This window comes from Chlorocebus sabaeus, chromosome 9 (assembly GCF_047675955.1).
Source record: "Chlorocebus sabaeus isolate Y175 chromosome 9, mChlSab1.0.hap1, whole genome shotgun sequence".
NCBI lineage: Eukaryota > Metazoa > Chordata > Mammalia > Primates > Cercopithecidae > Chlorocebus > Chlorocebus sabaeus.
The window spans coordinates 118985561-119057649 of NC_132912.1; the positions used below are offsets into that span (position 1 = coordinate 118985561).

General features: G+C 35.7%; 1 protein-coding gene across 1 annotated transcript; it reads left to right on the forward strand.

The window, feature by feature from the left end:
- Nucleotides 1-387: 387 nt before the first annotated feature.
- On the forward strand, nt 388-54698 carry CCDC172 (coiled-coil domain containing 172). Its single transcript, XM_038009586.2, has 9 exons — nt 388-553; nt 897-1040; nt 1252-1337; nt 16942-17058; nt 18251-18416; nt 33662-33763; nt 34119-34221; nt 53073-53160; nt 53981-54698. The coding sequence occupies exons 2-9, from the start codon at nt 962-964 to the stop codon at nt 54014-54016; spliced, it is 777 nt and encodes a 258-aa protein (XP_037865514.1). The 5' UTR covers nt 388-553; nt 897-961; the 3' UTR covers nt 54017-54698.
- Nucleotides 54699-72089: the final 17391 nt, after the last annotated feature.

Genomic DNA, 72089 nt, shown 5'->3' on the forward strand with positions numbered 1-72089 from the left:
TTTGGTCTCTGACACATATTGCGCAGATATTGAAGCGTTAATATTACTGCAGCTTGATTACAAAAGGCAATGATTAATTTTAAAGCAGACAAAAAAGATATGCCCTGATTACAAAGGAATGATTAAGGCGGAATGTCAGACATTGCACATTTATAGCAGTCTTTGCCATCGTCAAAGGATAAGACTTTGTAAAAGTTTATATTTAGAATCACAGTTACTTTGTACTTTATAATATTCAGTGTTTGCGCCTTGGATACAGGGCATCCCAACTCCAATTGGGCCTAAAGTCTTTGGGGCTCACATGCCCAGGGCAAACCTGCCCACCACAGGATGGTCCCAATGAGCCACCGTAGTTTAAGTTCTCACAGGTAAGACCCGCCTTGAAGCACTGCCTCTAGCCGTAGGGAAGGTTTTGGCCCTGGGTTTTCTTGGCACGTACCATTTTGTTGAAAGACAGAGCACCCTGAGGACATTATCCCTAAAATGAGAGCGGACTCGGATTGAAAGCCTAACTACAGAAATGGCTGCTGCCCAGACGCCCTCAAAAGCCAAGGCCTTGGCCGCCATTTTTATTTGCCGCCTAAGCGAAAAACAAACCCACGGAGGGACAGAGGCCTGGGTCAGGGGTTCCACCTGGGAAAAAGGCAGACCTTGAAACTGCCCTCTTAGGGCGTGAAGGAGAAAAGCCGGGTTTGTAAACTGTAACGGGAACCAAAGGCTGAGGGCAAGAAGGGGCAGCCGCGGCCAGCGTTCCTAGACCCTCAGACCTCTCAGACCCCTCAGACCCCGTCCGGCGTCGGCCTCCATCTTCTCGCTGGGCTGGCGACAGAGAGTTAGAGACAGGTCTAGCTAGGAATAGTTCTAGAAGAAGCCATCTTCTTTATTCTGCTTTCCAGGATCCTCAGGGTTGGTTATAAAATATTTAAGGGCGAGAAAAGGATCGCAGGAGCCGGGCCCTGAGATGAGTTTGGAGTCCCTGTTTCAGCACATCATCTTCACCGAGCATCAGGCGGAGGAGAGTCGCCGTTTGATGCGAGAAGGTCGGGGTATTTCTGTTCGTTGCATGGGGCTTTTGTCTTCAGGTGCTGGGTGCTTGGAGGAGAAGGAAATCCCGAAAGCAGTGGTTAGAGCCGTTAGGGGAGCTTGCTTGCCATGCTGAGGGAGAGACAGCTGAAAGGTGGCTTGTCAGACGCCACCAAAATGGGGACTTTAGAAAGATTGATGTGTTTAAAGATTTAATTTTTATTACAGTGAGGTCGGAAATAACCAGATGTCGTGAAAAAATAAAGAAAGCAACGGAGGAGCTGAATGAAGAGAAAATCAAGCTGGAGTCTAAGGTATTGAAATGTAGAGCATGCAAATTATCACTTGAAAAAGCCTGCCTTAACTTGACTTTTGGGGGATATTTCACTGTTTAACCAGTTGTCCTTCAAGTAGGAAGCACATTACTCTGTGCTGGCCGTTTTGATTCCATGGTGCCTGGTGATGTTTAGAATTCTGAATCCAGTGACACCTTCAGTTCTAATATGAATTTGCCCTAAATAAACAAAGGTAATGAAGAATTCATTGTCCATTTTTTGGGATGGTTAAGGTTTTAAAAGAGCACAATGTCATTAGAAGAATCATTATTGTACTTATTTAATAAGTAGTTGGTGCAGTATATACATTTTGAATGATAAATAATTTGTGTGCTATGTTGATAGGACAATTGTATGTAAATTTCAAACAAGCCCCTGCCTTTCGTTTTAAAATTGTCTACCACATTTTAGACATGCCTTGCGTCCGAAGTATACCTTTTCCATTAGCGTTTGTTTTTCCTGCAGCGTTTGTAATGTTCTGTTATTGTAAAAAGAAGCAGGAGAGCCTAATGGCTTCTTGAAGGATAGGTAGAATTTTGAAGAGGCAAACAAAAGGAAGTAGCAGGAGAAAAGCATTCCAGACAGAGGGAGTAGGCAAATATGTGCAACGCATATTGGGAAAGGAATCTAGTCAAAGCCGAGGGCTGATATCTGGGAATAGCAGGAAACCATTGCAAGTTTCTGATCAGGGAGCAGTAAAAGTGGGTTTAGGTAGCCTAGCATGGTGGCACATGCTTGTAGTTCCAGTTACTCAGGAGGCTAAGGTGAGAAGACAGTTGTTCAGTTTAATGCCAGCCTGGGCAACATAGCGAGACCCTGTCTTAAAAAAAAAAAAAAAAAAAGGTAGTTTTAGGAGGATCTTTCTGAGCTCTGATTGGGAAGATGGGAATAGACAATTAGAAAGCTAAGAACGTTATTTAAGTGTGCCACAATGAAGGCCTCACTATGGGTGGGGACAGAGTTACTCAAAAATATTTATTAAGTACCCAATGATGGACTAAACAAACACTATGTAATATGAAGTCTGTTTGCTTCAAATATGTCTATTTTAACTTATCACTGTGAGGAATTTTCAGTTTTTGGGACTGAAACAGAACATTTCTCCATCCAGCAAATTTCAGCTCTTCTTTCAAGGTGTTGCTAAAACATCACCAATAAAGCCTTCCCATAGACATCTTGGTAAAATTTTAAAATTAAACAATGATACATACTTGTATTTGTGTTTGTATACCCCACTATTTTGTGAGCAACGTATCTGGAATTTTTTCCTTATCCATCTTTTATTCCCACTGCCTGTTATCTAATAGTATATAGTATACAGTAGTGTGTTGAATGAATTAATGAGTACTAATAGTTTGATAGATAATAAGGAGAGTCTTTTGAAATAGGATTTGTAACTTGTTCAGTGAGATCCTACCTGTTTTGCCTGTGAATAGCAGGTAAACTAGCTGCTACCAGCAATGCTGAAAGCTGGTGGTATGGGCAAAACACTAAGAATGTTATGGTGCAATTTTCTTTTTCTTGAAAAAGAATTAAGACACTTTCAGGATTGGTACCTAGAAGCTAATAAAGTAATGGGCAAAATGGGCAAAACACTTACTGTATGCAGGGGCACTGTTCTAAATGCTTCTCCTGTTAACTCCTTTAATCCTAATGGCAATCTTGTGATGAGACCCCATCATTATCCCCTTTTTATGAGTGAGGAAACTGAGAGGTAAATGACTTGTCCACGATATATAATTCAGAAACAAACTACCATAATGAAAGTAACAATAACAGCATATTTTGTTGAAGTAGATTTCTTAAGCTCATTTTAAACATTTTTCTTCGTGATATTCATGTATAATAATATATCTGAAGTTTTGTATCTTGTTTAGGTTAATATTTTTAAAATGTTGCTTGTACAAGTTTTTGTATAAAATGCACTTTTCCTGTATTGGTGAGGATATAACATATTTTTTAATGTTACTCTGTAGTATTTTCTTTGTTAGCAAAGTTTTGTCTGCAAATGGAAATATAATTCGTTGATATATACACATACATTAAAAAATGTTGATTCAGTTGTTTTTGCTAGAAAGAAGACAGAGAAAAGGCCTACCATTGTTTAGAAACATTTGTTGAACTTACTAATTAATATAGTTTCATAAGCATGCATTGCTTTTTAACCAGCTCATATATGTGGGTAATAATACATTTGTATCTTACTAATAAAATTAACATATGAGGGTTACTGTTCATACAATACTGATTTATAATTGAAATAGTTTGATTTATATTATAGTCAAGATGGTATGTATATGTGCATAAAGATTTCAAAAGTGGAATCACAATTATAATGCAAATGACTAATGGGAAGAACTGAAGAACTAATCCTAAATTGATTTTTTGTTTCTTTTATTCTGAGTTAATTATATGTCTGCCAATAACAATGAAAATATATTTACTTGAATATTTGACTTGGCATTTATTGACCCATTTATCAAACAGTAGCAGCACAAGGAGAAGCTATTAGTAGAACATAATTTGAATAGAGTAGTGCTTGTGCTATTGTACAGTGATACATTCAGAAAATTTGGGGGACATTTATTTTGGATGTTGCTTCTGGTCAATAAATGCATTTTGGAAGTACAGTATTCATTTTTTTTCTTTTATGTAAAACCTGGATAGCATGTAATTAGAACTTGAATGATAGCATTTGCCTTGCAGGGCTCAGTGAGTCTTTTAAAATACATGGTTGCAAAAATCTCAGATTATATAGTATGAGTACTTTATGAATTGGACAGCTACACTATGCCTGGTTAGGTTTGGTAATATGAAAACAAAAAAATGGGAACATGCCCTGGATTTGCATTCGTGCTTACCAATACACATAAAACTTCTGATAGTTAAGGAAAAGTTGTATAGTATTGATGACAGGGCAAACCAAAATTAAGGACTCACAGAACATTGGTAGTTTCTTTTAAACGTCTAAAAGAGGTTCTTCTATTTTTAAAAATGGCATATAGTTAACATTTTGACATTTAGTTTTTATAAACATGTTACATAAAACTCAATATAATGCCATATTCCCTTAACAGGGAGTAAATGGAGAAAAATCTGAGGTTATTTTGTGAATATTTTGTTTACTTTTTCTGTTTCCAATTTTAACTTGTTTAAACACCATAACAATAATAAAAGAATATTTTATGAAATTTTAAAGGAAAATTGTATTGAAATAAAAAAGTAACTTAAGCTGGCCCCATTTACTTCTACTTCTTAACCTCAATATGTACGTGTTCTTTTTTTTTTAATTGGTAAAAGTTAGGAAACCTCCAGAACAGCAGGCAAAGTCATATCCTTTAGTACCGTATTACCTAGAGAAAGAACAAAATCACAGATTATTATCATTTATAATATTGAAATGGAGTTTTGTAATTGAAGTACTTTTTTCTTTCTTTAAACTTAATAAAGAAATTTAGATCCTACCTAAATTTAATTTTATTGTCAGCAGTTACTCATTCAACAGACATTCATTGAGCAACTGCTAAATCACAGTATGAATACTTGGCAAATAAATTATATAACATCTGTCTTCCTGAATTACAGGATTAACATCAAGCAACTTCAACTATGTAAACCTAACTGTAAACTCAAAATTTTTGATGTTCTCATTTAAAGAAAAAACTTGTTTCCATTTTCTCTATGAAATTCTATAGAGAAAGCCTTATCACGTTTGTCATGAGTAATTATCCAAAACTTGGAAATAGGCAAAAGAGGTCACTGAGTGTCCTTTGACTATTGTATTAGGCATTGTCCAGTAGCTCACCTGCCTGAGGACAGTCAGGTTTATAGGGGTGTGAACCTTAGTACTGGGCTGTTTATTTCTTGAATATGCCAATCATTCTTTGACCCCAAGGCCTTTGCACTAGCTGTTTCGTCTGCTTGAAATGCTGATTCCCTTAGCTGTTATTCTGTCATGCACACTCACTTCATTTAGATCTCTCCCAGTAGAATCATGTGGAACTTTTAGTGCTAACATTAGGACAGCCCCATGCAAATCTTGATGGTTGGTTAGCCTAAGTCTCTGCTCAGTTGTCACCTTAAACTATTATTATTAAAGTGTGATCTCTGAGTTTAAAGGGGTCCCCAAGACACTTTCAGGGAGTTTGTAAGGTCAAGCTATTTTTGTGCTAATACTATACAAAGGTACTATTTGCCATTTTCACTGTGCTAATGCACACATTGACAGTGCAAAAACAGCGGTGAGTAAAACTGTTAGCACCTTAACACAAATCGAGGCAGTTGCACCAAACAGTACTAGTAGTCATTGTATTCTTCACTGCCATGCACCCTCAGTAAGAAAACAAAAACTGCTACTTTTACTTAATTCTTTGATTGAATTGTAAGATATTTTATTGAAACTGATCATTGAGTATATTCATTTTCAATATTGTGTACGATTACATGGGAAGTATACCCAAAGTACTTTTATATTCCAAAGTGCTACGATTGTCTCAAGGGAGAGCACGTGTGTAGTTGTTTGAGGTGCAGTATGAGCTAGCTGTTCTTTTTCTGAAACATCATTTTTACTTAGATAATTGACAGTCAAGTTGTAGTTATTTAGATTTGGGTGTTTGGCAAAAATTTTCTCAAAAATAAATGAAGTAAGCCTAAAATGTCAAGGCAAACGTGACATTCTTCTTCTTATTTTGCCAATGATAATATGCAAGCTTTCAAGCAAAAATTAGAATTTTGGAGGATTCCTATCTATCTGTCACCATAAGCTTGGCAGCTTCCTGGTACTTAAAGATTTTTCTGGTGAGTTGGTTAGTGATATTAATGAATATGAATGTTACTTTTGAAACAGTATGTTTCAAAATGTTTCAGAATGTTACTTTTGAAAGCATATTATGAAATATATCAACATTTGGAGGATCTGCATAATTCAGGGAAGCAGTAAGTAATGCATAAAGTTACAAAACTGCATAGAGAAAAGGTAGACTCAAAGTGCAATCTAGACCAATGGATTTTATTATAACATAGAATGAAAAGTTCATTGAAATGGTTTCAGATTCCACATTGCAACTAACCTTTAAGGAGCTGCCACATGGTCAATTTTGATATAGTATCAAAGAAGAATATGCACAATCATTTCCAACTATGTATCTGTGCACTCCCTATTCTCCAATTGAAAAACATACTACAAAAGATTGAGTAGAAGTAGATATGAGAGTCCAGCTAACTTCTTTTTTAATTTTTAATTTGTTTTTATGTATTTATTTTAAGAGACAGAGTGTCACTCTGTCACCCAGATTGGAGCTCCGTGGCACAATAACAGTTCACTGCAACCTCAAACTCCTGGTCTCAAGTGATCCTTCTACTTCAGCCTCCTGAGTAGCTGGGACTACAGGCCTCTGCCACCCTACCTTGCTAATTAAAAAAATGTATTTGTTTTCTAGAGACAGGGTCTTGCTATTTTGCCCAGTCTTGTCTTGAACTCTTGGCCTCAAGTGATCCTCCCACTTCGGTCTCTCAAAGTTCTGAAATTACAGGCGTGAACCACCAAACCTGGTCCTAGCTGTCTTCTATTAAGCCAGATGTTAATGAGATTTGTAAAAAATCTGCATGCAACTCCTTTTTCTAATTTGCTTTTGTTTTGGAAAGTCATTTTTAAATACAAATGTGGTATTTAAAATGCAGTAGGATTATTGTTATTCTTAAATTAATGTTTAAAAATTTTTCAATTTTAATTTTGATACAGAAAATATTTCTAGATATAATTCATGAAAACAATCAAACAAAAAGAAATTCTCAATAATTTTTTAGACTATGAAGAGGTCAAAAGATCCAAAAATTTGAGTCCCCCTCTCTGTAGAGGTCCTTCCCTGACCTTCCTATATAAAATAGCATTACCATCTCTCCCTATCTCTATGCTGTGTAATACGTACCACCTCTTGGCATGTTTTATATTGATCTGCTTATTATTTGTCTCCCTCCAGTGGAATGTAAGCTCCACAAGGGATAGAAATTAATCTATTTTGTTCACTGCTGTTATTCCCAGTATCTAGAACAGTGCCTGAATAATAGTAGGTATTAAACAGACATTTAGTGAATGACTAAATTAATTTAAAATTTTTCTCATAGAATTCTATTTTCTGTTTTCCTCTGCTTTGAATTCTACTTGTTTGATTTGATGCCTTTCTTACATGGTGGTAGATTTTCTTATTAACTTTAAGAATTTATTGATTTTATTTTATTGAACCTGTCTTTAGAAGAACTTATCTTTCCTGGCTGTTCGACATATTCCTTTGATAGACAAGATGTCCCTAAGAAGCAGTTTCACCCCTGCTGCCAGGGCCTCACAGGTTTTCCCTGTTAAGGACCAGTTTTTATGTTAAATTTTGAGCTCAGGATTTCTGCACTGTATGGATGAGAGATTTTGAATCTTACACCCATCCACAGATTAGGCTCAGGGTTCAGATTCACAGGATATGAGTCATTTTCCACTCACGGCTCAGTGGGATATAGCTCACTTATACACTGCATCTCTAGGGCAACAGGTGGAGTTTTGTTATCCATCTTTCATAACTGGCATAGATATTTCTCAATTCCTGACAGTACAGTGAGTCCAGCCCTGGCTCTCTTTGCCTGTGATTTTTGTTCTTATGTGGGCATTTAAAGCCTAATCCCTAATGCCTATATCCTTTCTGAAAGATGCTCCTGTGGGCTTGAATTTTAACACACCATCCTTACCCTGAGCTGTCTGATTCTTGCATGAAGATTTCCCTTTCTTCCTTTTTGCTTAGCTATGTAAATAATATTTTAAACGTGTTTAGATTTTATCTAGCATTTCTCTGTGTTTGGGGTAAAAAGTAAGTCCTTTCTACTTTTGCTTTTACTGCCATATTAACCACAAATCTGCACTATAAAATTCTTCAGTGCCTCACATTGTCATTCTTGAGTTCTTATTTTTTATGTGTTTTTTGATGAGTCTGTGTAATTGTTTAAGTAATTTTGTAGCAGGAGTTTGTGAATAATAGATCTTCTAAGGTATTAATATCTGAAATTTATGTTATCCTCACACTTGCATGAAAACTTGTCTATACAGAATTACTGAGTCAAACCTTTTTTTACAACATTTTGTGGATCTAGCACTATCATATTCTGAAATTTATTAATGCAGAAGTATTGAAGTCAACCTCGTTTTTAAAAATCCTTTTTTAAGGTAACCTGTTAGGTTTCATTTTCTTCCCTGATTGCTTTTATGATTTTAAACAATCTGTAATTCCAAATTTGGTACAGATATATCTATTTTTTTTTGTCTGGAACGAGGGTGAGCCTTCCATCTTAACCTCAGCTATTATTTCATTGAGTTTGTTTTCTTTCTTTTTTTTTTTTTTTCCCTAAGACGGAGTCTTGCTCTGTCACCCAGGCTGGAGTGCAGTGGCGCGATCTTGGCTCACTGCAAGTTCTGCCTCCCAGGTTCACACCATTCTCCTGCCTCAGCCTCCCAAGTAGCTGGGACTACAGGCACCCACCACCATGCCCAGCTAATACTGTTGTATTTTTAGTAGAGATGGGGTTTCACTATGTTAGCCAGGATGGTCTCGATCTCCTGACTTCGTGATCTGCCCGCCTCGGCCTCCCAAAGTGCTGGGATTACAGGCATGAGCCACCGCGCCCAGCCACGTAGAGTTTGTTTTCAATACACCCATTTCTTATCATTTGGAAGGTCTTTTTTCTCTTTTCTCTGACTTGAGTCCTCAGAAGTCTGGGAAAACTTTGTATACTTTATATCCCTGATTCTATCTTTTGGAGTATTAGTTTAGTTATTTAATGCTCTCTGCAAATTTAAATCACGTGTTGTCTTCTCTTTTTTTAACACTTTAATTTTCTGCCTTTTTAAAAGTTTCAGCTTGTTTTATCTTTTTCTGCTATGTCCTTCCTTGCTCTTGTTTACTAGTGGACATGTCTTTGTTTGCATCCTCTTAAGAACAGTAAGTAATTGATTACAATTTTTTTTTCATCCTGTGCTCTTCAGTGTAATCTTTTGGATAATTCTCTTTAACTCTTCTATTAACAGCATTTTTCTTAGGGTTCATGTTGTTATTCTGTGAGATTTGTTCAGACCTGCATTTTGCCCATAAATGCAATGTATAAATTGTTTTTCGTCCTGTTTTCATTTTCTTGAATACTGGAAGAATCAACTACTTTCTTAGAGCTAAAGCTGATTGACAAGCTGATGTGAGTACCCCCAGCCCAATTTCTAGTGTTGTTGTAGTGTAGCTTTACTTGACTGAGATGTGATTATTTCTTGCACATGTGCCAGGTTTTCTTATTTGTTGAGGAAGATGTATGTTTTAAAGAATGTGCGACATTTTATAGTTCTTCCATTAAAAGAAGTGCATGAATAAACATGTTCTACCTCAGCATCCCTTTGTTTTATATCCTAAAATGTGTGGTGATAGGTAAGGTAAGGTACTGCCACCTGAGTTGCCAAATACACAGAAGTTATGTTACTTTAAAGTTGCTCCCCAGGAAGAGTCTTTCAGATTAAAAAGTATTACAAAATGTTCTTGACCGGTCAGTATTTGTGCTTTGCTCATCTTTCCCTAATCAGATTACTATTTCACTGAGATGGGCAGCTTTGGAGGAATAGGAGTTTTATTTGAGGAAAAGAGGAATAATAATTTTTGCAATTTAGGGGTTATTTTGAAAAGAGTTGACTTTGGACTTTGGAACAAGAGGTGAGTTCTGAAAAGGTGAGTGGAAAGGATCAAAGGCAACTGGCGACTTAACAGTTGTGCCTGTGAGCTCATGCTGATAGGAAGACTTTCTCATGTAGGCTTTGCTGCATATATGGTCTCATGGATTGTTATTGCCTGAATTAATATTTCAAGATAAGTTGAAAGGCTGTATACCTCAGTTCCCTTTGTTCAGTGAGTTCCATGATTTCAAATATAGTCTAGTTTCTTCTGGTTTAAAATTCCTCCCAAAAGAGACAGAGGAAGGAAAGGGAGAGATGTGACTACCACAGTGAGCAAATGGATCAGATTATTACTCTAAAATATTCCTTTCATTCTGAGGTCCTGCTTCTCCCCATCTTTACTGAGATTTCTTGCTTATGTTCCTACTGGAAGAGTGGGTTTTATTCCTGTGAAATTCTGAGACCTTCTACCATTGTATTTGGTAAACATGCAGTAGATTACTTTTCAAAAGTAAAATAGTTTTATTGTTTTAACTGTTTATAAAAGTTGTGTTTATTTATTGCAAATTATTCCAAAAATAGAAATTGGCAAAAAGCAGAGTGAAAATCACCTATAATTCCACCACACAGTTAACATTTTCATAGGCTTTCTTTCAAAATTGTTTAAATGCATTTATATTTTTCTTAAATAATTTGCTTTTTTCTATTTACTGTAACCTAGACATTTGAGCAAATATATATATAAGCAATTTTAATTGCTGCATAGTATTCCATTATATGGTATACTATATTTTATTTAACTAATTTCCTAGTGATAAGTATTTACTATTGTATTAATAAATTACTATTTCTTTCTATCATCATTGCAGTGATAATTGTATATGTACATCTTTGTGCGCTTATCCTAGCTTTTTAGGGTGAAGCCTTAGAAATCAAATTGCTCTGTCAATGGGTCTATCATTTTTAAGGCTTTGATTATTTTTAAATTGTCCTCCAGAAAAGTTGTTCCAGTGTTATTCTCACAGTTTTACTACTCATACACTAGAAATTAATATGTTTTACAAATATAAAAATGACATCTTTTTAGTTTTAATTTGAATTTTTTAACTTAGTATTTTTAATTTGTATGTATATTTACCTATTTCTATCCTGTTCTAGTCTTTTCTGGTTGGCATCTAGCTTTTTATTACAGATATTCTTTTTTTATCATTTGTTGCAAACTTTATTATTTGTATCTTGGCTTTTTATGACATGATTTCTTGTAAAAGTTTAGAGTTTTGTGTTGCTAGAATTTTTAATGTTTTAGTTTGTTTCTGAATCCATTCTAGGCTTGGGAAAGCCTGTCCCATTCCAAGATTTTAAACAGTATCTTTTTCTAATACTTTTATAGTGGTTTTCTTTTTTAAAATATTTTAAAGAAAAATGTTGTCACCTGAGTAAATGTCACATGTTCCCCATTGATCAGACATACACTGTCTTATGATACAGTGGTATGCATGTGCATGTGTATGTCTATACTTGTATCTGTGTTATATATTCTATACTACTTTAGTAATCTATTTGTTTTGGCACCAGTGTATTATTGGCTTAAATATATTAGCTTTAAAATATCTTTGACTCTCTGGAAGGGTAATTTCTTTTTCAGAATTTTCCTGATTCTTTTCGTGGTTTATATTTCTGGATAAATTTGAAAATCATTTTGTCAAATTAAAAAAGAACCAAAATCATTGGAATTTTCATTAAGATTGCACTAATTTCATGTTGTAATTTATGAAGAATTGACGTCTTTATAAGTCTGAGTCACATTTAAGAATATAACATATTTTTCTGTTTATTCCAATTTTCTTTTATGTTCCTCAGTAGAAGTTTTTCATACAGGTCTCAGATATTTCTTATTTGTGTATTTTGTTTGTCTTGGTTTTGCTGTCACAAATGGGATATTTTCCATGCTTTTTTCTGTTTGTTGTTGGTAGCTAGAATAGATTTTGGTATTTATTTTGTTAATAGCTTCTTTACTAAACCCTTTTTTTATTTCTTCACAGTTTATCTATATATTTTCTTGGATTAATATATAATAATGGGGCCAGGTGCGGTGGCTAACACCTGTAATCCCAGCACCTTGAGAAGCCTAGGTGGGTGGATCACCTGAGGTCCGGAGTTCGAGACCAGCCTGGCCAACATGGTGAAACCCTGTCTCTACTAAAAATAGAAAAATCAGCCAGGCATGGTGGTGTGCCCCTGTAATCCCAGCTACCCTGGAGGCTGAGGCAGGAGAATTGCTTGAATCCGTGAAAGAGGTTGCAGTGAGCCAAGATCGTGCCACTGCACTCCAGCCTGGGTGACAGAGTAAGACTCCATTTCAACAACAACAAAAATATTTATTTGTATATAATATTTAATATGTATAAATATATTATAGTTTATATTATATATAATAGTATGTGTTATATATTGTATGTGATATTATATATATTATATATGATACATATGTAACAATAATAAGGCCACTGTGGCTGGAATGGGGCAAGTGAGGAGGTGACTGATAGGAGAGGTGGCTGGAGGGGCAGTGAGGAGGTGAAAATCAGGTAAAGCCTTATAAGCCATTGTCAGGCGGTTATTTCCTTCCTTGCTAACTATATTAGGATTACTATGTCATAGTAAGTTATTCTTTAAGCATTGCCTCTGTGATTTGGAAAAGTATAAAGAGAGATCTTTTTTATAAAAACCTTAATGTCTGCTATCAATACAATATTCATTAATGTACCTTAGTGTTTAGAATGTCTTTTATCATATAGTCATAATAATGATATATTTTCCCAATTGTTGTGATTTTAGGAATGTGAAATTTTCTACATAACTCTTAGTTTTTTTACAATGTAAAGTTGCCTATTATGCTATGGGGCAGAGTATTTAATCAGCAAAATGTCAGTTCCTCAAGGCTGAGGTTATTTTTAACAACACCAACCACAACTAAGAGGACCTATGTACTTTGCTAGCTTGGACCCTAACATTAATTTTAAATCCTCAGTCATTTTCAATTTTTAAGTTCTCCTGGCAGAAAAATACCTAAAGGCACCCAGGCAGCAAGAGTAGTGAAAAGTCACAAATCATGGCTTTACTGGAAACTGACCTAGTTGACCAGATAAGTCAGCTCACTGGGAAAACTATAAGTTCCATTAAAAAATCAAATATCCCAAGAGGAATAAAACAAGGAAAGGAAAAACAGTCTTTATTGCTGAGAGAAGCAGAATTAACCAGGGAGTTGGCACTACTATAAATTAGAATTTCCCAAAACAGTAATATTTTCTGACAAAGCTTGGCTATTTGATTCCAGATTCTAGAATATAACTTTTTTTTTTTTTTTTCTCTTTTTAGACAGTTTCACTCACATTGCCCAGGCTGGAGTGCAATGGCACAATCTTGGCTCATTGCAGCCGCTGCCTCCTGAGTTCAAGAGATTCTCCTGCCTCAGCCTCCTGAGTAGCTGGGATTACGGGTGCCCCCACCGACCTGGATGATTTGTAGAGGGGGGTTTCACCATGTTGGCCAGGCTGGTCTCAAAACTCCTGACCAGGTGATCCGCCCGTCTCAGCCTCCCAAAGTGCTGGGATTAGAGGTGTGAGCCACCGCACCCGGCCTGTCACTTTAAGGCTATATGCAAATATATTTTTTCATTTCTAGTAGGAGATCAGATAGAAATGAAAAAGAGAAAATTTTATCACTGTCATTAGGAACTTCCCACCCTTTTCTTTATATTGTCTGTATTCTTTTGGGATCTTAGTGGATAACTTAGGACACAGAAGCAATGGATTTTTAAGTTTTTATTTACTATAAAATAAATGGTTCAAGCTACATAGACATAAAATATGCCTTAGTTCAAACCTGACTCAGATATGTTTAGAAATATTTTTATATCACACTCTAACATTTTATGTATTATCTCCCCAACTCTGATCACCACCCATTACCTTCGTAACAAAAAAGAGGTAAGAGGATTTTCTGATGATTATTTATTCATCTTTTGATCCTATCAATACATTCAGGGTTATATTTGGAATATTTACTTAAATTTTACATATCAGTAGATTTAGTTTTCAAACACAGGAACATAAAAAATAAATCAGTTGGGACAACAATAAGAACAAAAAGAACCATCTGAAACATTCTATGAATAGGAGACTATGAAAAGCTCTTTTATTTCTGAAGAGTTAGTAACTTATACACAAGGAGGAACTGGGCAGATTCAAGGTTTTTTTTTTTGTTTTCTTAGTTCCACTAAAATATAAAGGCAATGTATTAACAATATAGGCCTTATCTAGCTTCTGCAACCTTGATCTATTGATGTCCTTAACAATGTGAAGCAGTATATTATAGGCTTCTATTCTTGTCCTTCCTGACTTTAACTTTCCCAAACTCCTGCCGCTTTCTCCATCATTCCACTTCTCATACTTACCAATACTTTTTGTATTAACATTTTTTAACCATAGATCCTATGTAAATTTGAAGATTAATGTACTATAATCTTTCTGTAGTTATTGACTCTCTGGGCCTCTTTAGATCTGGATTAAAAGAGGCAAATATGGAAGTAAATGATAAAGACGGAGGGTAAGACAAAAAGGGAATGAAGAGGAGATAAACTAATACTAAAAATAAAAACAAAGAAGCAGAGAACTTAAAATGGATGATTTATATAAAATTTTAGGGAAGAGGAAAATTACGGATATGCCCTTTTTATAAATCTTTAGAACAGCTGTCTACTTTTTAGTTTTTGGTATATAGATTTCATTTTTTAGGTAATGGTAAAATATTCTGGTTAAGTGCCAATATGTCATCTAGCTCTTCTTAATATTGGTTATTCTCCCTTTTAAGAAAGAAGATATGGGCTCAGTGGTAATTTAAGCTCTTAATCATTGATAGCTGAAACATAGCACCTTAATTTCTGAGTCCTTAACATAAGGCTTTTCCGAATTTGAATAATAGATTTGCTTAAGTCTGATTTAGAAATTTGTTAGTTTAATAAGTAATATTTTCCTCATTTTTGAGTTCTGGGTTTGGCATAGGTCTTTTACAACAGACCAGTGGTATACATGGACTTACAATTCATGAATTGTGTTTCTAAAGGGCATCATACTTGAAATACCTTAGTAGATTAAACCCGTGTTTATCCAGCTCATTATTTGGTCTTTAAAGCATTTTTTGTGGACATTCCTGGGCAGTGTCCACAACAGTAACTCAGAGTCAGGTATATACTGCGAACACCCTTCTCAGTAAGCTCGGGTGGATCTAGGATTTGGTAATTTCCTTAAATGTTTATTAAACTTATATATTTTCAACTCATTATCACACCTTGAAGTCCCTTTTTAGCTCTAGAATTACGTTTTCATTACTTTGAAATAGTTCTGACATTTCCATGTTAACATCATGATTTAGAAGAAAGAAAGGCAGAAGACCTGGATTTTAATCCTGGATTTGCCTCTAATTAGTTATACAGCCTTTGTTAAGGTGTTTAACTTCTCTGGACCTCATTTTATTCTCATTTACTTAATAAGTATTAAATAGTCATGAAATATATTTTATTCTAAATAAATGTGGTGGATTTCAAGATCATACTGTAGTTTACCCTTGTTATAAATTTCTACATTATTTTATAGATTTGGACATATGTTTTCTAATTTCTGTCTTCTGAGACAGAAAAATACTAACCACCCTATTATTCCTTCCCCTAATCTTTAAAATATGATCTCAGTTCCTTTGATTATGTGAATTGTACCTCTCTAATCTTTCTCTGTTGATGCCTTTCTTAAAATCGGGTTAATGAAAACAGTACCAAGTACTGAAGATAAGGGCAGATGGGCTACGATCTTACATAAATGTAAGATCGTATTTTCTGTTTTATTTCAGCTACTTTTTAAATGTCAATATTTCTAGGACATTTTAGCCATAATATTTCAAACTGTCTCTTAAGCCAACCCTTTTGCCTCTGGACTAGACTATTTCTAAGCTCTTTACTATTCAGTATCTTCTGGGACAGAGATTTCACAACCTGTCTCTCACCTTGAGGAAGTTCTTATAACTACCATAAATCTTGCTTTCTGCAATTTAAGTTGAATTTATATCCTTTTTCTTTACCCTATAGAGATGGGAACAGACCCAAACTGGAAATGATGCTTTCTTATGAGGGCTAGTACTGAACATAGTAGAAAAATTACAGTATTTCCAGTCCAGCATCATTTTTCGCTTTTATATGTTAAAGCTTCCTGACTTCGTTTCAATATTCATGTCTCAGGAGATGTTAATTTTTAAGGTCCAAATGAAATAACAGTTGCATGTCTAACATTAGTGTTTATTATACCCTTTGCTACTTAGAACCAAATGAAGTATTAAAATAAAAAATGAGTTCTCAAAACCCATTTGATATAACTATAATAATGGGACTGGGTTTTTGCCTCTGCTTTGTAGATTTTATCTTATTATTTTATTAGTCATATTATGTACATGATTTATTCATTCATATATTCCTTCTAAGCTGTGAAAATAGAAACTTGTTATTTAAAAACAAACAGTCTTAAAGCAGATTTCAATGTGTGTATTGAAAAAGTTTTAGTACCTAAGCTAAGAATTTTTCTAGGTATTGAGAGGAAAAAGAAAGCACATTCTCTGCCCTTGAGGAGCCTATAGTCTTATTGGGGGAAGAGATTATAAAATTGTAACTATAAAGTACTTACAAAATAATACAAGATAGTACTGTATATAAAATAAGATGTTTGATGCTGATTTTATTTTGCATTTTAAAGATTAATACAGAATATATTTTATACTAGACAAATCTGTTACCTAAGGCACTCTAAAATGTCTAATTAATTGTTTTATTCTGATTTCTGTTTTTGTACTTTGAAGGTTCAACAGTTTTTTGAAAAATCCTTCCTCTTACAGCTTTTGAAAACTCATGAAAATGCCTTAGAAAAACAGTACAGTGAAATTACAAACCACAGGAATATGCTTCTTCAAACCTTTGTAAGTTTCCAGCCGCCTAGAAAAATCTATTACACTAATTATGTAAAAAAGTTTTCAAATATACTTAAGTATGCTTTTAGAAAATTATCCATGTGCATATTAGCAGGTAGTCCTGCTCAGATACAGGAAAGTATTAAGTGCTATTTAAAACCAGTTGGTAGAGTAATACAGTTTGAAAGAAGTGTATGGGCAGGGATGTAATATAGCAATTATTTGCAGTTGTAATAAGCACAAAAGAAACAGTGGAACTGATTTGAATTGCTCAAGCATTGAGACTTTGGATAAAATCCTTTTGAAAGGCAGAAAGTTTCACACTTTAGGCATATTTATGGATGTGGCTAAAAGGATGGATATTGTTAATATTTTTTTATTAACTCAGAGCCGACAGCCTGAGCAATAGTTTTGAATGACAGTGCCAATTTAGAAATATGACTTGTGATTAATTGACATTTTAAAGAAAATACATTTAAAGTTATTAAAAATACATATCTGAAGTCAGAACCAACACTTGGTGGTTTGAAATGACATGGCCACTTTGAAAATGTGGCTTAAAATTGATTGACATAGCTTAGAAAAATATGGTGATGTTTAGATTCTAGCATTGTCAAAGAGTTTAGGTTTTTGCATTGTCCACAGTTTTTGAAAATTCTTGTTTCTCCGCCATGTTGATACTTCATAAATTGTAAACTATTATTTAAAATTGATTTTGAAGTGAATATATAATTTTGCCTTCATCATCCACATTTTAAAAGGTTTTCTTGGCTATCCTTATTTGTTTGTTTGTTTGTTTTCCTGTTAAGGCAGTAATTCCTTTAAGTGTAGATTTTAAATTTTCAGTTTGGCCATTTAATTACTTTACTCTCCAGTTTTATATTATAATTATAGAATGTAATATTATTCTGAATTTTAATACACAAATAACAGATATAATGATGAGTGGTAGGATATCTACCTCAATAAATCTCCCCAAACTTTAAGGTTAAATCTTTCATCTGAAGATAGTTGTTACTATATAATAGCTTCAGTTTTTTATTAATATTACTATGAGAAAAAAACATTTTTGCCATAATACCAGGAAGTATAATTATATACTTTCATTGTTAATAATTCCAAAAGATTATATTTTAAATAATTCAGGAAAAATATTATTACAACTAACACCTATATTTGATCTTTTATTTATGTTTTTCAGGAGGCTATAAAGAAACAAATGATAGAGGAGGAAGACAAATTTTTTAAGGAAATTACAGACTTTAATAATGAGTATGAACTAACAAAGAAAAGAGAGCTTTTGATGAAAGAAAATGTCAAGATTGAAATATCTGACTTAGAAAACCAAGCAAACATTTTGAAAAGTGGTATGAATAAATATTATCACTTCATTTGTCTTGCATTAATGAAAATAATTTATTTTGAATGAATGAATTTTCCAAAAATTTAACTTTTTCATGAGCAAATTGGGTTACTGCATAGCGATTCTTTTACTTTAATTGATCTAATGAAGAATGTATCTTCTATTGTGAGCAGTTTCAAATGATTTAGAAGTAAATGTGACATGAGCATTTGGTCATTCATTTAATAAATAAATATCTATTATGTGATAGGCACTGTTCTAGTTCTTGAAGATATAAAAGTAAACAGTGGAGGAAGAAAATATGTAAGCAGACATTTACAGCACATTGTGATGGAAGCTACAGTAGGGGTTAGGATTGGCGCCATAATCCTCCAATAATCCAGTATAAGCTAGGAAATAAGTTTACACAGTGGAGTGCAGAGAGTTTTATTTCAGGAACACTAGTGGTAAGGTTTGGGTCTGTGTCCCCAAGCAAATGTCACGTCAAATTGTAATCCTTAATGTTGGAGGTTGGGCCTGGTGGGAGGTGATTGACTCGTGGGGACAGATTTCCCCTTTGGTGCTATTCTCATAAGATTGAGTGAGTTATCATGAGATTTGGTTCTTTGGAAGCATGTAGCACCTCCTGCTTCTCTGTGTTCTTCCTACTCTGGCCATATCAGATGTTCTTGCTTCCCCACCGCCTTCCACCATGATTTTAAGTTTTCTGAGGCCTCCCAAGCCATGCTTCCTCTGTAGCTTGCAGAACCATAAGCTAAGTAAATCTTTCTACTTTTTTTTTTTTTTTTTTTTTTAATGAATTACCCAGTCTCAGGTAGTTCTTTATAGTAGTGCAAGAATGGACTAATATAACATGCAACTAGTATGTGGGTTATTGCAGTCTTTGATGAGATCCTGAATAAAAGCAGTTGCCAAATAGGGAAAGTCAAGGATAAATCAGTTTTCAAACCTCAGAGATTCTATTATAGCGTTAGTTTAACGTCTAGTATTTCCTCATCTAAACTAGGTTGTATTGCACATGAGGCTCCTTGGATGTAGTTCTTTATGTAACTCCTTGAGTACATGTCCTCTTGATCTGAAGACCTTAGCCAAAGAAACAGTTGCCCTTCACATTCCCAATATACTATGGTGAGATAGGCATAGGATAATCACTAGCAATACTTCTGTTCAGAAAGCGGAAAAGCTGGAGTCATTGTTACATAGCAATTCTGAAATTGAGCCAGGCAAGTACTGGACGTTCTTTGATTAGGACTCAGTCATCCTCCCACCTGGGAATGATTCCCCATTACTCTTGGTACCACTCTTTGTGCTCCTATTTCCCTTCTCTTGTCATTCCTTTTTTTTTTTTTTTTAAATATACATATTAAAAATATATATATATAAAAGATAGCTTGTGTTTTTATATATATATTAAATATATATATAAAAGATAGCTTGTGTTTGCAATTGTCTTTCTCTGCCTACTTCCATTCTGTAAAAGTTGGGTATCATTTTTTTTTTTACTGCCTCTGTCCATTTCAGTCCAAGCTCACTGTGTTTATGTAAATACGGTTCTCTTAAAAACTTTGTGGGTCTCACATGGATCCTACTGAGGCTCATTTCATTGGGGAAAAGCCACAACTACAAATCTCTTTGAGATAAGCCCTTTTATACTTTGGCCTTCTGCTAAAGCTACTGAGACAATATTCTTAAACTTCTTGGCCCTATATAGCTCTGTAGTTTGAATGGCCCTATAGTTTGACTGAATGGTTCTCTGAGGCATCACCTTGGATTTTTCTGAGGTCTTAGGAAAGGGTTTTTAATTTACATGCTAGATTTAGTCTTTATGATTTCTTGAGAATATTGGATTTTTTCTTTACCCTCAAGACATTTCTTAGTCGTGAGAATGAAGGCAGGGAGGGCATCTTGTAGAAAGGCTACCAAAGTTGTTTATTTTAATTCCAAAACAACCATTAAGGAAATAATCCAAAAACAAATAGCTAAAAGGACAATATAGAAATTAGAAAGACAGCCTAAAATATACATTTAATCTGAAAGACAGTGGGAAAGGGAAAGAGAGGAACAAAAACACAGAGAACAGACAGAAAACTAATAATAAAATGATATAGTTGAATCCATTTACAATAGTGCATCACTTTAATAATGGGGATATGTTCTGAGAAATGCATTCTTAGTCACTATCCTCGTGTTAACATCATAGATTGTACTTATACAAACCTGGATGGGATGACCTATTACACACCTGGGCTATATGGTATAGCATATTGCTCCTAGGCTATAAGCCTGTACACAGTGTTACTTATACTGAAGACTGTAGGCAGTTGGAACACAATGGCAAGTATTTGTCTACCTAAACATATATAAGTCTAGAAAAGGTGCAGCAAAAATGCAGTATAAATGATTTTTTAAATCTCTGTAGGGCACCTTTATAGGGTATTTACCATGAATGGAGCCTGTAGAACTGGAAGTTGCTCTGGGCGAGCCAGTGAGTGAATGGTGTGTGAATGTAGAGGCTTAGAACATTACTGTACACTACTGTAAACTTTATAAACACTGTGTATTTAGGCTACACTAAATTTGTAGAAATATTTTTTCTTCAAAAGTAAATTAACTTCAGCTTACTGTAACTTTTTTACTTTACAAACCTTTTATTATTTTTGACTCTTCTAATAACACTTAGTTTAAAACACATATTGTATGAATATACAAAAAATTTTTTCTTTATATCCTATTCTATAGCTTTCTTCTATCTTAGAAATTATTTTTTTACTTAAAATTAAAAAAAAAAAAACCTGAAACACAAACATGCACATTAAGCCTACACAGAGTCAGGATCATCAGTATCACTGTCTTCCACCTCTACATCTTGTCCCACTGGAAGGTCTTCAGGGCCATGGAACTATTGTCTCCTATGAGAACAATGCCTTTGTATATGGAAATACAAATGACTTACAAAAGTCACAACAATTTTTAAAAGAATAAAATTTAAGGATTTATATTCTGTGATTTCAAAATAGACTAAAATTCTGTAGTAATCAAGATAACGTGTCACTGCCTTAAAAACAGGCATATAAATAGCTGGAACAGAAGAGAGTCCAGAAATAGAAATGCATGTTGTCAACTGGTTTTCAACAAAGATGGAAAGGCAGTTCAGTGGGAAAAGGAAAGTCTTTTCAATAAGTGGTGCTAGAAGAATTGGACATCCATTCCAAAACAATGATCCTTAACTCTTCACACCGTATTATAAATTAACTCAAAATAGGCATACACCTAAACACAAAAGCTAAAATTATGAACTTCCTAGAAGAAAACATAGGAGAAAATCTTTTCCATCTTGGAATAGGCAATGATTTCTTAGATGGGACACAAGAATCATGAACTGTAAAAAGAAAAACAGACACTTAAGAAAATTAGAAGACAAATAACAGTCTTGGAGAGAATATTTGCACTAATATATCTTCCAATGTACGGTTACCCAGAACGTAATGAACTCTAACAACTTAAAAAACAGAGGGGCAAAAAGCCAATTATAAAAGGGAAAAAAGTTGAACTTCACAATAGAGTACTAATGACCAATGAACATGTGAAAAGATAACATCTTTAGTCATTTGGAAAATACAAATTAAAATGGCAGTGATATATCACTGTATGTCCACTTAATTAAAGTTAAAAAGACTGACCATACCAAATGTTGATGAGAATGTGGAGCATGTGATACTCATATGGCAGTGATGGGAATGTAAAGTGAATGGTACAATCACTTTAGAAAATTGTTTTGCAGTTTCTTAACAAGCTAAATGTACATTTACCAAACAATCCAGCCACTCCACAATGAGATACTCTAGAGAAATGAAACCTATATCCTAACATTTTGTCAGTTTTATTCACAGTAGTCAAAACCTGAACATAAATGTCCATTAAGAAGTGAATGGTTTGGGAGGCTGAGACGGGCAGATCACAAGGTCAGGAGTTCAAGACCAGCCTCGCCAACATAGTGAAACCCCGTCTCTACTAAAACTAAAAAAAATTAGCCGGGCGTGGTGGCAGGTGCCTGTAATCCCAGCTACTCGGGAGGCTGAGGCAGGAGAATGGCATGAACCTGGGAGGCGGAGGTTGCAGTGAGCCAAGATCATGCCATTGCACTCCAGCCTGGGTGACAGAGTCAGACTCCATCTCAAAAAAGAAAAAAAAAAAAAAAACCCAGAAGTGAATGGTTAAACAAAATTGACATATCTGTGGAACGAAATACTTGGCAGTAAAAATGACTAATTCTACTGGCACACTACATGGACCCATTTCAAAATAATATGATGATTAAAAGAAGCTAGACACATGCAAACTAATCTACAGTAATAGCAAGCGGAACAGTGGTTGCCTGGGTCAAAATGGATGAACTGTGAAGGGTCACAAAGAATCTTTTGGGGTTGATAGAAATGTACAGTTTCTTGCTTGTGGGCATTTCATAGATGTCAGTGACTTTCAAAAGTCATGAAATTGTATGCTCTAAATGAATATACTTTATGTAAGTTATTCCTCTATAAAATTAAGAAAAAAAAGTCCCTGATATCACAAATACTATAGGAGCCCTCTAGTTTGGTTCCCTTTTTCCAGAAATACGGATTTATTTTAAAAGATTTGTTTTCAGAGTACCTGATATTGTTGATTTTTTATTCTTTCAGAAAGTCTGTTTCTAGGTATTTCATAACATTTTCATATAAAACTTTAATCTCCTTAATAGCAGGGACTTTTATTTTGATTAATGTGCTGGCCCCAACAATATGAATGAGATAATAATAAATCGATGACTGCTTCAAAAGGAGAAGCACAAGATGATATGAGAACACATATAAGTAGACTTAAAACTGGCTAGGAAGTTAAGGAAGATTTCCCTGAACAAGTTGCCTTCAGACTGAGGTCTGAAGAATGATACTGATTAGCCAAGTGAGAGATTTGAGTATAGATGTCAATTAGATAGTTGTAATTTAAGTCAAGAGCTCAGAGATAGTTCTGGGCTAGAGCTATTACATTTTGGGACTCACCTAGAGAGAATTTATTGAAAGAAAATGGACAGTACACTGCAGAACCTCAGGATTTTCAAAAACGTGAGTGAAGAGTCTAAGAAAGCTTCATGAAAGATGGGCGGGAGCTGACATTACCTAGGGAGAGAGCATTTGAAGGCATGATCAACCCATGTTGATTGCTGCTAAGCTGTCAACTAGAATAAGGACTAAGAAGCAGCAATCGGAGGGCACTGGTGGCCTTCAGGAAAAGGAGCAGATTGAGGTAATAAGCAGGACAAAAGCCAAATTATAAGGAGTTGAGCAGAAGGAAGAGCAGAAATGGGATATCTATTAATAAAATTCATTATATTAATAGATTACAGTTGGAAAAGCATGTGATTGTTTTAAAAAAGGTGATGTAGGGGGAAGGAGGGAAAAATGGTGGAGGAGAGGTGAAGGGAGAGGAAGAAGGAGAGAGAGCGTGCTTCAAACTGGCATCATGATTAACAGTGAAACTCTAGAAGTATTTCCATAACAGTAATAAGGGAGGGTATCCAATATCATCACTATTATATAACAGTGTTCTAAAAGTATCAGCCTATAAGATTAGATACACGGTAAATATTGGAAAACAAAGACAAAATTGTCATTAGTTGAAGCTGATACAACTTGATTTCACTGGGTTTTTTATGTGTAGTTGTATCCTCCACCATTCTTCCTTCCCTCCCACTACATCTCCTTTTTGAGACGTTCGTATTTCCAACTGTCATCTATTAATGTAATGAATTTTATTTATATATATCCTATCACTAACCTTACTTGTGCACTGTTAGTCTTCTAATGTATTATTAAATTTTATTTGATAATATCTTCTTCAAGATTTTTGCATCAGTATATGTGAGATTAATCTTTGTGTGTATATTATGTTGATTTCACAAAAAGCATACTGATGCTTTCTTCTTTCTCTGCTTGGAAAAATGCATATACTATAATTATCTATTCCTTCAAAGTACAAAAAAATTAACCTATGAAACTATTTGTGGCAACTCTTCTTGGTGGTGGTGGTGGTGGTGGAGAAATAAGTTGTTCAAATTTTAAGCAGATATTAGAGCTGTTGACTTCCCAGAGCAGTTTAGCTTCCATTTGTCTTCTTACCTGTCAGTGTTTGCTCTTCCATTCCCACTTCTAATTTGTGGCACATCTGTTATTTTCTGGCACTTGACTTTCCTCCTCTTTCTTTCTTCATTCTGACCTTGCCCACTGAGCTTTTAGCCCACAACTATGATTATTAGCCAGTTTCATTGGTTTTGAATAATCTCAATTTTTAACTTCATAGCTATTTTTATATTAATACTATTTTCTGCTACTGAGTGGTTTTTCCCACTGCCAGATGTTATCTTTGATTTACTATTTCTTAACTACAGGATTAGTGCCTGTTCTTACTCCTTGAGGTTGCCAAAATGTGAACATCCAATTTTTATAAAGATATTATTAAGATACTATTGTATTAAGCCTCTTAGGTTATGTTCTGTTTAAATATGGCAAACCAAGCTTTTCAACCTGTTTTGCCATCCCTGCAGCATCTAGTGCCTCTCCACCTTCCAGCCTTGCCCAGCAGCTTCTTTGTGCTAAAGGCATGCTGCCCTCTTTTGTGTTCCTAGATTGTACCCTGCTTCCTCCTGCCTCAGGACCGTTGACTATGTTCTATTTGGAATAGTTTTTTAATCCTTTATCTAGTTTATGGGTTCCCAACCCCTGGGCCAGTACTGGTCCATGGCCTGTTAGGAAGCAAGCCACATAGCAGGAGGTGAGTGGTGGGTGAGTGAGCAAAGCTTCATCTGTATTTACAGCAACTCCCCATCACTCACATTACCACCTGAGCTCTGCCTCCTGTCGGATCAGCAGTGGCATTAGATTCCTGAGCGTAAACCCTCTCGTGAACTGTGCGTGTGAGGAATGTAGGTTGCATGCTCCTTATGATAATCTAATGGCTGATGATTTGTCACTGTCTCCCATCACCCCCAGATGGGACAGTCTAGTTGCAGTGAAACAAGCTCAGGGATCCCACTGATTCTACATTATGGTGAGTTGTGTGATTATTTCATTATAGGTTATAATATAATAAAAATAGAAATAAAGTGCACAATAAATGTAATGCAATTGAATCATCCTGAAGCCACCCCCTCCCCTTCCCCCAGTCCATGGAAAAATTGTCTTCCACAAAAACAGTCCCTGGTGCCAAAAAAGGTTGGAGACTAGTTAACTAGTGGTCTGGTTAACTTCATCATTCTTCTGATCTCATCTCAAATGTTACATCCTCAGGAAATCCTTCTGTGATACTCCACCCTCCCAATTCCATATTAGGTCAGCTCCTCTGGTTATATTCTCTCATTGCCCTCTGTGCTTTTTCTTCAAAGCATTGTAACTACACACTTGTATGATTATTTGATTCCTGTCTATTTCTTCCACTAAAGTATAAACTTTCACAGAGAGAGGAACTACATTTGCTTACAAATGTATTTCTGAAATGTGCTTAGTTTATTCACTCATTCAGTAATACTTGTGCACTTCTTGTGTATCAGGCATTTTTATAGGACCTGGTGTTACTGTAGTGACCAAGAAAAGAAGAAAAAAATCCCTGCCCTCGTCCAGTATGAGAGATGGAAGAAAGAGAGGGAGGGAGAGGAGAAAAATAAGGGAGGGAAGAGGGATAGATAGATAAGGGGTAGGGTGCAGTGGGGTGTGTGGTACAGCTTTACATAGATGTCCAGGGAAAGCCTCATTGATAAGGCAAGTTTTGAATAAGACCTGAAAGAGGTAACGGAATAAACCAAGTGAATACCTGGGGGAAGAGTATTTCACAGAGAAGGAATAGCTGATGCAAATCACCTGAAGGGAGATTGTGCCTAATCGTTTTTGAGGAAAGGCAGAGCCTAAGACATTTAGAGTAAAAAGAGAGGTCATGAGATCAGAGAGGTGACAGGAATCCAGATATTTTAAAACCTTGTGGGTCATTCTAAAGACTTTAACTGAAGTGAGATCAGAAGCCATTGGAGGACTCAAGCAAAGGAGTGAAGGGTCTCACATTTGAATAGGATTACTTTGACTGCTGTTGAGAACACACTTAAGGGAGGTAAAAGCAGAAACAGAAACCTAGAAAACGGTGGCCGTAATCCAGATGAGAGATGATGAGCAGCTGGATCAGGGATGCAGCATAGAAGTGGTAAGTGGTATTCAGATGCTAAATATGTTTTGAAGGTAGCAAGCAGGATTTCAAGATGCACTTGATGTGGAACATGAGAGAAAGAAGTGTTAAGGTTGACTTTAAGGTTTTTGACCTGAGAAACTAGAAAGGTGGAATAATTGATATTCAATTTATCTGTTTGTAAAATGACTGAATATTTATTTTAAGCATCTGGTAATTCATAGATAAAAGTTCATCACTTTTGGCTTCAAAATAATGGTGGTCATAATGTTTTTCTCAAAATGTTCCTCTTACTCATTTCTCCCAGTTGTTGAATTCATTTTTCTTAGATGTGAGATAAGCAATGTATGACACTTTTTCCTTGCTTGGCAGTATCCTTTAATGATTGGCAATGTACATATGAGAAAAACAACTTACACGTTAAAAGATGTAAATTAATTTTGATTGTCTTAGTTGGTTTAATATTCATAACCATAAAAGCTAGCTGTTGATTAGAACATTGTGGGTTTTAGGCCGTGGAAGAAATTAAAACGTGATTACCACATCAGTTATACCTAAATAAAGCTGTAAATAAAAATAACAATAAAATAATAGTGAGACAATAAACAAGTAGGAAAAAAATTATCAGCACAAACACAGTGTTTATTCTTTTCTGTTCTATAAGCCTCATAAGAAATTGGCATATTTGTTTTATTTTTTTCTTTAAAGGGTTAATCTTTAGACTTACCTTTTTCATTTAGCCTAAAGTGTCAGGATTAAGAAAAATATATTTCAGAAATATTTAAATCCAGTATTTCTCCATTATTCTTGCCTAAGTTTTAGAAAGATATTTTTGTCATAAAATGTCTGATAAATCTAATAATAATGAATAAAATATTGTATCTTTTTTAATCTGTTGAATATTGTGTTATGGTATTCTGGATTCTCTCTATTAAATATTAGTGTGTAGTTATATTTATATTTTAAACTTTTGTTTATTAAGGGAGCAGAAGCATAAATGTGAATGTATTTTCTTTTCATTGAATTGTCCACTTTCAGTTACCCACACTAGTGGACAAAAACATTGTGAATAATCAAAAATATTTAAAGTCAATTATATGATTTATTTTAGTGTTGCTCAACATGCTTTCTTGAGCATCTACTGTATACACTACATCAGGCACTGTACAGAAATTGGGATTTAAAGTTGAATGAGGCATAGTTCCTGTTTTCAGGGAGCTTGTGATCTAATGTGGAAGAGAGACAAGTAAAAGGATAATTTAAATATTATGTGGAGAACTTTTACTTATCATCATGAGGAATAGTTTTATGGAATTTTCCCTTCTGTTACAACTAAAAGACTGAAGAAAATAATATGAAAAACTACTTTTAGATATTGAGGACAAGAGAGTACAGGAGCATGATCCCTGAGAGAAGGGAAACAAATGAGGTAAGCCCTAATTGTGCAAGCCTTCTCACTGGATACAGTTTTTGGATAGTAGCACTGGGAGGAGGAACTTAAGCAGTGCAAAATGGTCTGAGTTGCGGAAACAAAGACTGGAATTTAAGGAGGCCAAGTTAGCTAGAATTTTCAGGACAATGTACTTGAGAGGGCAGATCTACACAGAGAAAAAGCTCCAGAAATCTGGATTGAGATCCTCTTGAGTCTTTGGATGTACTTGAACCTGTGTATACAGATGGGAAACTCCACTGAGCTGAGTAAAGAAAAACTACTGGGGAGCAATAAGGTGGACAATTCTAAGAGCTCATATGGGAATGGAAGATATTCATGTTCCATCTTGTCATAATAGAAATATTTCATTAAACAGAAGAGCTCTACCTTAATAGCAGGATTAAATTAAATTAAATAAATATTCTTCTAGACCTACCCTAAAAAAGTCTTATAAACAAAATTTGCACATGACCCATAAGTAGCTTACCTGCCTGCTAAAACAAACATCAACATCCTTTATGGGAAGATAACAAAACTCATTTAACAAAATAGTAAACACAATGTCTGGTATACAGTCAAAAATTACTAGACATATAAAGAAGCCACAAATTATAACTCATAGCAAGGAGGAAATTTGTTCAGTAGTAACATACCTAGAAATGATATAGATGATGCAATTAGAAGGAAACATAATTAAAACTTCCAGAAATATTCTAAATGTACTCAAGGACATGAGCATAATGAGGAACTAAATGGAAGATATAAAAATAACCAAAGACACAGAAGAAACATTTGACAAAATTCAACAACTTTCGTAATAAAACCACTCAGTAAACTAGGGATAGAAGGAACTTTCGTCAACCTGATAGACGGCATCTATAGAAAAACCCACAGCTAATGTCGTTCTTAATGACAATGGAATGAATGTTTCACCTCTAAGATCAGGAACAAGACAAGGATATCTACTCTTACAACTTCTAATCAACGTTATAGTGGGGGGTTTTAGGCAGAGCAATTAGGAATTAAAAAAAAAATCCATGTTGGAAAGGAAGAGGTAAAACTATCTCTATTCAGAGATAACATGATCTTGTATATAGAAACCATAAGGAATCTACTGGAAAATTATTAAAGCTAATAAACAAGGCCAGGCATGGTGGCTCATGCCTGTAATCCCAGCACTTTGGGAGACTGAGGTGGGTGGATCGCTAGGTCAGGAGATCGAGACCATCCTGGCTAACATGGTGAAATCCCATCTCTACTAAAAATACAAAAAATTAGCCAGGCGTGGTGGTGGGCACCTGTAGTCCCAGCTACTCAGGAGGCTGAGGCAGGAGACTGGCATGAACCTGGGAGGTGGAGCTTGCAGTGAGCCAAGATCACGCCACTGCACTCCAGCCTGGGCAACAGAGTGAGACTCTGTCTCCAAAAAAAAAAGAATAAATGTGTACATCCACCTCATAGCATACACAAAAATTAACTCAAAATGGATCAGACACCTAAATGTAAGAGCTAAAAATGAAAAACTCTTACAAGAAAATACAGGTGTAACTTTTCATGAGCTTGGATTAGGGAATGGTTTATTTTAGATATGCACAAGTAATAAAGTATAGATAAATTGGACTTCATCAAAGTTAAAAACTCTTGTGTTTCAAAGGATGCTATCAAGGAAGTAAAAAGACCACAAAATGGGAGAAAATATTTGCATATCAGATATAAGGGACTTGTATCCAGAACATATTAAAAACTCTTACAACTTAATAAAAAGATAACCCAATTTAAAAATGGACAAAGGAATTAAATAGACATTTCCCAAAAAAACTATACAAAGCCCCTTCCAGTAGGGGCTTGTCTTCCAGGACAATATGTGGAGGAGAAAGACAGTGGCATTGATAATCCTGACCTTGTGTAGGCCTAGCCTAATTATATGTGTTTGAGTCTTATTTACAACAAAGTTTAAAAAGAAAAAAATTTTTATACAACTGTACGACATATTTTTTTGAGCAACATGAAAAGTTGCTCACATTATTAGTTATGAGGGGAAGGCAAATCAAGACCGCAGTGAGATCCCACTAGTGTGGCTATAATAAAGGTGGACAGTAATAGTGTTGGCAAGAATATGGAGAAATTGGAGAAATGTAAAATGATGCAACTACTTTGGAAACAGTTTGGCCATTTCTCAAAGCATTAAACCTAGAGTTACTGTCTGATTCAGTGATTCCACTTCTAGGTATTTAAGACAATTGCAAACATGTCCACACAAGACCTTGTACAGTCGTGCACCACATAACGGCATTTCAGTCAATAAAAGACGATGTATGACAGTGGTGCAATAAGATTATAATGGAGCTGAAAAAATTCCTATTGCCTAGTGACATTGTGGCACAACATATTACATGTTTTTGCGATTGTAGTATAAACAAACCTATTGTGCTGCCAGTCATATAAAAGTATAGCACATACAATTATGAACAGTACATAATACTTGATAAAGATAATAAATGACTATGTTATTGGTTTATGTATTATTATACTTTTTATAATTATTAGAGTATATTCCTCCTACTTATTAAAAAAAAGTTAACTGTAAAACAGCCTCAGGCAGGTCCTGTAAGAATTATTCTAGAAGGCATTGTTATCATAGAAGATGACGGCTCCAGGCCAGGCTTGATGGCTCACAACTAATCCCAGCACTTTGGGAGGCCAAGGCAGGCAGATTGCCTGAGCTCAGGAGTTCGAGACCAGCCTGGGCAACATGGTGAAACCCCATTTCTACTAAAATACAAAAAATTAGCCAGGCATGGTGGCATGCACCTGTACTCCCAGCTACTTGGGAGGCCAACACAGGAGAATTGCTTGAACCCAGGAGGCGGAGGTTGCAGTGAGCCGAGATCATGCCACTGCACTCCAGCCTGAGTGACAGAGTGAGACTCCATGTCAAAAAAATAATAATAATAATAATAAATAAAAGAAAATGACAGCTCCATCCATGTTATTGCCCCCGAGGACCTTCCAGTAGGGGCTTGTCTTCCAGGACAAGATGATGTGGAGGTGAAAGATAGTGGTATTGATGATCCTGACCTTGTTTTGGCCTAAGCTAATTGTGTGTATTTGTGTCTTAGTTTTTTACAAAACAAAAGTTTCAGAAGTAAGAAATACTATATATTGACACCTGTACTGTATATTTGTTTTAAGCTAAGTGTTATTACAAGTCAAAATGTTTTTAAAAAGTTTCTTTAAAAAGTTAAAGAAAGTGAAAGTTAATTTATTATTGAAAAAAGAAAAATATTTTTAAAGTAGTTTAGCCTAAGCATAGTGTTGGTAAAGTCTAGGGCAGTGTACAGTAATGTCGTGGGCCTGTGCATTCACTCACCACTCACTCACTGACTCACTCAAAGCAACTTCCAGTACTACAAGCTCCATTCGTGATAAGTATCTTACACAGGAGTACTATTTTTTATCTTTTATACTGTATTTGTGCTGTACCTTTTCTAGGCTTAGATATGTTTAGATACACAAATGCTTATTACTGTGTTCCAGTCGCCTCTAGTGTTCAGTACAGTAACATGCTGTATAGGTTTGTAACCTAGGAGCAATAGGCTATACAGTATAGCCTATGTGTGTAGTAGGCTATCCCATCTAAGTGTGTGTGAGTACACTTGATGTTGTTCTCACAACAACATAATCACCTAAGGACTTACTTCTCAGAACATGTCCCTGTTGTCAGACAACACATGGCTGTATGTGAATTTTCATAGCATTATTCATTGTAGCGAAAAAGTGGAAACAACCCAAATGTCAATCACCTAAGGAATCCAAATACAAAACATGGGCATATCTATGCAGTGGAATTATATTCAGGCATCAAATAAATGAAACACTGACACATGCTACAAAAGGGTAGACCTTGCAATCATTATGCTAAGTGATAGAAGCCAGACGCAAAAGACCACATATTGTATGATTCCATTGTTGTGAAATGTCCAGAATAGGCAAATCTGTATAGACAGAAAATAGATTGGTGGTTGCCTAGGGCTGGCAGAACTAGGGGAAATTTGGAGTGACTGCTAACAGGTATGGGGTTTCTTTGGTGGGGGGAGTGAAATGTTCCAAAATTATATAATGACAATTGGATGCATATACCTGTCAAAATACTAAATCTCAATGAATTGTACACTTTAAAAGGATGAATTATGTGGTATGTGAATTATATCAATAAAAATTGTTTGTAAAAGGAACCAAAGGGGCTCTAAAAGTTAGAAAATACAATATCTGGGCCAGGTGCAGTGGCTGACACCTGTAATCCCCAGCACTTTGGGAGGCCAAGGCAGGCAGAACACGAGGTCAGGAGTTCGAGACCAGCCTGGCCAACATGGTGAAACCGCATGCCTACTAAAAATACAAAAATTAGCCAGACGTGGTGGCGAGCACCTGTAATCCCAGCTACTTAGGAGGCTGTGGCAGGAGAACTGCCTGAACCCGGGAGGCAAAGGTGCAGTGAGCCGAGATGGTGCCACTGCACTCCAGCCTGGGCAACAGAGCAAGACTCCATCTCAGAAAAAAAGAAAAGAAAGAGAAAGGAAGGGGGGAGGAGGGGGCGGGAAGGAAGGAAGGAAGGGAGGGAGGGAGGGAGGGAGGGAAAGAAATCAATCTGATATGAAAAATTTCCTGGAAGAGATTAAGGGCAGATCAGAGGCTGCAGAAGAAGAGACCAGTGAATTTACAGATAACTTAAAAAATTGAAACACAGAGGGAAACAAAAGACTTCAAAAAACTACAAAGGTCCTCAGAGACATGTGGAACAATATAAAAGAATCTAATAAATGTGTAAGTGGAGTTCCAGAAATTATGGCAGAAGAGAAATAATATTTGAAAATTTAGGAGATGAGTCTTAAAGGATGAATTGGGATTTATCATGAGAATAAAGGGAGCAAGGGCATTTTAAGTAGAATAAACAATGTTAGCAATATTGTGAAAGCTTGTAGCCATATTGTGAGTACTATGCAATGTCATTTTAAATGTGTTTTAGTTATGAAGGATAATTTTCTTATTTGGAACTTTATTTCACTAAGTGATACTACATATTTTGAATTCTCTTTTGGTAGACTAACCATCTGCTAACTTATTTTTTTGTGTCCAGCTGGTGATTAATAAGTTCTGATCAGTTTCTTAAAAAGAGTTACTAGTTGGCCAGGGGAAGCTAGTTGGGGCTTAAAATTAACCATACGCTGTTTAGATTTTTACTACATGAGAAAATGTTAGTAATTGCTGACACGTAAGGCAAAGCCTAAATGCTTAAAATAGATTTTTTGCGTTTGTTTATTTTTCTATTTCTTTTTAGAGTTCTTAGGATTGATTTTTTTCTATTTCTGTGAAGAATACCATTGGAATTTTCATGAGGATTGCATTGACTCTGTATATTACTTTGGGTAGCATGGATATTTTAACAATGTTAGTTCTTCCAATCCGTAGACATGAATATCTTTTCACTTATTTGTGTTGTCTTCACTTTCTTTCATCTATGTTTTATAGATTTTAGTGTATAGGTCTTTTACTTTCTTGGTTAAATTTATTTCTAAGTATTTTATTTTTGATGCTTTTGTATCTGTTTCTAGAAATGAAGTCAATGGAACATGATAGCAGCCAGCTAAATGAACTTCAGAAACAAAAGAGTGAATTGATACAAGAATTATTTACTCTCCAAAGAAAACTTAAAGGTATTACCTTCATGAGTTAGCTTATTTTGCTGATAAATATAGTTATATACACATGGTAAGGGCATATTATTCTTTTAAAATATATTAACCTGTTGTGATATAGTGCTATTATTGGTACTAAAAAAGAAATAGATAAAACAGTCATCAGTGTGAGATCTGGTATTTTTAATGTTGCAAATCTTTTAAAGATCTTTTTTGTGCATGTAATTGCTATATTAAAGTAGAAAATAAAAATCATTAGTATATAAATTTTATATGCAAGCACCAAAAATTAGGGTATTTTTCTTATGAGTGAATAAAGATAATCTTTATGTTTAATTTTCAAAAGATTGCAACTATTTTTTAATTTGTTTAGTTTTTGAAGATGAAAAGAATGAATCCATTTGTACTACCAAATATCTAGAGGCAGAAAAAATAAAAATCAATGAAAAGCCTCAAAATGACGCTGAATGCTTAAGGTAAGAGTTTCCTATTATATTTTGGCATAAATCAGGTAATTTTTCAAGTTAAATGGATTTCAGTATAAAGCTAAGTGCATCAATTATTAATTTAAAGTTCCAGATGAAGACATTATTTTCTTCTCTGTGTATTCTGACGCATGCTAATAAGGAAACACTTCAGGGGCTAGAAAGTGCTACACATAAGTTCATGACACATGGGGTTGATGATTGATAATAGTGAAATTAATTTTATCTTTTCTTGAGACTCAGTATTTTTCACATCCCAAGAGATAAGACAACTCTCCTTTCTGTTATTTCTAACTTTTGGCGGCAAATGATTGAAATTACTTTTCATCTTTCTAGATTCCAGCGGTGTGAGGAAATCAGACTATTTTACTTGACATTTGTTTCTCTGGTTTTGTTCTTAAAAAGTGAAAATGTATTTTCTGTATGAATTATTTAGATGATTTTTGTGCATTTAGATAATAAATGTATGATATTTGAAATGACATAGTCATAAACACAAGGAGAAAAGACCTCAAGTTTTAAAATTTGACTCTCATTAATTAACAATTTAGTGTTAACCTTTGCTGGCTTAATTTTAAAGAAGTTCCTGTACTTTCTAGGTTTCATATAAGAAAAGAAACCTCATTACTGGATCTATGAAGAAGCAAAAGAAGGCTTCTTTCACATAAATTGTATAGGAAATATGTCCACTAGAGCTGAACAAATGCTTCATATTAGCAGTGTATTACCTTAGGCAATAATTTTAGTAGATTGTGAGAAAATATTTGCAATTTAATTTTTTATTAAGTTTTATAAGCATAAACTATCAATCTCTTGGGTGATATGTGTAAATGCAAAATGGATTTCAATAATGACAATCTGCTCATTGATTTTTTTTGCACTTTTAAAAATGGTGATGCCCACTGGTATCATTAAAGTTAGTAGTGTGAGGGCTTCCAATCTGAACTCCAGTTTTGCGGGTTTATCACTCAGTCATAAAAATGTGCTCTGGGTTAAAATTAAACACACAAAGTCCGTTAGAGAATGCTTTTTCCTTCACAAATGATGACTTAGGAAATTTGGATAGAAAGAAGTGTCAATGCATGTATTTAGTCCATTAATTGCATTTTAGCAGTTATTAAATTAAATGCCAATATTTATTAATTCCTACTTTTCATTTATTGATATGTGTACTTAGTTTCCCAATTAGCATGTTTCATAAGTTTTCCCAAGTGTGAAGAGTGAAGTCAAAGTACTGAGTATAAATATTTTAGGAAAGAAGACTATCAGTCTTACAATTAATGCAATAACAAGAAACTAATGATGTCAAAAAACAATAAGACATTCAGCTTCATCATGAAGGCCAAAATTAAGTTGACTTTGTTAGTGAATTTTGGGATAGAATAGTCTTTTTCATCTCTGTGTTCAAATGTATATGGAATTCCATAATAGTTGCATTTCTCTTAATTTCTCAGGTTTGACTTCTAATGGAGTAGATGTTATTTTTATAGCAGGATTTCTCAAACTTTGCCTTGTTGACATTTTAGACCAGATTATTCTTTGTTGTCGGGGGCTGTTCTATGCATTGTGAGATGTTTAGTAGCAACCCTGTCCTCTACCCGCTAGATGCAGTAGCACTCTGCATTCACCAGTTGTGGCAACCAAAAAAGTCTCCAGACATTGCAAAATGTCCGCTGGGGGAGGGGGTGGCAAAGTCCCCCCAACCTGAGAACTAGCTTTATTTTAAGGTTATTATGACTTCTATGTTCATTAACTTTAACCAGTAAGACAGCAATTACAGAGGAAATCTGTAATATTAGTTCATCTCTATGAGCTTATTGTTTCCAGTTTTAGTAATTAGACAACTTTAATATATGTTTTATTTTGTGTATATTGAAATTCTTTTATAATGATTATGGTTCATACTTTAAAGCTTAGTGTGCCATGTTCAGGTTATTTGTTGGACTCTATCTTGATGTTATCCATTAGTGTAGAGAACCAGTGTTTCACAGTTTAGTGGTCTCTGCTTTAGGTAACCTCTGCATTCACAATGGTTTAATGGTTCACATTCAGAATGATTTAATAGTCTCTGCTTTAGATAATCTGTCTTTATTTATAAGTATCAAGATGTTTGTTTATTTAAAAATTATGTTTTGAAGAGTTAATATGTAACACATATTTAAGCAGCTAACTTACAGAATATTTCTATGATTAACACTTAAGCCATAGGTTAGGTTAATTCATCAGAAACCTCCCAAAGAGGTGTGACTGATTGATTATGACTGATCTGTTTTTTTTCATATAGTGTAGGGAGAACAGAAATAATAAAGATCAGAATCTTAAGAGGCAGTAAGCATAGTGGTTAAACCCTTTTGAATCCCAGCTCTCCCTCCACTTCTGGTTCATCTTTTTTCAGTCTTTGCATCTTGCACAGTCCAGGGCACATGGTGTTCAATAAATATTTGTTCCGGTAATTGAGTCTACATATAATTGAATTTTCACTACGAAAAGATTTAAGTTCTTTTTCATATATTTTCAGTGTTATTTGCAAAGACATGATGTATTCCAACCACTGGGATAGTGCCACTTTCGAAGGGATTGTTTTCACTCCTGTGTTTTTCTTCAATGTGGAAAAAGCTTTACAAGTTTAATCATGCTGACCTCCCCTTAGTCCCTCATTCTCTTATCCTAATGTGGAGAGAAGTGACACAGTCTGATCGGTGAATTTGGAAAGGCAAACTGGAAAACGTGGAGCCCAGCTCCTTTCTTTTCCCTGTCTTTGGAACATAGCCTGCCTCAGAGAGCGTGTTTTCCCACTCTGCTTCTCTATCTCTTAAGTTTTATCGTTGCTGGACTCCACAAGAGAAAGCCTGTGGGGTCCACTGCTACCTTTAATGGTGTGAGTTAAGTTAGTCTAATATTGGGGTTTGATATTAGCAAACCCTTTCCTACATATTTAGGCCACATTTTCCAGTGTCTGCTATATCAGTAATAAATGTGGAATTTTTGCATGCTTTCTGCCTTTCTTATTTTTTGATTGGGCAGATTTCAGGCAGGAAAGAAGAGTGTTATATATTGGGCCTCTGTAAACCCCCAAACCTGTTATTATTATTATTATTATTATTATTATTATTATTAGCAACAAAGTCTTGCTGTGTATCCTAGAGCAAGGGATTACAGGCATGCACCACCACACCTGACTAATTTTTGTATTTTTAGTAAAGACAGAGTTTCATTGGCCAGACTGGTCTCAAACTCCTGACTTCAAGTGATACACCTGCCTCGGCCTCCCAAAGTGTTAAGATTATAGGCGTGAGCCACCGCGCCTGGCCACAAACCTATTATTTTTTATTATTACCCAACACCAGGGTTACCAAAATGCACAGTTCTTGATCATGATTTTTTTTTTTATTTACTCCAAATTATAGCATAACAGACAACTTTAAACATTTCAGGAATTTTCTTTCACCACAAAACTTCTTTCTAGAATGCTTATATATCTTGTATTACTGATATTTGTGTTTGTTTAATGCAATTAGGAAGCTTGTTTTGGGAATAAATCTGCATAGGCAACAGCATGAGATTTTCTTTCTGAGCACTTAAAGATAGTGTGGTTTTGTTTCAGCACCACAAGACAGGGCAACAACAACAAAAAGAAAACAAAAAAAAAAATAGTATGGTTTGTGAAGAGCATATTTGCAATGTAAGCTGCACAAAAGTTAATATACCCCTGCTACAGGAGACTCTAAATGCATTAATGTCATGTGGTAAAGCAGTGCAGCGACCTCTTCAGTGAAAAAGTCATCTAGTTAAGTTGATCATAGAGGTCACACTGTTGGTCCTTAGACTTGTAAGAAGGCATAAACTCAGTATGGTATTAACATGTTTTCAAACTCTTTCAAGGATACGTAGATAAATATGTATGTTTACACATGTATATATTTTTTATTTTACAAAATATATATATATTTAAATTATGAGAATAGCCTATGTTGATTGAATAAAAACTTAAACACTCCAAAGATATGAAGTGTCAAAATCTCCCTTTTCATACCCTTGCTCTGACACCCCTAAGTGTGACCACTGTTAAAAGTTTGATGTGTATACTGTCAGAATTTATTTCTGTTTGTGTGTGTAAACACATGTACATAGATATGTCTGTGTGTGTTTAGCAAAAATGGGATTATGGATCACACTTACTGGTCTGCAGTTTGCTTGATTATTTATCAAAATGTAAACGTTTTCATTTTAGTTTATACTAATCTTCATTCTTTCTAATGCTATTATATGGAGATGCCATATTTATATAACCAGTCTCTCATTAATGGATGTACAAGATAGTTTCTAAATATTCATAATTAGGCACACTTTTATAAATGTATCCTTAAATACTTGCAAGAGTCTTTCTGTAACATTATTTAGAATAAGCAGCATTTAGTAGAGTAATATGAATTGTTATCCAGGCTCCATTTGTAAAATAGTCTACATTATCTTTGCTCTTTGTTTTCAACAACAAAAAAGCTCAAAGTAGACAAGCATAACAAGATCTTAGTTCTACAGTGTCTTCAAAATATTAGTCAAATAGTTGTGTATCTGTGCCCTACCTATATTATCTCCAACTTTTTTAACATTTATAAAGTATGAGAATCCCCATTTAATTCCAGGATTATTTTTTAGCTCTATATTTTGCTGAATATTTCTGTTGACTCTGCATCTTTTCTGGTAAAACTTCATCATTTATTCACTAACAGAAGTGTCTCTGCAGCATTGATTATGTAGCCTTCAAGCTAATAGAGATCCCCTGTTTTGTGAATCCTTGGCACATACTATAGTTATTAAGCTTCAAAGCAAATACAGAGGAAATTTTTATGGTAGACTCAATTGATTATTTTAAAAGTTATATTCTGATATAAATGGAACTTTTCCCCTAAATTGTGAAATAATTTTATGATACAAGCCATATAAAATGTTACAGTGATTATTTTCTAAATTCATCGGTATCTTTAATATCATACAGATTTCTTTTTTCATTTTCTTGTGTTTGTCTTTATAAATCAACCCCTTTTGGTGTGGGTTTGGGAAGATGACAGAAAATATGTGGTAAAAGGAGATGCCTACCCCAACCAACACAGGATTCAGAGGAAGGGAGATGCTGGCAGAACCGCTCCCTCTTCTAGCCATTTTTCCGCAGATTCCTCTGGTCTAGCCTTACACACCTGTGAAGGCTCTTACCTATCAACTGGTGGCCTGGACTGAAGGAGAGCAGAATTAGAAAACTGATAATTCTACTATCACACATTCAACTTTTATACCCACTTTCAGAATAAATTATATATGAAATTGGATTACTGATAGTACTTTAAAAAGAGTAATTTTCAAGCCTGTAATCCCAGCACTTTGGGAGGCCGAGACGGGCGGATCACGAGGTCAGGAGATCGAGACCATCCTGGCTAACACGGTGAAACCCCGTCTCTACTAAAAAATATTAAAAAAAAAACTAGCCGGGCGAGGTGGTGGGCGCCTGTAGTCCCATCTACTCGGGAGGCTGAGGCAGGAGAATGGCGTAAACCCGGGAGGCGGAGCTTGCAGTGAGCCGAGATAGCGCCACTGCACTCCAGCCTGGGCGACAGAGCGGGACTCCGTCTCAAAAAAAAAGAAAAAAAAAAAGTAATTTTGTGTTTAAATGCCACTAAAATAATTTTATATGAATTAATATAGAGATAGAGAAATAATATGTAAAAAGTCAATCCATGGAAAAACCAGTGGAAAGTAGAAAGAACTACTTATTAAACCTCTAGTGTGATTAAGAAAACCAAAAAGGACAAGATTAATAAATTTAACATATAAGATTTAAAATTTCGGCTGGACACAGTGACTCACACCTGTAATCCCAGCACTTTGGGAGGCCGAGGCAGGCGGATCACGAGGTCAGGAGATCGAAACCATCCGGGCTAACACAGTGAAACTCCGTCTCTACTAAAAATACAAAAAATTAGCCGGGCGTGCTGGTGGGCACCTGTAGTCCCATGTACTCGGGAGGCTGAGGCAGGAGAATGGCGAGAACCCAGGAGGCAGAGTTCGCAGTGAGCCAAGATGGTGCCACTGCACTCCCGCCTGGGCAATAGAGCGAGACTCTGTCTCAAAAGAAAAAAAAAAAAATTAGCTGGGGGCGGACACCTGTAATCCCAGCTACTCAGGAGGCTGAGGCAGGAGAATCTCTTGAACCCAGGAGGCGGAGGTTGCAATGAGGAGAGATCGCGCCGTTGCACTCCAGCCTGGGCGACAGGAGCAAGACTTGGTCTCAAAAATAATAATAATAATAATAATAATAATAATAATAAAAGATTTAAAGTTTCATGTGTCAATAAAAGTCATCAAGATTAAGTGGTAAACTGAAATAAAATTATAGTCATTATGATAAAGGATAACAGCTTGTTAAAAAAATCAACTGATAAAAATCCATTAGAAAATGTTAAAGTAATGGTTCTTTATCCATGCATTTATCAAACATGCATTAAACACCTACTTTGTACCGTACAATATGCTAGTTGCTGGGGATACCAAAATGAGTAAGACAATGTAATTGAGCTATATGATTAATGAAATGCAAATTAAAACCACTAAATATTATTTATTCTGTCAGTTTTTGAAAGACCAAATGATCATAATAAAAACTGGCAAGTGTGTGCTACAGAGATGACTTATACATGGCTGGTAGCAGTATACATGCTTAGATGTATTTGGAATGAAATTTAATACATACAAATTATTATAAGCATCTTAAAATGTTTATGCCATTTGACCCGATGATTCCTTTGAGCTCTATTCTAAGGAAGACAATGTTAAGTACAGAAGAAGCTTTATGCTCACAAAGGTGTTCACAGTGATGTTATTTATGGTAAAAAAAAAAAAAAAAAAAAAAAAAAAAAAAGGAACAACTGAAATGCCCTACTATAAGAAATGATTATTGTTAATTAATGGTGTAACCACTGGGATTACTACATATTTATCTTAAATAGTATTAATTAGTATGCAATTAATATTTAACTGGGGGAAATCTATGGAATAGCATTGAGCACACCCACAAGTACACACACACAAAAGCAAAACTAGGAAGCCAAATTGTATAATCACTTCTATGAAAACTAGAGACTGCAATGAAATATACATAAATTTTAACAGTATTGCATTTGGGCACTAGGACTTTGGGTAAAATCTGTCCTTTCTACTTTAAATAGTAGTGTGTACAATTCTGTAGCTAAAATGAGTATGTTGTTAGTTAAGGGTTTTCTATATCTCTGAGAGGTAACTGAAAAAAAATTATAATCATGCAGGAAATTATAAAAATACATGGAACACAAGTTTTTCTAAACTAATTAGCAACGTTGGCCCATCATGGTCATTATTTGATGACTCCGAGAAAGGTGACAATAACCAGCGCAAAGTGCCCTTAGTTCAGTGAGTGAGGGAAGTCCTTCTTGACTCCTGTAGGCAATCAGTCTATGCACTGAAGCGTGAGATCTACTTACCATTATATTGCTTTGGCTAGCTGCAAATGTATTAATATTCATGCTATTATCATCTGGCCTCTTTTGAAGCTAGCAACAGCAATCTTTTCTTTAAGTGCAGATCTAAATTCTACAGCTTGATTATATGCTAAATCGGGAAATACTTCCTATAATTTGCTCTGAATGCCCTCCTTAATTTCAGCAGTCTCTCATTCTTATTTTTAGTTAACTAAATGGGTGAGTGGTCACCACCTAATTCTGATAGGCATGAGAAGTCACACAGAACCTGTAGTCCATTTGAACTGAAGAGGTGGATGAGCGCGTGTTGATGGAATGGTGGGAATATCTATACCATTTTATTTGAAAAATAAATTTATTAAAATGAAGGCTTATGTACATTTCAATAGCAGCATCCATAGTGTATTGTAACTCTCCATTTAATTTTCCACTTACTCTTTAAAAATATTTATTACAAGGGTTTTTATACATGTGTAAATATCTGATGCTTAAAATTAGTTACTTGTTATCTTTCCTTATTAAGCATTCCTTTAGATTTCTCATTTACTATTAAATTCCTAAAAGTTCAGACAGAACACAATGAACTTCAATATACATATGTGCTGCAATATACATATGTGAAGTGATATTTCAGTCAGCAGCATATCACATATCTAACAGTGGTCCCATAAGATTATAGGACTGCACTTTTTATTCCACCTTTTCTATGTTTAGATACACATATACTTGCCATTGTGTTCCAGTTGCCTACAGTATTCAGTACAGTAACATGCGGTACAGGTTTGTAACCTATGAGCATAAGCTATACCCTATAGCCTAGGTGTCTGGTGTGCTATCCAATCTAGGTTTGTGTAAGTTCACCCTATGATGTCTATACAATGACAAAATCACCAACTATGCATTTCTCACAATATATTCCTGTTGTTTAGCGATTATGACTGAATAGGGTATTTCACCATCCACCCTTATTATAAATATTATGTTTTTATTCCCCAGTGGTCCTCAAAATAATATATGTAAACTATATGTAATTTCTAAAGTATACTAATATAATGAGCGCCTGTGAACTAAATATGAGCTAAATATGAGCTAAAAATGATCGTCCGTGAAATAAACTAGAATATTACCAATAACTTGCATTAGCTATGGCTTCTCCTTTATCCCCTCCTTCCCCTACCCTTTTTATTTCTCCTTTTAAAAAAATTTATGTACTCATGCACCTTTTAAAGTTACATGTGTAACTGTAACATTACTGTTATTATTATTTTTGATACCCCAATTGTCCCAAGTTTGGCCAGAGGCAATCCCTCTGAAATTGATTTCTGCGTGATTTTTTAAAAACCACTTTCTCTCTGGTGCAAGAAGGAGTTCCAGGCTCTTCTTATACAGACCTCCCTCATTCCTGGAACCAATTATTTTTGTCAAGAAGCCCTATTATCTTTGAGTTGGGAATAGTATTTAGAAACTCAGACCACCGTACTAGATGTGCTCATTGCTACTGGATGTCATTGCTTCTAAGCAATTTAAGTGGACACAACTAAAATTACCATTTTTAAATGGTAAATTTACACAGTCTCCTCCAACTCAAATCCACAATGACTGGTTTTTCTTCTCCTCCCTCCATTCTGTGTGTGTATCTTCTTTCTAGTTAAAACTCTGGTTCTCAATTATATCAATGTAATTATTAATATCCTGACTCCTACAAATATCACAAAATAATTTTAGAATTACTAGCCGTGTACCCCCACTAACAACAAGCCTACTAAATAAAATATGAGATTCCTCTGTAATTCTTAGTGCCTTACTACACATCCCACTGAGGGTGTATAGACTATTGTGTTCAAAAAATCACTTTAATTCTTTTTTGTTTTTTCCTGTGATTACAAATTTGAAATGCAGTTAGGTTTATGCTTTTCTATTTGTGTTTAACTCAAGTGTTCTTTTCATCTAACTTTAGGGCTCTTTTTCTCAGCTTCATTGATTGAATTTTATTTGATAAATAAGTAAAACATCAGCATAATTCAAGAGCAAAAGTATATAAAAAGATACGTCCAGAGACGTTTCATTCCATTCTCTATCCTGCTGCATTTTCACTCACTGCTGTAGGTTACCGTTTTTGCTAGTTTTTGATTCATCCTTCCTGTATTTCTTTTTCCAAAAATAAACCGATATTTAATAATATATTCTCATATCCCTTTCTCTTTCACAAACGTTAACACATTGTATATAGTCTTTTGTATCTTTCTGTTTTTTATTTGACAATATATCCTGTAATTCATTTATAATAGTTAAAAGAGATTATCTTCACTTTTATAGCTATATAATACTTCATTGTAATAGATGTACTAGAATTTATGCCACCAGTCTCATATGAATAGACACATTGTTTCCAATATTTTGTGATTACAAATAATGCTGCAATAAATAATCTTGTGTGTATGTTGTTTTGTATTTATACAGCATCTTACTGGATATGGAGTGGCAGTGTCAAAGGGAAAATGCAAATGTAGTTTTGTTGGATCTTGCCACATTCTCCTCCATTGAGGTCTTACCATCTTACCATTTTGAATTTCCTCTAGCAATGTTTGAGCACAATTTTTTCCCATAATCTTGCCAAAAGCGTTTGTTGTCAAGTTTTTGAAGTTTTGCCAGTGTGAGAGATGAGAAACAATATTCCCATGTAGTATATTTGCAGCTCTTTATTATGAGTGAATTTGAGTGTTTCTTTATGCCTTTAAGGACTATTTGTAACAAAATTTTTAACTACCTCTGTATGATTTTTTCCTATTTTTCTATCAGGCTTTTGGCCTTTTTTTTGTCCCTGATTAGAAAATTTATTTATATATTATGGAGGTTAGTCCTTTATCTGTGACATATGTGGCAAATATTTTCTTATGGCTTGTCATTTATCTTTGAACTTTACTTATGGTGGTTTTTGCTACACAACCTTTTAAACATAATTGAATTTAATACTCTTTTCTTTTATTGCATTTGTGTTTTGAGCCATAGTTTAAAAGTCTTTACCTACACCCAGTTTATCAAATAATTTATTGATGCTTTCACTTTGACCTTCTATGGTTTCATTTTTTACATTTAAATCTTTGATCCGTTTCTAGGGTATTCTTATATATGCTGTGTAATGTAGATCCAATTTTAGCTTTGGCAATCCATTTACATCCATTTGCAAATGACTATCCAGTTTTCTCAACCCAATTTAATGAAAAGTCTATCTCTTTTTCCCAGTGGTTTGAGGTGTCACCTCTATTATCTACTATATTTCCATTTATACTTGACTCTGTCTGCCTTCTACTATATCCCACTGTTCTATTTATATGCCAGTATTGCACTGTTTTAATTATAAAAGATAAATAGTAGGATTTAGTGGTTAGTGGGGCTAGTCACTCCTCTTTGTTTTTTCTTTCTCAGGGCTTTTCTAAAAAGAAAAATGTTAAAGAACCTTACTTGAATGTTTATTTTACTTGAATGTTAAAGAAAATGTTAAAGAACCTTACTTGAATGTTTATTTTTTCCATATAAACTTTAGGATCAATTTGCCTAGCACCAAGGAAAAAATTTGTATTTTTATCAGGATCATATTCAGTCTGATATAATGTAGAAATAATTAACATTTTTATGATGTCCTATGAAACAAAAAGTCATGTTAGTTATTATTGATGAAAATTAAGGCTATGTTTGTATACTAATTTTATATCTTGTCACCTTACTAAATTATTTTATTATTTGAATTGCTTTCTTTCATTGATATTTTTGAGTTTTCAGTTATATTGTCATATTACCTGAAAATTAAAATAACTTTATTTTGTCTCTCAAACTGTTGTGCCTCTAATTATTTTCTCTAGACTAATTTTAATGGCCAGTTCTTCCAACTTAATACTAAAAAGTAATAAAGGTAATGGGCATCCTTATTCCTGACCTTAAAGAGATTGACTCTAGTGTTTCCCCAGCAATAAGATGCTTACTTTGGGATTGATATATGTATTTTTTTATTGGGTAAAAACATATCTATTAATTCTAATTTTATTGAAAGTTTTTTTAATCAGGGATAAGTTTTAATATTTTAAACACCCTTTCAGCACCTCTGAAGATAATCATATTATTTTTCCCTTGGAAATATTAATATGGCCAATTATATTAATGAATTTCTAATATTTAACCATACATTAATTCCTGGAACAAATCCTAATAGATCTCAGTATATTATTTACTTAATGTGGTATTGGATTCTTTTTACTAATATTTTATTTATAATTTTTGCATTAGTATTCATAGACATGTGTATGTGTGTGTGTATGTATTCACTATCTTGATCAAGTTTGGTATCAATGTTATGCTTGCTTCAGGAAAAGAAATTCACTGTTTTCCTTGTATCTTTATATTTTAGATCAATTTATATAGTTTTTGGATTATCTGGTATCTCAAAGTATTTTTGCTTTTTGTTCATAATACCGTTTTTAAAAAACTTCATCAGCAAAACAGAACCAAAACTTTCTTCATTTCAGATATGGTTATTGGGTGAGAAATAGACAAATTTGCAGGGGCTGTGACATTTAAAGACAAGGAGGAATCAAGAAATGGAAACGAAAAGCACTGGAAAGACAAAAAGAACATCATTAAACCACAAAACACCACAACTGTCTCTCCCCAAAAGATAAGAGAGCCATTGATTGAAACAAACTTCTTCCGCCCTGCAGAAGCCATTACTTTCTTTTTTTTTTTTTTTTTTTTTTTTTGAGACGGAGTCTGGCTCTGTCACCCAGGCTGGAGTGCAGTGGCCGGATCTCTGCTCACCGCAAGCTCCTCCTCCCGGGTTTACGCCATTCTCCTGCCTCAGCCTCCGGAGTAGCTGGGACTACAGGCGCCCGCCACCTCGCCCGGCTAGTTTTTTGTACTTTTTAGTAGAGACGGGGTTTCACCGTGTTAGCCAGGATGGTCTCGATCTCCTGACCTCATGATCCGCCCGTCTCGGCCTCCCAAAGTGCTGGGATTACAGGCTTGAGCCACCGCGCCCGGCATTACTTTCAACTGTGAGGCCTCCGACCTTTTCTCAGTGTTTCCCCACACGGGGAAGGACTTTCACTTTCTGAAGGTCATTTAATCTGTATTTCATCACCCTTAGGCACCCTTTTTCGGTTCTTCTCTCTACCATTGAATTGTTACTTAACTCTTTCTGCGTTGGTGTAGGCTTCAGAGCTGAAGTTGGATGTTTATTTCCCTACTTACATGTAATTTCAAGTTTTGCAAAATCCTCTATTTCCTTCTTAGCTTGTATACATAACTTATAGGTGGTTTTATTTGGTTTTCGTATTGAGAGGTCTTTTTTACATTATTTTTCCTTTTGGAAACTTAAAAATTTTTAATTAAAAAATTTTAAATTAAAAAATTTAATTGTTATTTTATAAGAACTTTGACTTCTGTCATTGCCTTTTTAAAAACTTACATACAGTAAATTTACCTTTTAGTATACAGTGAATTGGCAAAAATATTCAGTTACGTAGCCACCACTGTAATCAAGATATAGAATACTTTGATGCCCCCAGAATGTACCCTCCTGCCTATTTATACTCAGTGCCTGCGTTCCAGCCCCAGCCCCTGATCTATTTTCCTAGTTTTGCTTTTTCCAATATGTCATACAAATGGAATAATATGCTATATATCCTCTTCTGTCTGGCTTTTTAGGTTTAGCATAATGTATTTGAGATTATATTGTTTCATATGTCAGAAATAATGTTAGAGAATTCTACAAAAATAATGAAATACTTTAGACCACAGATACAAGAAGCTCAGAGAGCCCCAAGCAGCATTAAAGAAAAAAGGCAAACATCTATACACATCACATTCGAACCTCTGAAAAACAAAGATAAAGAGAAAATCTGGAAGGAAAGCAGAAGGAGAAAAGACAAAAAGACACATTATATATACAAAGGAATGAAGATAGTAAATATAGAAGACTTCTCATCAGAAATCATGCAAACCAAAAGATAAGGGAATCACATCCTAAAGAGTGAAAGTAAGAGCTGCGAGTTCAGAATTGTCAGTGAAATCTCCTTCACAAATGAAGGCAAATACAGATATTTTTAGACAAACTCAAGTTGATTGAATTTCTTGCCAACGGACTACTTACAAAAAAAGGGCTGTGTAAGTTTTTCAGAAAGAAGGACTATACCAGATAGAAATTTGGAGCTATGCAAAGAAATAATAAAACTTCAGAAATGGTTCAAATAGGCCGGGCATGGTGACTCACACCTCTCCTCCCTGTACTTTGAGAGGCTGAAGTGGGCAGATAGCTTGAGCTCAGGAGTTCGAGCTCCGGAGTTTGAGAACACCCTAGGCAACATAGAGAGACCCCATCTCTACTTAAAAATAAATAAATTAATTAAAGATAATGAAGATAAATATAAAATTGAAAATGAAAAGGTAAATATAAAGGCCCCTTTTTCACTTTTAATTGATGTAACAAATAAATGATAAAAGCAAAAAGGAATATATTTTAGGTTTATAGCATATGTAAAAAGAAAAATGTGTGATGGTGACCGATCAAAAAATGGGAGGGAGAAATTGGAAATAAACTGTTTTAAGTTTCTTATCCTGTAAGTGTTATTTTATTTTTATTTTTTTGAGGCAGAGTCTCTCTTTGTCGCCCAGACTGGAGTGCAGTGGCATGACCTTGGCTCACTGCAACCTCCACCTGTGGGGTTCAAGCTATTCTCATGCCTTAGCCACCTTAGTAGCTGGGATTACAGGCATGTGCCACCACACCCGGCTAATTTTTGAATTTTTAATAGAGACGGGTTTTCCCCATGTTGGCCAGGTCAGTCTTGAACTCCTGGCTTCAAGTGATCTGCCCACCTTGGCCTCCCAAAGTCCTGGTATTACAGGCATGAGCCACTGTGGTCCGGCCAAGTAAAGCAGTGTTATACTATTTGAAAGTATACAGTAATAAAGTGAAGATGTGTGTTAACCCAAATGCAAGCATTACAACTTTTAAAAAATACAGTAGTCCCCCCTTATTTACAGTTTCTTTCTGCAGTTCCAGTTACCCACATTCACCCATGGTTCCAAAATATTAAATGAAAAATTTCATAAATAAACAATTCTAAATTGCACACCATTCTGAGTAGCATGATGAACTCCTGTGCAGTTCTGCTTCATTCTGCCCTGGACATAAATCATCCCTTTGTCCAGTGTATCTGCACTGTATATGTTACCTGCATGCTAGTCACTTCGTAGCCATCTGAGTTATCATATCGACTGTTGTGCAATCACAGTCTTTGTGGTAACCCTTATTGCACTTAATGATGGGCCCAAATCACAGGAGTAGTGATGCTGGCAATGCATATATGCCCAAAAGGTGGTGTAAAGTGCTTCCTGTAAGTGAAAAGATGAAAGTTTTTGACTTAATAAGGAAAGGAAAAAAACTGTATGCTGAGGTTGCTAAGATCTACAGTGCAATAAGATATCTTGAGAGAAAGAGACTACATTCATATAGCTTTTAGTACAGTATATTGTCATAATTGTTCTATTTTATTATTAGGTATTGTTAATAATCCCTTTCTGTGCCTAATTTATAAATTACAGTTTATCATAGGTATATATGTATAGGCAAAATCATAGCATATAGAGGGTTCAGTACTGTCTACAGTTTCAGGTGTCCACTGAGAGTATTGGAGCATGTAGCCCCCATGGATAAAGGGGGACTACAGTAAGTATAAATAAGTCAATAGAGGAGATAAAATGCAATTGTTAAAAAAATCCAAAAGCAGGTAGAAAGAGAGGGAATGAAAAGAGCAAAGCACAGATAGAACAAATAGAAAATGATTAGAAAAATCTTATATTTTAAATTCAGCCATATGAATAACTATATTAAATGAAAATGGTCTAAATATACCAAGTAAAAGATTATTACATTAGATAAAAGAGTAAGACACAACTATATGGTTTCCACAAGAAACCCACTTTAAATATAAAGATGTAGATAGGTTAAAAAAGAATGGAAAGCAATATCCTGTGCTAGTGGCCTGGAAGTTGTAGTTTCTTCATATCATTATCAACACCTGATATTGCCTATCTTTCATTTTAGTTATTCTGGTGAATGTTTAATGGTATTTCCTTATGCTTTTCTTTGTATTTCCCGGATTTAGAATGAAATTTAATACCATTTCCTATTTTTATTAGCCATTGAACATTTTATTTTGTGAATAATCTGTAGTTTTGTGAATAACCTGGGTGTAATCTATTGCTTCCTGTCTCTGCTTTTACTTTATAATGGCTTTCCTTGTTGGGTGCTTCATGAAATTTTGCTGCAAACTCATTGTTCTCAATCTATGAGAGGCCTGTGGGTCTAAATTTGTTAAGGTTTCCTTTAGAGAATATTTTCTTCTTATTATTATGCTTTTAGGTTCTGGGGTGCATGTGCAGAACATGCAGGTTTGTTATATAGGTATACACGTGCCATGGTGGTTTGCTGCACCCATCAACCCGTCATCTACATTAGGTGTTTCCCCTAATGCGGTCTCTCCCCTAGCCCCCCAACCCCCGACAGGCCCTGGTGTGTGATGTTCACCTCCCTGTGTCCACGTGTTCTCATTGTTCAGCTCCCACTTATGGGTGAGAACATGTGGTGTTTGGTTTTCTGTTCTTGTGCTAGTGTGCTGAGAATGATGGTTTCCAGCTTCATCCATGTCCCTGCAAAGGACATGAACTCATCCCAGCTGACAAAGGGCTAATATCCAGAATCTATAAAGAACTTAAATTTACAAGAAAAAAACAACTCCATCAAAAAGTGGGCCAAGGATATGAACAGACACTTCTCAAAAGAAGACATTTATGCAGCCAAGAAGCATATGAAAAAAAGCTCATTATCACTGGTCATTACAGAAATGCAAATCAAAACCACAACGGGATACTAGCTCACACCAGTTAGAGTGGTGATCATTAAAAGTCAGGAAACAGATGCTGGAGAGGATGTGGAGAAATAGGAACACTTTTACACTGTCAGTGGGAGTGTAAATTAGTTCAACCATTGTGGAAGACAGTATGGCGATTCCTCAAGGATCTAGAACTAGAAATACCATTTGACCCAGCAATCCCATTACTGGGTATATACTCAAAGGATTATAAATGATTATAAATAATTCTATTATAAGGACACATCACACATATGTTTATTGCGGCACTCTTCACAATAGCAAAGACTTGGAACCAACCCAAATGCCCATCAATGATAGGCTGGATAAAGAAAATGTGGCACATATACACCATGGAATACTGTGCAGTCATAGAGATTTTTCTTTTGCATCTGCTGGTATCCAGGAAATGCCACTGATCTTACAACTCCTTCCGCTTCCCCTTGAGGGTCAGGGCTCAGCAAAGGTTCAAATCGATCTGTATTTCTCACCTTGTTGCTGGCCCAGGAGTTGCTTAGGTTTGGGAGAGCAATGTTCCTCATATCTCCTCTCAGGGCAGCTTTAACCTCCTAGCTGCCCAATTCCAGCCTCTAGCTTTGTACCTCTTCAATCACAGCTCCTAGCTTTTATGTTTTTCTTTTCAGGAGAAAACGTTAGTCATAATGGCAAAAATGGAAGACTTATTTTTACTATTTTCCACATTAAATACAGGCATAAAATAATTTTTTAAAAATTCCTCAAAGTCCATGCTGATTTGGCAATAAATTTCCAGAGCACATTTGTACTCATCAAACTTGTATGATATTAGTACAATTGTTGACTCTTTGTTTAAACTTACTGTTTCTATTGCCTATCAGAGCTGCTTTGAAGGGACCAGAATATACCACCCTGAAATTATGCCACATTTTCTTAAGGATTATCTTGGCAATTGATATTCAATAAATACAGGAAAAATTATCTACCCTTTTAGGCTCTATCTGCTTAAAAGTAAGGCATGAGAAGGGTGACACTCTAATACCAGGGAGAGAGGAAGTACTGTTACCATTGAAGACAGAGCCAATACCAAGATGAGTATGCATAAATAGATTTTAATAAAAATAGCCCTTATCTTCCATTACTACACCCATATATTTCCATATAGTGTAGTTCCTTTAAAAGTCTGATAAAAAAGAAAAACCAAAGATACAAAAAAAAATCAGTATAAACATTTAATTGGATTTTTCTAGAATCATTTCAAAGTTAATTTCTTATAATTCAGAGGAGACTGCCTTACGTTGGTTCAAGCCCCTTAGATTGTTTGCTATGAATCTCCTATTTTTTGGGAAACTGACCCATTTTCAAGATAGAGCACGTGGCACCTAGCTCCAGAAACTCCATTTTGGTTTGATCATGTCAAACGACAGTCTCTCGTAAACTTTACCAACTCCAAACCCTCTTTCCTTCATTAAGAGGGTAATAAACCTGAATCTAACCTCTTCAGTTCTAACCAGCCTTTTCCTTTGTGATTCCCAATGCATGTTAATAAAATGTATGTACTTTTTCATGTTAAAAAATTCAAAATATTCAAAAAATTAAAGACTTAATTGGAGAAAGGAAACTTAATTGGGGAAAAGAAAGATGTTGGTTTCTCACTCCCAAATTAAGGTATATTTTAATTATGCATGTATATTATAAAGTTATAGTTTAATTTTACATCAAGAAGAAAGCTCAAGGGTCATTTTTTTCCCTACACTTAAAAGTTTTCAGGTGAGGTTCAGAGAAGCTAAATGTTTCAACTAAGCTTATTCAGTTTGCCAGTGGCCAGGACTCAAACAGATGTTAAGATATAGTACTATATATTTGCTATCCACCAGCTCATGTTGCTCTTTTAGTTATGATAAAATTATTAAATGTCGGCTGGGCATGGTGGCTCATGCCTGTAATCCCAGCACTTTGGGAGGTTCAGGCAGGTGGATCACTTGAGGTCAGGAGTTCAAGACTAGCCTAGCCAACATGGCAAAACCCCATCTCTACTAAAAGTACAAAAATTAGCTGAATGTGGTGGCAGGTGCCTGTAATCCTAGCTACTCGGGAGGCTGAGGCAGGAGAATTGCTTGAACCCAGGAGGCAGAGGTTGCAGTAAGTAGAGGTCACACCACTGTACTCCAGTGTGGATGACAGAGCGAGACTCCATCTCAAAAAACAACAACAACAAAAATATTAAATGTCTATTAGTCAGTCTACCTTAATTTCTTTATGAAAATTTTTACCACAAAATTTTATATAGTCTTCATGGAATTATAGACAATTAAAATATGCAAATTATTTAGTCTTGAAATTCTGATTATAGAAGCTATAAGCTTGTCCCTCTCTGTACAATAATAAAATTACAGTTTATTATTAAACTAATAGGTGAAATTTTCTTTTAAAATAGACTTAAAAAAGAATTAGAACTTTATAAGGAAGATGACTTGGAAAGTGTTTATGAAGCTCTCCAAACAGAAATAGAATTTTTAGAGTTGGTAAGTTATCATTGATTGTTTAACTTTTGTTCAGCATTTTTTTACCTACTGTTAAGAGTGGTTTTACTGGTGTACAAATCACTGAACTAGTGTTACATCCCACTGCAAAAAACAAAAAAAGCAGTAATGAAGATAACTAAGATCAGGATATAAATCTATGAAGTGTTTTGAGTTCCTGGAGAGTTAGGTGCTACACGAAGCAAATTATATTCAAAGAGAATATGTATGATTTCAAACTAAGTTAAAAAAACTTCAGATCTGACCTCATAACATTTCCTTGACTGAAACTGTTATTAGAGGATTAATGTACTGAAGGAAATTTAACTATCATAATGCCTTAAAAGCTTTTTGTTTTTGATAGGCATAAATTATACTTTTATTATATTTGATCCTAAAACTTCCTTATTGCATATTTGTATGATCTCAAAAACCTTGAATTCAATTATTGGAAACGTATTTTCAGATTGTGTAGGAACACTTTAAATTGCTTTAACCTCTTACTTTGGTTGTTTATAAAATGAACACAGTATTTGCTATACTCTATTTTAGTGAAAGGCATGAATAGCTTTAAACTGTCTTAAAATGTAGTTTTAATTTGATACATTGCATGTTGTTACGTGTTTATTTTATGTAAACATTTTCTTGTTCAAAAATGTTTCAATAAGTTATGTTCGAATTTATATTTTTTATAAAAGCATTCAAAAATATAATTAAGAAATGCCCAGAATTTACTGTCATATTAAATTTAGGTACATTTTATGTAGTTCTTTTATTAAGAATTTACTTTTCCTCGTGAGTAATTACTATGTTTTCTTTTCAGACATTGGCACAGAAATATCTTCAGGAAAGCAAATAACTTACAGAGAATTGATCAGCCATCTGAGATTTGATCAGAATATCTTAGAATCAAATCTTAGTGATAGATATGTGAATGGTACAAGTTACAACAGATCCTTGTGGAAAATATGAGGTTTAAAATATTCAAATTGTTAATATCTAGAAATGGTGTGTTAGCCCTTTAAGGTAATTTTTGTCTTGTTACTCAAATTTTAAGAGTTCTTCTGTGATTTGATTTTGTTTCTAAAAGGAAGGAAAAGGAGAAGTAGATACCGTGCTCCCAGGCTTCTTATATGCCCCTGAACCTCAAGCTGTCCTGTTCTTTCTAATCTATATGATTTGGTTTGGATCTGTGTCCACGCCCAAATCTCACGTTGAATTGTGATCCCCACTGTTGGAGGTGGGCCCTAATAGGAAGTGACTGGATCACGGGGGTGGGTTTCTTATGAATAGCTTAGCACCATTCTTCTTGGTACTGTCCTTGCCATAGTGAGTGAGTTCTCCTGAGATCTGGTTGTTTATTAGTGTATAGCACTTAATCCGCTTTGCTCCTGCTGCTACCATATGAGATGTCTCACACCCCCTTTGCCTTCAGTCATGATTGGAAACTTCCTGAGGCCTCTCTAAAAGTAGAAGTCAGTATGCTTCCTGTACAGCCTGCGGAACCATGGGACAATTAAACCTGCGTTCTTTATAAATTACCCAGTCTCAGGTATTTCTTCATAGCAATGCAAGAACGGGCTGATACACTATACTTTTCATTTTCTGTTGTAGCTTGCCTTGGGTCCAATGAAACACACATAGGAAGAAACATTCAGTTTATTGGCCCAGTTATGTTGGTGCCTCTTCCACTAACAAAGGTGCTTGCTTTCATTGTAATTCTTCTCTAATCATAAAATGTCTGTTGACAGAGTTCCTCTGAGGACCTTCATGTGTAAAAGTTTTCCTACTTTTCACTGTGTGCCCATAAAGTCTGGGGCACCTGAAGCCATTTTCTGGTTAATGCCAATGTTGGTTATAAGGAAACAAATTATCCATGGGGATATGAATCCCCAGTGGATAATGAGGTATATAATCTCCTTAACAGCCATCAGGATTCATTTTCTCTGGTTGCCTGAAACACTGCAACTGAAAACAGTGTAGTTAGGGTTAGATCATACTTAGTGTTGCTACCAAATTTCCAACATCGCTTATCTTTCTACCATTTCTGACTAGACAGAAAGTCTATTGTCTAAAAGTGTATTGACTGATATAAGAATAGCTACTCCTGAAGTCATTATATGAAAAAGATACTTGCACATGCATGTTTATAGCAGCACAATTCTCAATTGCAAAAATGTGGAACCAGCCCATCAGTCAACAAGTGGATAAAGAAACTGTGGTGTATATATATATAATTGTGTGTGTGTGTGTGTATTTGTGTGTGTGTGTGTGTGTGTGTATATATATATATATATATGATGGAATACTACTCAGCCTAAAAAGGAATGAATTAATGCCATTCACAATGACCTGGATGAGACTGGAGAATATTATTCTAAGTGAGGTAACTCAGGAATGGAAAACCAAGCACTGTATGTTCTCACTCATAAGTGGGAGCTAAGCTATGAGAATGCAAAGGCATAAGAGTAACACAATGGACTTTGGGGACTCGGGGAAAGAGTAGGAAGGGGGTGAGGGATAAAAGCCTACAAATTGGGTGCAGTGTATACTGCTTAGGTGATGGGTGCACCAAAATCTCACAAATCACCACTGAAGAACTTACTCATGTAACCAAATACCACCTGTTCCCCAATAACCTCTGGAAATTTTTAAAAATCACAAATAAAAATAAAAGTGTATTGCAACAATTCAACAAGGCCCTAGATTGGAGTAGGTTAGGGAAAGGAAGAAAACTTACTTGGGGATATATTTCAAAATACTGAGGGCTAATGTTAGAACCATGCTTTCTTTTGTGGTTGTAGTTGAATTCATTTATCTATTAATGTTAAGGTAGAATACTTAGGTTTATCTAAATCTCAGAGCAGAGCCTCAGCAAGTCTTATTTCAGAGCAAGTCTTATTTAGACATAGCTTTTTTTGTATATGTTAACACCCTTATTTTTCAGAAATTAGCAAAGTTGAAACACTCTCCTTCAGGATATATAGCAATTGCCATGTGTTTAAATAATTTGCAATTTTCAAAAGTAATTTCTAATTTTATTTTTTTAATATTGAAATTAGTAATCAATTATTTTTGCTTAGGAAGAAAAAAATGAATGGTGGCAGAGAATTGCAATCTATTTTATATGCAAATACAGAGTGGGAAATGGTTATTGGGATTTGTCATGACCTCAGTTCTGTCTTATTTTAGTCTCTTTGTCTACCCTCATTCTAAGTCCTGCAAACCTCTATTGTTATATATATTTAATATGCAGAATTTACACATAAAGCCTTTTCCACTTACCAGTAATTTTTGCCCATTATTGGTTTCGTAGCTAAAATATTAATGCGAACTAGAGATCGGGCACCTATTTGAATTACTAACACAATGGCATATATGCAGAATAAACTGCTACCGATACAACTGTTCTTTCACATGTGTGTCATATAGAATATCTAGATTAAATATTCAGTAACAGAATCAGTATTCAAATGCATTGAATTTGAGAATAAAACTGAAGGTTCAGTACGTTTATTATTTTAAAATGCTTAAAATGCATAATTTAAGATTTAAACTCATTTTCGTATAATCAAATAATTATTTTAGCACTGCATGGTAGAGTAATAGAAAGCAGTATCCATATGATACCAGCCAAAATAACTGAACTATTAGAATCAATGTAATTAAAGGAACAAGTTATCTGAAACAAAGGAAATACAGCAATCGATAGAAATCACAGTGTGTGAAACTAAACTGCACATTAAGATAAAATGTTAAGAGTAGATTAAGTCTGTTTTTAGGTTGGTTTTTTTTTTTTTTTTTAAGAATTAGTCATAAAACTCGTAAGTAGGAAAATTAACTGAACTTATCTGGGTAAAAATATGTCTCAGACTGAATTCAGCTACTCTGGAAGTAAGACTTTGGCTATACAGAAAGGCAATTTTTCAATGAATGTCCATTCATTAAGTAAAGTCATTAAATTTTCCATATACTTAACTATGATCAAAATGCAAACTAACCCAAAGTAACACTGATACTGCTCTGAGGTTTGTGGCTTGCCACCATAGTTCTTTAATGAACTCAAGTTCTTTGAGAAGCAACTTTCTAACTCTCAGTACTCCACTGAGGATAATATTAAAATGTATAGATAGTTTGCTGCAAAATTTTCTGCTGATTAATGGAGCTATTACGCTAGGGGAAAAACAGCGACAAAATCATAGGATGTGGAGCATGACCACTGGCCTAGAAATTCCTTTCTTCCTTCCCTGGCCTAATTATTGAAATGGGAGGAAAAGTAAAGAAAAGCTTTAAGGTATTTACAGTCAGAATGATTTCTATTCTATCATTGTTTTGTCAATAGTAGTAGTTTCTTTTTTAAAAGAAACAAACAAACAAACAAAAATTGCCTGCCTGCCTTTTTTTTCTTGAAACTTGAAAAACCATGATGAGATTCTGAAAAGGCTAAGGTAAGGTAGAGGTCGTTGTATTATAATGAATTGGAATCTAGAAATGCCTTAAAACAGAATCAATTGGGATTAGTAATTTTTTGCAGAATGGAAATTATGCTGTGAAAAATCCACTGAGTCCATTACCAGAAGGGCAAGCAGTAATTTAGCTGGGTAGCTCCAGATGGACAGACAGCATGCACTGGACAGGCCCTGTTCAAAACTCCGGTGGAGGACAAAGTCCCTTTCTATTTTATACCAATCAATCATACATAACTGTGTCACACTATAATGAATAAATCATTTATTTGCAGCCCAGGAAACAGTAGCAGTTCAGTGACATGATTAGAAATAAATATGAGACTATTTTAATGCCGGGTGTATCAGGGTAAGGTGTTCTGTGATTCAAGTATTTATAGTAGAAAATTTGAAATTTAAAAGCTGTTTAATGTACTAAGAAGTATTTTAACATTTGAAGCTGATCTATTTTAGGTGAACTTTTATGTTTCTTTTTTCACCCCTCTTCTCTCCTTTTGTCATCCGGAAAAACTATAGTAAAGGAAATGTTTGCCTCTCAGAATCTAGTTCAGAACATTTTCTGTCAAGGGAATTTTTTTCAGGATGTGAACTAAAAATAAAAAATATTTTTTGTCATTAGCCCGAAGCAGGGATTACATCTTGGGGTTTTGTGGCTCTTTTATCTTAAGACAATAGATTTTTTTAAAATGTAAGGATGGAAAGGATGAAGTTATCTTTGAAAATATTTGAGGTTGGAATGTATAGTCAGTTTCTGTTGTGCTTTCTAAACATTATATTTTCAAGTTAAGTAAGTTTTTTCTTGGTTTGCTAATGGTCAAATCATCATAGCAGTAAAGAAGCTTTATTTGTTATTTTACTGACACTTGGCAAAAGACTAATATCAAGACAGCATTGACTGCTACACGAGGGAAATCAAGTAATAACTTTCCCCTGCTTTAAAAGGGAGAAACAGGATTTTATCTGTTTGTTGTTAATTATATGTAGATCACATTTATCAAACATGAGGAAAAAAATTTGCAGGGCAATGCTTATTGTAGAACATATACTTTGATTAGAGGAAACAACAACAACAAAAAAAGCCATGACTGATGGTAAAGTGCTCTCCCAGCTTCTGCTATGAAAAGTATCAAGAGCAAAGCAGTCAGAATTGAATGCTGATTTAAACAACTGCTTTTGATACAGAGTGAATTTGTCTTTAAAAGGCCTTTATGAAATAAATAGCGCTAGAATTCAAATGTCTGGGAAAATAAAGAGTAGGTGAATATGTGAAATTAATAACAATGTCTGATATAAGTACCTGTTCCAAACAAGGCCCATTGATTGAGTGGGAGAATGATTTTATTTTTATCTTACAACCAGAAGAACTGCACTACTTGAATAATTCTAAGTTAATTATTTTCATACTTGTAATAAATTGTCATTCTAATTAGTTGGTAAATAAAACCTTGTTAAAATAAAATCCTCTTAATCTACATTTAATAGATGCAAATACAGCTACTAATGATATTTCTGGATATGGCTTTGTGATTACTGAGAGAAAGTATTTACAAATTTAAGCCACCATTAAGTGATGCGGTTGTTGAAACAGTTTTGTAGACGAAGAAGCTCCTGGTTGGGAATGGTAGTCCTAGGGTCAGCATAATGTTAGCTCTACAATCTGGAGCCAATTAACATTAGTAAAATATCAAGATTATATTTATAGAAGTCTTTTTATTCAATAAAATCCAAGCTCTTTGTCAAGATTCTAGTTGTAGACCAATCAGATGTGCCATTTTTAGAGGGGGAACTGAGGTTTTGATTGATGATCTGATTTGCGTGAGGTCACATAGAGCAGAGGGCCTCTTAATTTACAGTTTAATTGCTTGGGTTTCATTTCTAACATAGCTTAAATATGTTTAGCTTTTGAAAACTTGCTTACAATAAAATCTTACACAACAGGTAAATATTAGAAGATAAGAGAAATTTAAGAATTATTTAAATCACCCTTTGGTACCAGAAAACATTGATTAATCAGAATCAGCAAATATGAATCTTTAATTAACTAAGAATATCTTTCTACACTCCTTGAGAAGAAAGGGGCACATCAGAATAAAACAGACTTGTTATTGAAAATTCACCTTCTGGCTATCTCTTGAAAGTAACACCTATTCATCCTGCTTTATTACACTTTCTACAGATGTGTTTGTTTGTTTGTTTCCAGCACTACCCCGTGGTCATTGATATTTAAAGTGATAATCTGAGGAATGGCACCTTTTTACAATATCAAATAATAAAGGTTATATTCATTCTTCAGTACTTGCTAAGGCAGGTACTGAAGACTAATAGAAAACATCCAGAAAGATCAACATGTAAAAGAATCTCTGATTAACCTGAACTTAGCGCTCTTGCTCATTTCCTTTCTCCTTGTATTCTTTCTATCCATTCTTTCATCCGTCTCTCCATCCATCCTGGCTCATGCCTACCTCTCGGAACTCATGCCATACCCGCTCTCCTCCTTGTAGACTCCTCTCCAGTCATACAGATCTTTCTGCACCCTGAATAGGCCAGACTTGTTCTGGTCTTAAGATCATTTCATGAGCTATGTTCCCTCTGCCTTCATCGCTCCACCCACTGATCTCTGTATGGTTGTTAGCTTCTGTCATTCAAATGTCAAGTGAAATGTCACCTCCTCAGAGAGGCCTTCATTTAAACAATCAATGTAAAGTAGTCATGCAGTCACACTATCACATATCCTAGTTATAAATTCTCTTCATACTTCTTATAATTTCTGACACCTTTCTTGTTTTTCTTTTCTACTTATCACCACTAAAACAGAAGTTCCATAAAAGCAGGATATTCTTTATCTTGCACATCGCTTATCCCTTAGAGCCTGGAACAGTGTGTGGTATATGGGAAGTGTCCAATAAATATGTGTTGAAATATGGCTTGAATTAACTTATTCATTTAACCTATATTTATTGCTTAAGGATTTAAGTATAAATTATTGATTCTCTAGTTAAAGAAACTGGATTCATTTATTGTTGTTTATCTTTCTTGGGCGAATTACCCTGTCTTATTTCTTACTCTTTCTGAGCATGTTTACTTAGCTGAAAAATGGTAGTTATGTTTGCTAATTTCGGAACCTCTCTATGTTGAACAAACAATAAAAACATTGGAAATAAACCAGAAGCAAGTAATGATCCCACATCCCATCATAGAAAAGTTTGTAGGTCTCTCAATGGTCACTTACAGCTTTCTATTATCAAACTGTTGATTGGCAAATAATGGTTATGAATGCTAACTTTCCACTACCTGCTAGAATAGGAAGTGAAAATTGTAAGTTACTTGCAAGCTATGAATGTGCGTTAGAGTACCTTAAAAGCATTAGCTCTCCATGGTAACAGAAAATTTTCAAATGTGTTTGCTTCTGTGATTTATTCAGTCTTTCTGGTCTGAAATACAAAGTGTAAGCAATCCTGTTTTTAATTCAGCATCATATGTAGAAAAATATATGAGTGCCATCTTGTGGATTTCTCTGGTACCACATTGAAGAGAATGACAAATCCTTATAAAAATGTGACCCACCCTTCCTTCCTTCCTTCCTTCCTTCCTTCCTTCCTTCCTTCCTTCCTTCCTCCCTCCCTCCCTCCCTCCTTCCCTTCTTCTGTCCTTCCTCCTTCCCTCCCTTTCTTCCTCCATTTATGTAAATATAAAATTTAAATAATTGTATATTGTTTTCAATTGTTCAAATATATGTACATATGTAATTTTTAAATATGTATATGATGCTAATTTTCTTTTTTTTTCTTTTTTTTTTTTTTTTTTCCCTGAGACGGAGTATTGCTCTGTCGCCCAGGCTGGAGTGCAGTGGCCGGATCTCAGCTCACTGCAAGCTCTGCCTCCCGGGTTCATGCCATTCTCCTGCCTCAGCCTCCCGAGTAGCTGGGACTATAGGCGCCCGCCACCTCGCCCAGCTAATTTTTTGTATTTTTTAGTAGAGACGGGGTTTCACCATGTTAACCAGGATGGTTTCGATCTCCTGACCTCGTGATCCGCCCATCTCGGCCTCCCAAAGTGCTGGGATTACAGGCTTGAGCCACCGCGCCCGGCCATGATGCTAATTTTCAAAATAATATCACATGCATCCTAGAGAAATATAGTGTAAGGGATCTAAAAATGAAATTTTTGTAATATTACAGTAGTTTCCTCTTTTGATAACCTTAAAGGAGCCTAATTGGTTTAATCAATACCTTTCCTTTATTTTTGAATAAAAACTATAAGTAATAGACTTTAAGTTTGTTTTTAAGTGTTAGTCTTCAGTTTTCAAATATTCATTCGTGAGTTATTGGTCCATCAAATGAAGTAAAGTCACTCTACTTAGGATCTTTGATAAGTGATTTGCCAATCAGCTTTATCACAAGATATTTGTTCCCTTTAAAACTGTATTTAAAATTTTCCATCTCTTTATCACTTAACATCTGCAGAATTCATATTGTTTCATGAGTTAAGTGGCTGAATTATTTCCTAGGGCAATTATGTTGATGAAGGGAAATTGGGACTCTGTTTACTCTAAGAATTCCTAGTCATTGAATAATTGACAGTACTTCATATGTTCAACCCATCGGCAAATCCTTTTGTTTCTGCTTTCAAAATAGGTGCAGAATCTGGGACTTCTCATCATGTCATGAACCACCACCCTGGGGTAGGCCCTCTGATACTTCCTGTCTTCTTTTTCTGCTTTAATTTTCTTCTTAGTACTTATTAGTTTCATCTTATTTATCAGTTTTGTCATATTTGCTGTCTGTCTTTCAGACTAGAGTGTAAGCTTCACGAGGGCAGGGATTTTTGTATCTTTTTCATTGCTGTATCCCTAGTGCCTAGAACAGTGCCTTATCCATAGTATGTACTCAAAAAGTTCATTTCTTAAATGAATAGTTTATCTTTGAGTGATTTTCCTCTTTCTCAAATAAAATATTTTAAACTATATCAGTAAGAACATACTCTTGGTGCTTTTATGAACTCTATAATGTCCAAATCAGTAAAATCTTTTTATATTTACATTGTTTGATTATGGCTCACTATATTTTAAGGTGAAAAATGAGCACCTACTAAACAGGATATCATGATAATTGTGATATGGGACCAAAGGTGACTAAGACATGGTTCTTGTGCTTATGGAACGTTCTGTTATTCTTCCTGAAGACTGTTAAGAAATTGCAAAATGACAGAACAGTTCAGACACAGAGTACTAGATTTATTCTTCAGTGAAGCCAGAGGTGGGATTAGTTTTGTTGCATTTGGCTTCATTTTTCCAAAGGGCATCAGTTAAACTTGGCAGTGATTCTGGAGAAGTTGTGTGTGTTTTCTGACATGTGAATACTATATACCTATTAGTACATATATGTTTGTAACTAGAGAGTCCAAATTCAGAATTCCATCCTTGAGTCTCTCATGCTAGGTGCTGTATATAAATCATCTTGTATGTTCATCCTTAACCTAAAAGATGGGAATATTGATGACTACTTTATAGCCAAGGAAATAGAGGTTGTAAGGCTAAGAAACTACCAAGATAATACACTGTCAGTTTCAAAGTAGATTTGAAACTAGGATTATCTGAACTCAATACTCTCTAATATATGCTATATTTCCCAATTCAGAATACCTAGGGATTGATTTCTCTGGGTTTAGAAATGCAATGAAAGTTCATTTCTTTCACAGATGTAAAGAAAAGTTTGCTAGGTACCAGGGATGTTTAATCTCCATTCTTCCCAAGTGAAGGCCACTGCTTACTCCTTCCTATCAGGAAGGTGTAAATAATTGGAATGGGATTATCCATCTTTCCTGTTTTACACACATAGTGCCAAGTGTCTCCTGGTACCACCAGGCAAATTCATCATGCCTTCTGTGCCCTGCAGAACTGTTTCAGAATGTGCATTGTAGTATTATCCAGCAGTGGTACAATTATTAATCTCCTCTGGATTGTGAACTATAGGGAGCAAGAATTTTCATTTCTAGTCTATATCAAAATGCCTTGTACATAGCAGGTACCCAATAAATGTAGAAGACTTCATGAATATGATTCCCTTACACATCATATACTTAATGGGTTGAACAGGTTTTCTAGACTGGCCTGGAACCTAATTATTTTCAATACCCCTGGTGAGAGGAGGTATATTCTAAGATTTAAATAACCTAACTCCCGTTAACTTTTGAAGACCAAGGGCCTGCCTTTATTTCTTCTTCAAATGCTTGTTCTGGCGATTTCCACTCCCTTCTTAAATTCAAATTTGCACTCAATACAACCATTTGCTATTTGAGATTCACAGTAGCATCTTGATAGTGTTAAAAGGGGAAATGGAAATACTAGTGTGAGAATATTTCAAAAGGAACGGAAGAAGAGTCTAGAAAGAATAGCTGATGACAGACGGCCAGAAAGAAATAATTAATACACACATTTAGGTCATCTTAGGAAAGGATGCTTTGGTTAACTCAACCCTGCAACTGTAGAAAGAAACTGACTTGGCTAAAACAACACTATGGTGATGTGTGCTAAATGGATTATATCCTTGTTTAATTCAGTTTTAATTTCTGTTTTCTAAAACCTCATTAGATTTAACTGAGAATATGAGACTATACTTATTTGAAATAGTAGAAAACTGATTCAGTTTTTGTTCTAAGAAAAAAGTGTGATGACTTTATTTTTATTTGAACTCTTAAGTGAATAGGCTCAACTATTCACTTAGTTAAGTGAATAACTTTAAAGCTTTAAAGAGTAAGATAAGACCAACAATAAATTTATGAATACATACATTTTGCTGAGGGTATTAGTTTCCTATTGCTGCTATGACAAGTTATCACAAACCTAGTGTCTTAAAACAACGCATGTTATCGTACACTTCTGAAAGCTAGAAGTCTGAGGTAGGTCTCACTGGGCTACAAGCAAGGTGTTCTCAGGGCTGGATTCCTTCTGGAAGCTCTAGGGTAGAATCTGTATCTTGCCTTTCCCAGCTTCTGCAGGCTACAAGCACTCTTTAATGCTCCTTCATGCATTTCCAGAGCTGAGTCTGCCCATGTTTCATCTTTCTGATTCTTTATCTTCTGCCTCCCTCTTCCACTTACAAGGACCCTTGTAATTATCGAGCCCACCCAGCTAATCCAGGACACTCTCTCCATCTCTAGGTCAGCTGATGAGCAACAGTAATTCCACCTGCAACTTTAATTTCATTGCCATGCAATATAACATATTCGTAGTTTTGGAGATTAGGATGTAGACATATTTGGAAGAGGCATGAGGAGGGAGGAGGAGGAGAAAGGAGGAGGAAAAGGAGGAGGAGGGAGTGGAGGAGGAAGAAGGAAGAAGGGGAAAGGAGGAGGAGGAAAGAGGAGGAGGAAGAAGAAGGAGGAGGGAGGAGGACAAAGGAGGAGGAGAAGAAACAAGGAGAAAGGAGAAGAGAGGAAGAAGAGTAAGGAGTAGGAGGAAGGAGAAAGGAAGAGGAGGAGGAGGAGAAAGGAGGAACAAGAAGAAGGAGAAGGGGGAGCAGGAGAAGAGGGAGCAGAAGGAGAAGGAAGGAGAAGAGGAGGAAGAGGAGAAGGAGAAGAGAAGGAAGGAGAAAAGGAGGAAGAGGAAGGAGGAGGAGAAGAAGAAGGGGAAGGAGGAAAAAAGAAGGAGGAGGAAAAGAAGAAAGAGAAGGAAGGAGAAGAGGAGGAGGAAAGAAGTTGTCCATATCTGTAAAAAGCTTAAATTGTATTATGAAATCCTCTTGAGTTTTGCATTCAAAGTTAATATATTTATTTGCTCTTGCTTCACCTTATTCAAAATGGTCATATGGTGGCTTTCGAATGAGGCAGACATACAGTTCTATTCTGGCTCTGCCTTTCCTGTGTGGCCTTGGGCTGGTTACTTAACTCTTGGATTTCAGTTTTCTAATGGCTAACAAAAAAATAAAATAAAATTACACCCATTGTGTTGGGCTGTAACAGCTGTTGCATAATTCTGAAGGTGTACATATGCTCGGTGAATCATGACCATTTTAATTATTGTTGGGCAAAGACAGTATGGAATAGATAAAGTACCTTAGCATACTATTAGCTTTTTAGTGTTGCACTTTATATACAAAATGAACTTACTAGTTCATATACTTTGATTTCTTGCTTTGAATCACCAGAATTTCATATGTGTGGCTTGTTTCCTAGACCCATGATATACTTGGCTGTGGTGGAGGTGCAGTCTCCAGCTGTGAAACAGAGTTTCCTATACAAACATAATTGGCATATTTTGCCAAGCATAAAACAACTGAACTGACCAGCCTAGAGGAACTTTTAGAAATGGTTCAATTTTCTTTCAAGACAATCCTATTTGTTTTATACTCTGAGATATAATCAGAATCTGGGAACATGGGTTTTTGGAAACTAGATGCTCTTCTAAATTCTAGTTGAAGGTGGCAGAAATCTTTACCTCAACTCCTTTCCTCAAAGCCCACTATGATAGTAAAATTATTTCATTTTAAAGACCTAGAGTGCAAAGAGAAAATGATATAGAGGAGTTGATAGTGATACAATTTTGAAAGCTGAGTAGTAGAGGGATGAATGGGGAATGACTTAGCAAAAGTGGATCCCAGGCAGGGCACAGTGACTTACACCTGTAATCCCAGCACTTTGGGAGGCCGAGGTGGGCGGATCACAAGGTCAGGAGATCGAGACCATCCTGGGTAACATGGTGAAACCCTGTCTCTACTAAAAATATAAAAAATAAGCCAGGTATGGTGGCGGGCGCCTGTAGTCCCAGCTACTTGGGAGGCTGAGGCAGAAGAATGCCGTGAACCTGGGAGGCGGAGTTTGCAGTGAGCCGAGATTGAGCCTCTGCACTCCAGCCTGGGCGACAGAGTGAGATTCTGTCTCAAAAAAAAAAAAAAAAAGGATCCCAAACTGGCAGAGGGAAAAAGAAAAAAACATTTTGATTTGCCCCTATAGAACCCTGAAAATTACAGGAATTGGCAGTACTAGAACCTCTAGAAGTAAAGATGAAGATGGGAATGAAGACTAAGGGACTGGTTGGATGTGCATTTAAGAAGCATTCAGGCCAGGCAAGATGGCTCACACCTGTAATCCCAGCACTTTGGGAGGCTGAGGCAGGTGGATAACGAGGTCAGGAGTTCAAGACCAGCTGGCCAAGATGGTGAAACCCCGTCTCTACTAATATACAAAAAATTAGCTGGGCATGGTGGCACGCACCTGTAATCCCAGCTACTCCAGAGGCTGAGGCAGAGAATTGCTTAAACCTGGAGGTGCGAAGGTTGCAGTGAGCCAAGATCGCGCCACTGCACTCCAGCCTGGGTGACAGAGCGAGACAGTCTCGAAAAAATAAAAATAAACATTCAGATCCTCAGGCCCTATTCCCCACTCCAGCTGGGGAACAGCCTCTTCCTAACCTTGGCAGAAGATTTTATGTTTATTTTCCATAGAATGTAAAACAGAAGGTCTCTGGACAGAGAACAGCAGGTACTGCTGAGGATGGTAAGAAAATAGAGAAATTAAGAAAAATTTATATTCTGAATGTTGCAATCCCAACTGCACTCAGGTCTCGTTTGGGGCAATCACATTTATATCCTCAAGGCCTCTCAAATTAGTATCATCTAGGAACTAGTTAGAAATGCAAATTTTAGGGCCTTATCCAAGACCTACGGAATCAGAAACTCTATGGGTAGGGCCCAGCAATCTGTTTTAACAAGCCCTCCAGACATACCCTTCTCTGAAGAGGCTCACAAGCTGAAAAGAAACGACTTATGAAAAGGGAGTTTTCAATGAAACAGTCCAGCCAGAGTGAAGCCCAGAACTGACAAGTATCATCCATGTGGAACTTTTCACTTAGCCTCATTCTTAAATAGAGGCAGTCAACATTGATAAGACATGCCTTTAGCATGAAGAAGACCTATCCAAAAGAAAAGCAGGGGTGGGGGAAGCAACTTAGAAGAAAGACATTTTGCAGGGAAATTAAAACTTTGGAAAAAAAATCATTGATGTCCTCAGAAGGATAACAGAAAGTACTTGCCATTATAGGTTGTTAATAAACTAAAATATGTTAGTAGAAGTTTCTTTAAAAATCCGTAAAAGACTTAGAAAGTTGAGGGAATCTCCCACAAAGTAGAGCAAAAAGACAAGAGTAAAAATCGGAGAAAAAGATAAAAGAATTAGCTCATTCTGCCCAATGTTTGAATAATACTAGTTTAGAAAGAGATAGCAGAAAAAGCAGAGAAGAGAACATTTTCGAGAATTAAAGGACAGAGGTTTTTAGATTCAGAAAAACCATTAAGGACCCAGTGGCACTGATGCATTGGTCCTCTGTCCAAGTGACATCATCACACAATTTTAGAGTGTGGAAGACAATGGGAAAAGTTCCTTCGTCCGCCTTTCAGAGCATGTGATGGGGATGCGACTCGCTTCTTCAGTGCCCCACTGCTCAAACCTCTAAAAGAGCATACAGATGGGCAGGCTGTGGGGCTCTGACCCCGTGGCATTGTTTAGGGGTGAATGTTTACAGCTGAAGCCCCAGTGGGCGCGTGTTACACGTTGCTCTTTTAGTTTAACTGTCCATAGGCAACTTGTGTTAACCAGCTCAATCATACCCTCTACCTTGCCGCAAGGACAAGGACTTTCTGTATCCCAGGTTCTTGCCTCGGTGTACCAGAAGAATCGGATCACATCAGGGCTTGGAGAATGAGTGCAAGGTTTTATTGAGTGGGATTAGCTCTCAGCAGATGGGGGAGACAGAGGGAGATGGTTTTCCCCTAGAGTCGGGCTGCTTATCGTCTGGACTCTCTCTGACTGCCCTAGCCAAACTCTGCATTGCTCTCCTGGTCAGTGGCCTGCAGGAGTCTGCCTGTGTGCTCTTCCGCTGGTGTGCTCCCCTGGACGTCCTCTCCACGTCCAGCAGCTTGTGTCTTCTTCAGACGATGTATTCCCCTTGATATCCAGCCACTTGTGTGTCTGTCTGCTAGGATCTCGGGGGCTTTTATAGGCACAGGATGGGGGTGTGGCAGGCCAGTGGAGGTCTAGGGAAATGCAACATTTGGGCAGGAAAACGAAGATGCCTGTCCTCACTTAGGTCCGTGGGCACAGGCTGGGAAGTGGAGCCCTATCCAGGGACCATGCCCTTCCCCTTCCGTATCATTTAAGGGACCATGCCCTTCCCAGCACTTCACTTCTGTATCAATAAGATCCTGTAAGCTTCTGAAAGTAGGTCACCTCTAAAGGATCAGGAATCGGAATAGCTTTGGTCTTTCCAACAGCAGTACTTGGATGAGCAGTCCAACAATTGGTTTACCAATTCACAAGGGAGGTGATGAGAATCTCCTAGATATGGGGCAGATAAATCCCAGGATCATAGCTTGGCACCAGGCCTAGAGAGCAACCAATCCAAACAAGAGCAGCTTCAAGGGAGACGTTTTTGAGAAGGTAAAATAGCTAGAATACATGATATGTTTGAACTGTTTGAACTATTGAGAGGAATTTTGAACAATTGGGATAGCGTTTTGGTATGAGTCTGTTATAAGTACATAGCAAACTAAGGAAATGAAAAATAAATAAATAAGAATATCAACTGCAGAGGAAACAAAAAGTTGTGTAAGGAAAGAAAAGTAATCCTAATATTAGGATGGCTCAGCTGCTAATTTTTTTGATACCGAACCAGGTTCTTCCTTCCTGTGCACAGTAAGTCAATCACTGTGATGACAGGTTTGCAAAAGAAAGTATTTTAATCACAAGGCTGCCGAGCAAGGAGATAGAAGAACAAATTTCAAATCTGCCTCCCTGAAAATAGGGCTTGGGGGGACTTATGGGATAAAGGAGCGGTGTAAAGCATTGGGAAAGGTGCTTAGCGGGTAGGAAAGGTAAGGTAGTCGGGGTTCTGCACAAGTGTAATCTAGCTACATGGCTCTTTATAATGGCACATCAGCATGATCAGAGGGAGGAGTTTCTGGCATCAAAAGGTCACTCTTCTTTAGGCACCCTCGCAGGTCCAATTGGAGGGTTGGTAGTCGCAACTGGTTTGAACTGAACAAGAGCTGCCCCCTAGTTCCTGAAAACAACTTTAAGCAACCATTACTATAGTGACCCACAGTCAGAGCTGTTATCTGTAAGGAAGCTAGTGGGAGATTAGTTAGGTTTTACTTGGCTACATGGCTTTTAGCTATCTAGGTTTTAAGATCAACTAGAAGTAAGCACTTAAAAGCAAGCAAGGCAGGTTACGTTTGGTGGACTTAATCAGGTTAGCCCCCGATTTCATTTTCATCATCATCATATTGCACACTGACTGTGGATTTAATTAAAAGCATAACACTATATTGGAAAGATAGAGTTGCATGAGAGGTGTGTGTGATGGTGGCATATGTTTTATGGGAAAGGAAACTAAATTCTTATCTTTCATAATGGGAAATTAGTAGATAATGCCAAAACTGAAAAAAATAAGTATGCTATTTAGTGACATGAAGACAAATTTAAAAATAAACATTTAAAAATAAACAAATTTAAAAATAAACAGGTAAAGGGTTGAAATTATTGCTTGGGAGTAGGGGTGATGGAGAGAAAAGGGGAGTAGAAAAGGAGGTACTGATAGTGTTCATTAATACAAATAATCTGTGTAGAACTCTTTTTGGAATGTTTGCTGGTTTATTAGCAATAACTTTAAACATGACATAAAACATGACATAAAAAGCAGGTCCTCATTTTAATATAAATCCAGTGGTATGTTAGTAAACCATCTCTTGGAGCAAGGAGTCAGGGGAAGTCGTGATTTGTAATGTGTTACAAAGACTCCTGCCATGGCCAGTTTCAAGCTAACAGTGGTTTAACAGCTGGATCGCAAGGTTCCAAGAGACATGAGTATGGAACTTTAGTTGTGTCCCTACTCCCATGCCTGGAGGAAATAATTTAAAGTCTTTTTTTTCCTGACTAGTTGCTACACCCATTATCTTCATGTTCCTGGAATTTGTGATACAAAGAATAAGATATAGGCGATGAATAGCTTGTGTTACTTTAATGTGAATTTCTGGTAAACCATTTTGGAACTGCCTCTTTTTTCCCTTTAAAAGTCTACTTGTAGGCTGGGCACAGTGGCTCTCTCCTGTAACCCCAGTACTTTGGGAAGCTGAGGTGGAAGGATCACTTGAGTCCAAAAGTTCGAGACCAGCCTGGGCAACATAGGGAGATCCACATCTCAACAACAACAACAACAACAACAAAAATTTAAAAATTAGCCAGCTGTGGTGCCATGTGCCTGTAGTCCCAGCTACTCAGAAGGCTGAAGTGGGAGGATGACTTGAACCCATGAGTTCCAGGCTGCAGTGAGCTATGATCACAGCACTGCATGCCAGCCTGGGCGACAGAGCAAGACCTTGTCTCAAAAACAAAAACAAAAAACCTACTTGTAATTGTTGCTAATCAGAGTGTGTATTCAGGGCAACTTGCATCTATGCTCCCAGGTTGTAGCCCTCAAGCTTGGCCCAAATAAACTCTGCTTATATTAATTTTGCCTATGCTTCTTCCTTTTAGGTTGACAACTCCAATATTATTATATGGATTTTTTAAAGTTAAAAAGTCCTCTGTGTTTTGTTTCTTTAAATGTAAACCACGTTTATTGAGATGTAAATTACATACAATAAAATGCACAGATTTTTAAGTGGACAGTTTGATGAGCTTTGACAAAAGTGTACACTCATGTAACCACCATGCAAACCAAGGACTAGAACATTTCCTTCACTCCAGAAAGTTTCCCGTGCCTCTGTCCAGCCACTCCCCACTCTCACCAGAGCAGCTGCCTCAGGTAGCCACAGTTTTGATTTTTTTTACTGTAGACTAGTTTTCCCTGTACTTGAACTTCATGTAAGTGATTCAAACAGGGTGTACTCACTTCAATCTACCATCTTTCACCTAATGTAATGTCTGTGAGATCTACCTGTGTTGTGTGTGGACCAGCAGTTGACTGAGCTGAGTATTTCACTCAGTGCAGACCTCAGTGTTTATGATTTTATGTTGGATATTGTGAGGGTATATACATTGTAATGACTTTGGATTAGGAAACCTTCCTTTAAAGAGCATTTAGTTTTGGACTGACAGGCATTTAGATTACTGGAGAATCCTTTTGATCCTGTTAGTCTTGGTTTTATTCTTTGTTGGGTGGGGCAGTTCTGGTTTTCTTCTGAATATAGTCTTAGGGGAGGGTCCTTACTCTAGGGTGTAGTTCCTATCCTAAGGTGTGACCTTTCTGTGAATCTCAGCTAAATGCCTACTGTGTTCAGCAAGGTCTCTTCACTCTGGCTGGGCTGGAACCACTGTATTCCAGCCCAGCACAGCCTCTGGTGTTCTCATTCTGCTCTCAGCCCTACAACAAGTGATCTGGGCCTCCTGGTACAGCCCTCAGGCAAGGACCTGCAGTCCTGCCTCTCTCCCCACTCCCACTGAAGTCTTTACTCCCAGCCCAGCCACCTGCTTTGT

Bases quoted from the DNA above. Each gene is read 5' to 3' on its own strand.
- CCDC172 (XM_038009586.2), top strand. From the start codon at position 962: ATGAGTTTGGAGTCCCTGTTTCAGCACATCATCTTCACCGAGCATCAG. The intron at 33,764-34,118 runs GTATTACCTTCA...TAATTTGTTTAG, and splicing joins TCTCCAAAGAAAACTTAAAG to TTTTTGAAGATGAAAAGAAT. The intron at 34,222-53,072 runs GTAAGAGTTTCC...CTTTTAAAATAG, and splicing joins AATGACGCTGAATGCTTAAG to ACTTAAAAAAGAATTAGAAC.